Here is a 72089-nt window from a genome sequence, read left to right on the forward strand (position 1 = left end):
CTGTAGTTCTACATCTCTCTCTCTCTCTCTCTCTCTCTCTCTCTCTCTCTATATATATATATATATATATATATATATAAAAGTATATGTATATATATATATATATATATATATATATATATATATATATATATATATATATATATATATATGTGTGTGTCTTTGATTTGGTCAAATGTACTCATTAATTGCTTCAGTTTTTGCATTTTTTTAAAACTCCACACGACAGCAAATAATTTGTTTAATCTTCTTCAATTTTTGTCTTGTAGATATTCAGATTAAATAATAATAGCAGTAAAAACATTTTTTTATGAATTCATTTTGTCAGTGATTTTGATTATCTCCATTTGTATTTATGTAAATTTGTATTGCTACTCAGCGATTCAGCCTCTTGGCTTCCATTGTAGTATTCTTAGTAAACAAGATTGAAAGAATGAATCAAATCAATCTAACACAAAAATCCACAGTCAATATTGATAATTTGCAACAGGCAAAATGTCTTCCAGGAATGCCAGTCACAAGACCCAAACATTCATAAAATGCGACACAGTGACACACAAAAATACAGTACAAGCAGGAAAGGTACTTTACTCAAAAGGAATGATTTTTATTCACATTTCTGTTTTAAACATTTCACACTCACTGTCTATACACACATCTCTTGCCTCACAATCTTTCCCACTCTCACAATCCCAAATCATACACGATGCAACAAAACACAAGTCCGTTCCTTTTACAGTACAAAGTTGTATGAATTTTACAACCACCTGCATCAAATATGTACGACAGGGAAGCCTCGCTACAACAAGTTTCTTGCAACTACTTAAATTACCTTTTTAGATAGCGCTTCTCATTATATCAAGGGCAAACATGGCACTTGCAAATTACCTTGTTATATCAGGCATCTGGGCCCCCATTTTATCAAAAGATATAATCGATTTTAAATTTCCTTACCACACAGGCTGCCATAGAGTTATCATAGAAATCAACTATATAATCAATTATAACTCTTCACAAAACAGGGCCCTGACCTTGTTATGATGAGGTTCCACTGTACATGTAATACAACATACGGCTTTCTTTCACACGAGCAATCTCTTTTGTGTTCATACTGCATGACACAACGTCTTGTCATTATCATTACCATGGCATTGTCAGGTACCCATCTACACATATGAATCACAGGGACACAGTGGGCACAGCAATTTGTCCATGGATGAGGACACTGGACAACATTAGAACCACAAACCAGTCAGTGACTTATTAACAGTACCACAGTGCTCCCTGTTGCTAACCATCCCTCTCTATAGATGTCCTCCTTAAGCAACTGATGAAGTAACCAGTAAAGTTCTAAATTAAAGACAAAACAGGATATTCCAAAAATTCTTATTTGAAAGTTTGTCACCATGCACCAAAAAATTAAAAGTAGGATGTGCTGGGCACAATACATGACATCTGAAAATTATTGAGACTGCGGTAAGATGTAACTCATCAGCCTGTGGTGTATGCAGGCATGCTATTATGAAACTGTGCTAACAATATTGCATTCACATACGACAGCATATAGGTATCATGACATGATTACAATTCATTGATATTTTAAAAGGCCTCAAAATGAGCTGCGCCCCAACCTGAAGTCAGAATCAAACATGTACCATTATGGAGTTTAAAAAAAAGGATTCAAATACAGGATGTAGCTGATTTGTGCATGAATGAATAGCTTCATTATTTAACTCACAGCCGCAGTGATTTTATTCTGTGATGAAGAAAGTCAGATCCATATGTAGACACACTCACTGTGCTTGACCATGCAATTAAAACTATACGTAGTTGATAAAGCACTGAAGATACATGTGTTTTTCACAGCCAGTGCATTCAAACTAAATTATAATATACACTCTTATCAAATGTGCTGGTAAAGCTCTCCTACATGTTATTCTATTATACAACGTCCAAGTAGATCCTTGTAATTTGATTGGAGGATTGTTGGTGATGTGATATTCAATAAGTACTCCATTCAACGCGCCATGCAATTTTGGTTCTATTTTTGCGGGCAACTTGGTTCAATTTTTTCGTTCAATTCCACGGTTCGAGAAATTGTACGGTACTGCATGTACTGTGTGTGTTGTGCACATTGAGGATCGCATGCAGCTAGCGCAGTGTACGTGTGCGGTACACGCATACGCGTGTGTAGGCCTACGTAGTGCTAGTGTACGTGTATGAGCGCTAGCTGTGACCTGTATCTACACTGATTGCACAAGCCAGAAAGAGAATCGCAGTGGATCCACATGTAAGTATGGCTATATTTTTCATACATATATAGACTTCTAGGCCTACTTAGACCTACCCAACAATCCTCCAACCATATAAAGATCTACTTGGACGTTGTATAAAACAAATAGTGTATGGTCTTTACTCGTGCAATGGAACAAGATTTCGCACTCGGTGAAAGATGAGGCGCACTATTCAACTCGGCGAAGTACCATTGCACTCGTGACCATTCACTATTTGTATACTATTTGGCCTGAAGAGATGGTTGAGTTCAATTTGTTTCCCATACAACTTTGTTACAGTTTTCCATTTTGCATTAAAGAAGAAATGGAAAGAATGTTTCTCTTATTGTACAGAGAATGATATTGATGATATTTCTGTCTTGTGCATCATACTCTACAGATTATGGTTTCATGGTTGTGGAGAAAAAAAAAGACTGCACAAGAAAACTATGTGACATGCATTGTAAACACCTTGGCACACACAGAAAGAAAGATTGGCTCATGGAAACATTGCTTTTGTACAGACAAGTTACCAGATATCAGTCTCATAACCAATACTTAGTGCAAGCATTTATATACACACATAACAGACAGTGTTTTTAAACAGCGCCCTCTTTTTCATCTCCTAGACAGGTATTTACACAGATTCACCCCATGCAAACAAGAACCAGGCTATGAATGAGCTTTATCAAAATATATGCGGCTACAAACTGACCGATTACTTTGCAAGCCAACGGTTGATTTGCCTGCTGATGGCCAGATGCATCATTTCAGTGTCCAATCCAAGTGCCATATTCCAAAGGTGAAGTGATGTTATTCACAAACCTCAGTCCTCTCTTCTCCATCTTACTCCTCATCTGAGCTCTCGTCGCTGTCGCCGCTGACGTCGCTACCCGGCTCCTTGACGTCGATGTCGAACTGGTACTCCTGGTCACAGCCCATGTAGGCATCGCTCATGTAGTAGATGGTGTAGTGGTGGACGCCGGGCGAGGGGGCCACAAAGTCCAGCTTGACCTTGGCCTTGTGTTGCAGGGTCAGACGCTTGATGGAGATCAGGCTGTTGGTTTTGGTGTCTCCGATGACTACCCACCAACCTTCTTCTCGTTTCTACGAGTGGACATAGAAATATGTCAAAGGTTATCAAATTTGACATGAAAATGACTATTTGCTGAGAGCAAGTTTGACTTCACTTGGCATAAAACACATCTATTTGACTGCAGACTAGTACAAATTAGTGTAAATCTTAAAGGTTCTGTTTATCTTTGGGAGCAGTGATTCAAAAAATGTTCAAGATATCACTTTGATGCATATGTGTAGGTCAATTGTATCACAGAAAAGCCCACCAAATAAAATTTTTGCAATAAAGCCAAAAATATAAGGAGATATCACCATTTTTCTCATTAAACCATAACTGTAGATGGTTTAGTCTGGAAACATTTTTATTATAACTATTGTTCACATTTTGTATATTTAACAATACTTAACATCAATCATAATTGTTCAAATTTTTACATTGGTTGTTTCTATTCCTAACTCACATTTTAGAACTATTTTGAAGCACTAAAGCTGGGTTTTTGTTTCGTCTGCAAATGGTAAAGTATGCCTTCAACCCTATTCCCACCAGGGGAGGCATTTTGGCCCCCCACCCCCCCCCCCCCCCCCCGGACGTTTCGCGTGATTATTCCACAACACGTGATGCTCTCGCCTTGACATTTTACGATTTTTTTCTTTCAAGTATCGCACATTTTTTGAGACCAAATTTGTTGCTCCCGGGCATACTGTTTTGAAGCCACGCCCCTTTGAAAAAAATCCGTCGACCCAAAAATTGCTCAAAAACATGATTTTGTGTACAAATCTTAAGCAAATTGTGTTTTTGCAATTAATTCATATAAAAATACATATTTTACTTTCAAAGGCTGATAATGATTTATTTTAGCCTGATTATACTTCAAAAAGTTTTTGCGACAAATTTTGATGACAAAAAAAAGGTAAAAAAACAAAGAAATAAATAAGAAATTCAATAAACAATAAAATACATAAGAAATACTTATGAAGTAGAATTTTTGCTTCAATACTATTGTTGAGGATATTGAAAAGAATATGTTCACCAAAGGTAGAAGTCTTGGAGCTTTATTTTTGTATTTATAAGCAAATAAAATATTTTTGCATAAATTGGCCTCTATCTTAGTGCAAATTTTCGTGAGGGCGCGATCCTAGACCGAGATTTGGGGGGGGGGGGCGCCAAAAAGCACCCCCCGGTGGTTTCAAGTCAAAAAAAAAAAAATCTGCCTGACTGAAAGGTTTGAGGTAAGGTACTAAGTCTTCTGAATAGTGAATATTAGTATTACAGACTAAACTCATCAAATGAGTGCATTGATTTTTTTGGTTGTTATGTAGAATCTATGACAAGAAATGAGAAGTATAAGATATACAAGCAACAGATGAATATGATCAACATACATGACATTGTCATAGCAACATTACTGCTGCCTTAATTGGATTACAAATCTAGTGACACACCAAAATACTGTTAAAATAATGCCAACCCCTTGTGATCTGCTTCACATGATTAGCAATAGACAAAAAAAAAAACATATCAAGCAGCACATTGTCCTATTTGCTAAAAAGGATGGAAGTATGTGTCCACTGACAACACTATCTGTCCTCTCCAAAATATGGTACAGTGTACAGACATCAAAATGTATTTTATTCTTGAGGCATCAAATACCTGAGGGAAGAGGGGTGCAATCACCGGTCCGGTCACCTCGTCTTCTCGCTCCAAGGTTACCATGACAACCACAGGGGAACCACTGCAAGAGAGCGTGATCAGAAAGAGAAGGATACAAGTTATCTAGTCAGTCATGACTGTAAGCCATTCAGGGTGACGTCATTTTCTGTCCGTCCACTAGATTGTCATATTACTTGTCAAGTTTTTCATCAAATGAAACGAAAGCTAGTCATCTCATCCATGACTGAAAATGTTTGGGTATCAATTCAAGAGGAGTTTTTTTCTGGCATTACAGTGCTTTTAGAGGAATCTTAATGAAATCAGTCAGTAATATCCTACACGTATCCTCATCCATATTGAAGACTGATTCTAGTGAATCCAAATACAGGTACAGTGAAATCCCGTTATAACGAGGTCCGTGGGACCGGCGATATAACCTCGTTATAACCGGTACCTCATTATATCCGTACGCATCAAAAACAAAGAAAAACATAGGCACGACATCATATACATGTACCCATCAATGAAATTGAAGAACATCCTTTGCGTTGTTATTACACAATTATGGATCATTATTATTGAGAGAATAAAGGGAAATTATTTGTGAATTAGACGAAAAAGTAGGGGCTGAAATGAGTTAAATCTTTATTGTAAAAACCTTGTTTGTGAAGTTTTTCTGAACACCAGCGCGAATAGAGTAACATACAGGCCTTGTTTACCGTAACTTGCGAGGTATATTTACGCTGTTGGTGCCCAGCGGGAATGCAATGATTTCATGAATCATTTCGGCTGTAATCTTGTACAATGTATGATCGTTGCGCCCGAAGGGATTAAAAATGCGTTTTTTCTTTTCTTCCGAAAATCTGTTCGCGTTTTGTACATCCGTTCTTGAAAAATATGCGACAGGACTAAATGTGGAAGGTTGTGATCCTTTTTACGCAAATCTGTACCTGGTAGACCATTCTGAAAGAAAAAAAAAAATCTTCATTGTGAAATGCAGTGTTAAAATTGTGATAATGAACAAACCCAGACCTATTCAAACTAATAAATGCGTTTGTTTCTTTTTCTGATTTAGGTTAACATGCGTCATTCAACTATTTTTTAACGCTACTGTCACCTGGCGAGATCGCGATGATTTCAGAGTAACATACATGCGTTGTTTACCGTTAACTTGCGAGGTATTTTACGCTGTTGATGTCCAGTGGGAATTCGATAATTTCACGAATCATTTTGGCTGTAATTTTATACAATGTATGATCGTTGCGCCCGAAGGGATTTATAATGCGTTCTTTATTTTCTTCCGAAAATCTCTTCGTGTTTTGTACATCGATTCCGTTCTTGAACTGTTAAATGCGTTTGTTTCTATTTCCGAACACCGATTAAGTAGGTTTACATGCGTCATTCAACTATTTTTACGCTACCGTCACCCGGCGGGATCGCGATAATTTCGATAATTATTTTGGCTTAAATCATACACACTCATATTCAAATTATCATTTGTTAAATGATAATGAACAAGTCCACATCTTTTCAAACTAATAAATGCGTTTGCTTCTTCTTCTGAACACTGATTAAGTAGGTTAACATGCATTATTTTACAATTTCTACACTACTGTCACCCGGCGGGATCGCGATGATTTCATTGATTATTTCGGCTTTAAATCAATCATCCGCATTCATATTTGCTAACCAGCAAAAGAACCGGAAGTCGGAACTAAAAATGGAAAGGATATAATGATGAGATAAGCACACATTCCAATTGTCTATTTTTGGCCACAAGTGTCGCTAAATGAAAAGTTTTTGAATGAGTTATCCTTTTTTTTTTCCTCGTTGCGCTGTGGTCTGACCTAACATATCATGCACGCGTATCTCGCGAAAAAGAAAATCGAATGATTATGTTTAATAATTCAGTGGGAACATCGGAAGGCATTCCTGTGTCTTATCGCGTGGTTTAGAACAAAATATGGAAGGAACGGTTCTCTGCACAACGGGAAAAAGACGTAGATAGTGTGAATTTGGTTTTCAATGTTTCGTTTGTTGCGTGTTTGAAAGCGACAATTTGGTCAAGAAATGGAACCTCGTTATATCCGATCAAATTGCTTATGTTTTTCTTTATCATGATGCGTCTAAATTGTCCTCGTTATAATCGGAATCTCGTTATAACCGAACTCATTATAACCGATTCGTTCTGCCATAGGTTTACACGCAAAGGAAAACGGGACCGATGTGATCACCTCGTTATAAGCGGTTCCTCGTTATAACCGAACTCGTTATAACGGGGTTTCACTGTACAGGTATCAGTGACTGAGCTTGGAACTTACTTACTGCAACATCATAGCAATTACTAAACTGAATCATCACAGAATTATACGCTTGTAAAAATTCTGTGAGAAGAAATGTTACCACTCACTTCTTTACATCAAGGGTAATTTCAGGGAGAAATAAAAAGCACAATGTCTAGCCAAAAGAGACAGAGACACATATTGATGCATTACTATCCTATATATGCAGCTTTCATCAATTTCACCATAATGTTGTTTCCAAAATTATTTGGTTTACCAGTGGCACAACTGTTTACTTTTGCAGTACCACAGTAATGTTGGATTGGATTGGATTGGGTTGGATTGGATTGGGTTGGGTTGGATTGGATTGGATTGGATTGGATTGGATTGGATTGGATTGGATTGGATTGGATTGGATTGGATTGGATTGGATTGGATTGGATTGGATTGGATTGGATTGGGTTGGATTGGATTGGATTGGATTGGGTTGGATTGGATTGGATTGGATTGGATTGGATTGGATTGGATTGGATTGGATTCTCTCATACCACAATGGCCTTCTTACCTTTCCAGGTCTTCCTTCTCCTGGATCTCATAGGTGAGTTCAATGTTGGGGTATCTGTTGCAGAACCTGGCCACATCGGCCATCTGGGCGTCGCTCAGCTGCAGCAGGTCACGCCTCTCATCGTCTTCCATTTCCATGATATCAAAGATACTCTCAATTGTCTAGGGTAGCCAAAAAGAGAAAATGAACATTTGATATCAACTACAAAATGACTCGAAGTAAATCAAAGAATTAAACAAGAAATTTCAGTTGACAGAAGGAAATGTTTTAGATGATTAAAATAGACACATTCTGATATATTGCAAAATATGTAAAAAAAAATCATTGTATGTTCTGTTATTTAACATTCTTAACAAATAAACAAAATGTGATATTGTACAAAATAATTCATAACCTTATTCCTCATGCAACAGTTTATACACTTGCCAATTGTCCTGTGCATAGAGCCAATTATTTGCGAGATCTATGATAGTCCCTGGGAAGCCCTTATCCCCCCTCCCAAGAAAAAAAAAAAGAAAGAAAATGCCCCAGCATATCTCAGGGTTTAGAGAGGGAGATCTTTCACATTACAAGGCACATCAGTTACAAAATATCAGGTCTTCAATAAAGATAACTTATTGGTTTGTCTGCAAGCATCTGCAATGACAGAGGTCTAATGTAAAGGGGAAGTTTCCCACATATACATGTGGACTGAGTGAATGCAATAAAATTTAGTAAAACGTATCAGTTAAGTTTAAGGAAAAATAAACAATCCATTCAAAAGTTATGAATTCATTGCATTCACTCAATCCATATGTATATCAGTGGAGACTTCTCCTGTGGGCAGAGATGGTTCACACTCACCTTTTCAGTACACCTCTTGATGAGGTCGGGCCCAAAGTGGGGCAGCTGCTTGAGGTAGGAGTCTTTGCTCCACATGGCCTGGGTGACCATCTGGGCTAACTCCATGGCTGCCAGGGCCGGAGACAGCCAGCCGTTGCTGCTCAGCACATCAACACAGGCCTGGATCAGACGCAGGGCCTGTGAGAAACAATGGAAAGATAAGGCATGAATAACTAAGCCAATCAACTAATACATAAAGCTACACACGACACTATGATCAAACAAAGTTTGAATGATTCACAGGCTATTCTGCCTGGGAAATAACCGTTCCCTTTGTAAGGTTAATGGTAGTCTTTTGAAAACAAGACCTTGTTTGATGTATACTCCAAGACTGATTTGACTAATGCTTTTGTGAAATCATACAAATTGCATATAAGTTCATTTCTTTGGAGTGATTAACATTAAATAGATGAAATGTAATTTCTATCTGTAATCAAAGTAAAGGCAAAAAAAAAATCCCACCCAAATTCTACTATGAGAATGTTCATATTATTAAATCTGTGATTACTGTGATTACCAAACTGATTAAACTGGAGGAATATATTCACTGTACCGCTACATATGCACCAAGGTGCATCAGAGAAATTGCAATTCCTTTACTGTAGGTTTGACAAATTTGCTTGGTTACATCTTCCCATAAATCCACTAATGTAAAACCAGAAATGATTACAGCATGACACTTTTGTGAATTGGAGCCAACAGCTTTTTTTCAATGAAACTTTCACAAATTGGAGCGGACGACCTTTTTCGCAGCTTGAAACTTTCGTTAGTTGTCACTGGCATCCAATGCATTGTGTAAACAAGAACTTCTGTAAAGCTCGGCTCCCGGAAAAATTTGTGAAAGGTTTCATGCACGAGAAAATTTGTGGTTTTACAGTAATCCATAATTCTACAGCACACCACAGAAGCCACAGCAAAGCAGCACACAGGCATGAGTATATTGCAGACTGGACAGGGCCTTGAGAGACAGGAGCAATCTATCTCACCTTGTTGAGGATGTCCTCTGTGTCGGACTGGAGTTCGGCTGACAGCTGCATCCGACTGAGGTGGGCCTGGATCAGAAGGTTGGTCTTGAGGTGGGGGTCGTTGTACCTTGGGTTGCTCACTTTGTTCGGCGTCCTGCTCGCCAACTGAGGAAAGGCAATAATATGGGAACACTAATGTAATGATGCTGCTTGTAAACTTCCTTGAGATTATGGTGACAAATTCTATTTGATTTCGATAATGGCTAATTTCATACTTATAACTGGATTCCTGATTTTGTGCCTTGGTCATGATCACATACTTTGAATTTGTAAGTGTTTGCGAGACAGGAAGTGATTCAAGAATCATCTCATATACGCGGTAATCATTTCATGAAACTATTGGTGTCCCTTCCTTTTCTTCATACAGCACTACATGCTTGGTGGATATCATTTACTGACTACTTGCTGGTGATGCAGCGATGAAGGTCAGCATCTCTAGCCAGTTTTCTTGTAAATAAGGGGTGGACCATTTTACTGGGTTGGCTTCTTGATCTTTGTGAGGAGTTACTTTCCTTTTATGTTCTATCCAAGGGACAGAGTGTTTTGCCTCTCGAGAGAGGGGACAGCATGATAACATGCAACATGGTCAGCTAGATTCATTGGGACTTAGAACCTGAGTCATTCCATTGCACCCCAGGCACACTATCAACCGAGTGAGCTTGCTGCTCTTTTGGTGTGACGATGAAGAAACAACAATAAACAAGGATCATAACTTAGGATGTTGCATGGCATTTGCACCTCCCAAAAAAAAGAAAATGATGAGAAATTGTCTAATCTCTTTCTCCTTTCAGTTTGACCTTCCATCCCCCTTCCACTCCACCATGCCCACTCCAACCCTTCTTCAACCCCCCCCCCCCCCTCCTACACACCTGCTTGAGCATGGAGTCCTCGTGGTGCCGGATGGGGATGTTCTCATACTCGGCAGCGGACGAGATGATCTCGATGAGGCCCTTTATCTTGGTCTTGCTGTTGAGGGACATGCTGAAGAGCTCTATGGTGGTGTAGTTGATGTAGTAGTAGGCGGCAATCATGCCCAGGTTCAGCGGGCTGATGTCCATCTCATCCTCAATACTGATGCACTTGGAGTGCTCCAGGTCCTGGAAAGAAAATATCAGTATAGTTTTGTTTTTCACGGCTAACAGGTAATTTGTGATCACCACAAATCACACCATCAATCACACAGGTAGGTAATCGGTAATTTGTGATCGTCATGAATCACACAGTTCATTCATCGCAAGCCTTTTATTGTGGACGCTTCAGAGAACACGAGTTGGTATTCCTCTACTTCAACTTCTTCAAGCAAGCCAAAGCAGTAAGTATATGCACTCAGATAGATAGATAGATAGATAGATAGATAGAAAGATAGATAGATAAATGAATGAATAAACGAATAAATGAATAAACAAACAAATAAATAAATCAGTTAATTAATTGATTAATACATAAACTAGAAAAGCACTCTGAGAGCACAGACCTCCGCCAAGCAGCTACTTTCCACCGATGATCTTGCTCTTCCCAAAGAGATTTTTCTCCTCTCCACCACTGCGGAAAAGCTCTTTGGGCTCTTCCATAGAGATCAGTGATTTCCACCCATAGGTATACATGCTGAAAAAGTGCCCGATTTCCCAATATAGAAGCCTTTGTTACGTCATAAGCCCTCAGCTGCGCGGCGCGCCTCACCCTAGCAGAAACTAGAGCACGCACTTTAGTGCGCGTTTGAAAACCTCAAAAATGCGCAGCTTGAACTCCCAAGTTCATTGACCCTACCTGCCATAATGTAAAAAATCCTTCATAAATTCCCCCAAAATTCTCGGATTACTACCAAAATTTGATAATCTGTTACTTGTGTCATTCTCAACCTTTCCTGTAAGTTTCATCCAAATCCCTTCACTACTTTTTCAGTTATTTTGCACATGGACAAACAAACAAACAAACAAAGAAACCAATAAACCAACGGTAACGAAAACATAACCTCCTCCCTTGGCAGACGTAATAAATAAAAATGAGTTAACAGAAAAAGAGAGATGGTATTTTGTTTGCCTTTGTATTTTGTTGTATGATAGAATTTGTTGACAAATGTCAGGGCAAAATGCAATCTAAATCATAACTTACAAATAAACCTACACAAAAGGATCTATGGAGAAAAAAAAAATCTGGAAGATGTCACTATCACCTAATCTGCCCTAAAAAAAAAAAAAAAAATGCACACAGTTATGACACTTCACTTCATGATAAATCTACAGGGAAGAATTAGAGGGTTGGTTTAAAAGATGAAGGCAGCCTCGTTCTTACCTGGAGGGTGTTCTCTACCAGCTCGGACAAGTGGTCAGACAGATGGCGATGGGTTACACCTGGAAAGACACAGAGAAGGACGTGATCTCTTTCTCTCTCACAGAATGTGAGGTTAAAATCTAAGCACAATGTACAACGGATATATCTCTGCACCCATACACATAGTGTAAAAATGAAAATTTTAATGAGTACTTTTCAGGTTTAGTCAGGTAAAATGAATTTTGTGTGTTTTTGATTCTGCAAAAATATTATCACATATTACAAGCAATAATATTTGTATACTTTTATTTCCAGACAATGAAGAGTTCCACTTTTACACAAGTACATTTTCATGCTCTGTCAGGTAAAATGACTTTTGCTTGTTTTTGATTCTGCAGATTCAAAGATATAAAATATCATTACACATTACAAGCAATTATATTTGCATGCTTTTATTTCCACACCATGAAGAGTTCCACATATATAATGTATGGGAACTAACTTCATAAGAATCCAGGCAGCCAAATAGATATTTGAAGATCCAACCCTATGTAACTCCATTCAAAGACCAAACACCAAACACAAACCATAAAAGAAATCAGCACTATACATCTATGAACTGCTTCAAGCAACATTAAGGAAAACAAAGCACACAATGCAAAACACAGCGATACCAACTCAATCACGGGATCAAAGAAAGGACAAAGAAAAAAGAAAACAAAAGAACATGAAACAGACACCTAACTCTTAGTCCACTAACCTTGCAGGTTGTAGTAGTTTGGGTTCTGCGTCATACGTCGGTAGATGAATGTCCAGGTCAAGTAGTCCACAGCGTCCTGCTTGTTCTCTATCGTCTTGGTGACCACCTCAGCATTGAAGTGGTCATGCAGGCAGTGGTCAAGGTGGGACTGCCGAAACAGGGCAGAAGTAAAAACAAAACCACATAAATCACACTCATGTGAAATCTTCAAAGGGAAAAAATTTGCATGATAATCTATGCCATCACTTTTATATGAAACTGCAATAGAAACAAGCATACAAAGTATTATGCAACGTGTTTCAGAATGAGCCTATATTACAGCAAAACAAAAATTTGTGTACTGATAGTGGTATAGTTTGTTAGTAGTTGGAACATGCATCCATAATGTGTGTTTCATGACTGTCTTTTCCTGGAGGCATCACTACTTCCATTTTCAAAACCGTATATGAAATCATTTTGTCAAGATACTAGGATATGATGATACACTGTATCAACCTCATAAAAATATGCATCTCTTTTGTCTTCACTCTTATCATCACTGTCACTGAGTGTCCTATCACATACGTGTATGTTATACTGCTTCAGCATGTTGAACAGTGGAACCTAATTCATCAAGGCCGCTTCTAACTAAATTCCTCTCAACACAGCCTATCCTGACACTAGAGGACAGATCAAGAACATTAAAAAAAAAGACTCTACAGCAGTCTTCACTTTAATGTCCTCATTACTGCATTCATTCCATGAACACTGGTAAGTTTGTGATGCCCAATAAGGAGTGCTTTATGTTTTCACATCCATTCATGATCATCGAAATGATCCCCTGAGATCTAAATATGTCTCATTAAAGTTTCCTTTACCCTGTAAGATGACAGCAGTTTACAAGTGCACATGTGCTACATTGTGTCATTTTCTTACCTCAACTGGTAGAGGCTCATAAAGGAACTTCTTGTAGAAATCTTTCTTGGATCCCTGGCATAGCACCACACACTTACTCACTGCAGAGGAAAAAAAATAATAATAAGTGATTTAGAAACATGAAAAGTGATCTAATTGCAACATCGAATGACAGCACACAAGGTAAACGCATTTTACATCGACTTCATGGCATTAAATAATAATTGGATGGATTAAAATTTGTTATAAAATGGGTAGCGAGAATCGTGCGATCTCATTGGTCAAGAGCTATGTGTTGATTTTTATTGGCCGCACGCTGAGTCACTGTGGTAAACTTGTAGCAAGAGTACAAGTACTTGTAACAAAGGTTCGCACACTAAGCAAGCATTCGCGCACTCAGTACAAGATGCCTACTGGCTAAAACAACCATGCATCAATTTTTACTGATGCATGGTACCGATGCGTGGTTCTGAAGAGAAACCATGCATCCAGTAAAAACTGATGCATGATTTTCGGGCTCTCGTCTATTGCAAGTCAAAAGGAAATGCATCCAGTAAATTTGTCATCGGGTAACACAATAGAAAAATGGGTTTTTGGCAAGAAAACTACCAACTCTATAAAACAGATGACGCACATGTCTCTTCGTGCGTCAGTCGGAATATAGTGTGCATGCGGTAACTATGGAATTTAGCCTAAACCCACTCGGCTTCGCCTCGTGGGTTAAGCATTCCATAGTTACCTTATGCACACAATTCCGACTGACACTCAGACCTGTGCGTCATTTGTATACTGCTGCACGGGAACTGGCAGATGCCTGAAGCTTAATACAAACAGGAGAGTTTTGTTTTGTTTTGTTTTTTTAAATGGTAGCTTATTTATCTATTTATTTTGGATTTGTTTTGTATAGCTGCCAAATCCACTAAAAAGCACAAGCTCAAACAAATCTAAAAAAAAAAATCCTCACTTTATTCTGATATATCTCAGAGAAAAAAGGGTTAGCTTGCACAAAAAAAAAAATAATAATAAAAGAAGGACTTTCTCAAATAGATCATTGACATTTAATTTGTCATTCCTTTCTGACCAAGCAGTCGTAGCAATCTCACCTTCATGCTCAATCTCAGGCCGGTTTGCTTTGCCAACCATCTGGAGTACATCAGTGATGGGGTAATCCACATACCTTCAAAAACAACAAACAAACAAGAAAGAAATCATCCAAATGTCTCCTTATCCAAGAGATTGGAAATATGCTTCATATAACATGTCTCAAACATATACAAGTATGAAAACTGAACAAGCATAAAATTCCTTATGAGAAAGAAGAAGAATAATGCAATTCGAAAGAAAATGAAGAACCAGTACTGATAGATTTTAACCAAAGCCTTTGAAAATAGCCTCTCTAACCCTCTCTACATTCTCTTTCCTTAGGTCAGTCAGTCAAGGCACTTCTAAACTGTGTTATAAGGCTGCCCATAAACATATAATGATCAAACATTATGCAGTTTGAGATTTGCTGCTGCCATACCATGTGTGCCCAATATTGATATCTTGTTGGATTTCAACAGGTTTTGTTTGAGTCAGCCCCTCCCTTATTTCCTCCATTCCCAATCAATATATTTTGATGTGGAAAAAAAATATACGCATGGATGACCAAGACAATATGTAGGCCTTGAGAATATCTAATGCCACATTTCAGTGAAAGCTTTCTGGCTTGTGACTCAGTACTGTGATATTGCTAACATCTCTACTAGGCATGCTCGATGTGATGAATATTGTTGTTGATGCTGTGTTTGCCACCTCCCCCCAACACTCACGCATGGATCTTGCCATTGTAGTACTGCGTATCCATGACGACCACAAGGTGGGCATTGAGCGTCATGCCCCAGCACATCATGCGGGAAGCGACCACCACCTGCACGGCTCCAGACATGTAGAGCTGCTCCACCACCTTCTGCTCAATCTCACTCAGCCCCTCGTGGAGGTAGGCTATGCCATTGCTTAGCATTTCCTTCAGAGTCTGGGTGTCATAAAATGGACGAAGCAGGAAAAAAATAATAATAATAGTTAAGCTGCTATAGCACATACAACATATCAATGTTCCCTATGTGCTCTACAATAATTCCTACCATTTTACAATATTATCACAAGAGCATATTTGACAAATTACATTCAAAATAATAATAAAAGAGATGCATTGATCACACAATATAACTGTATGCATCAATTTACATAAGTTACAGAAAGAGAATATATACGTATGTTACAAAAAAAAAAGAAAAAAGAAAAAAAAAGGAAAGCCTTGAATCACTGGTAGTGCTTTCATTATTTTATTATTTCTTTGACATCAAAAACCTAAGGATTTCATTAATTGACAACTACCAATGCCTGAATATTTTGTGAGTGATTTATGTGGCTGAGTAGGACGTAACAATCAGAATTTATTTGGATGTACATGTGGTGCTTATACATGCAAATCTCAATGAATGGGACAAAAGGGCAACTCTACCTTTCATTTTTTTTTTTCTTTTTTGAGCTGGGAGTCCACTATCAACTTTTTCTTGAAGCATTTGATCATATTTGTACATTAAGTCATCACATTCTTTCTTTCTCTATTTGTGTACAGCAAGAGTGCTTGACAAATAATAGGACATAGAGACAGTCTATGGTCCTCAAGGTTTTCATTTGGTAATTCCATTTTGTTCTCTACATACTTCCAATATAGTCAAACCTGTCTGTAGCGGCCATCTGAGAGAGACGAAAAAGTGGCATTAATAGACAGAACATGGCTTTTCAACTCTCATACAGCAGGTGGATGCTATAGACAGATCTGAATCTTCTTTTTCCTCCGTGAATACTTCAAAATACTTGAAATCATGTTTAGGCATTCAAAGGAACCAAATGATAATCTTTGATTACGCAGGGAAAAATTTGTGGACAAATAGATTCTTCAGCACTACAAAACATCATTATTTTACTGCATCCTTATGGGAAGGTGATGTCAAATCAATAAATCAAAATAAAACTAGAAATGTCGCTACAGCGACTGGTTATACCCCCGCCAAACAACATTTCATAAGCTTTGGTCAAAAAACTGAGGAAGTAGTTAAATCCGCAAGATCTTTCCTTGATCTTCTGCCATTAATATGCCGTTACCATGGCAACGTACTTTCGGGTACTGTCGAAAAATGCGTCTTGCACATCTACAACCAAAGGCACACATCTGTACCAAATTTCATGGAAATTGGGCAAAAACTGAGGAAGTAGTTTGCAACACAAAATTTTCCATCATTTTGGCTCATAATATGTGAGCTGTTACCATGGCAACATACTTTTTGTCACTGTCAAGAAATGTGTCATGCTGACCTATATCCTAAGACAAACATTCAATATGAATTCCATGAGAATTGGAAGAACACTGATGAAGCAGTTTTGCCATGAAGCATTTTGCCCTATATTTTACCAATAACATGCCGTTACCATGGCAACGCACTTTTTGCCACTGCGGAAATATGTGTCTTGCACATTAACATATTCAGATGAACATCTGTACCTAATTGCATAAAAATTGATCAAAAACTGTGGGAGGAGTTCGCGACGCAAGATTTGTACCCATTTTTGCCCATAATATGCCGTTACCATGGCAACATACTTTTGGGTACTGTCAAAAAATATGTCTTGCACATCTACAACCCAAGGCACACATCTGTGCCAAGTTTTATGGGAATCGGTTGAAAAGTGAGGAAGTAGTTCGCGACGCAAGATTTGCAACGGACCGACCGCCCGACCGCCCGACCGACCGCCCGACCGACCGCCCGACCGACCGCCCGACCGCCCCCCCCGACCGACCGTCCGCTGATTCCTATATACCCCCTTCAAACTTCGTTTGGCGGGGTTATAATCATGGCTGAAGTGTCAATGCTGGTCAGGCTGGCATTATTCTCACCTCATCGGAGACCTTGCTGAGGTGTGCCTCAAGGTCTGCCTTCTCCACATGGAGGAAGCGGTTCTCCGACCCTTCCTCCGCAGCCGTGTAGGTCAGCAGGTCGATGGCCGTCAGCTTGGTCTGCTTGCGGGAAGGCACAAAGACCACCACCGGCTTGGTGGGGGAGTGCTTCAGGATGGCGTTGTACGTCGGCTTCACCATGGCGATGAGGCGCGATCCCGTGTGAGTGATGTTGAAACCCTGCAGATGAAAGGATCGTGCAGAGTGCGCAGAGAGATGGTGAAAGGGGGCAAATATTAAGATACAGTCCATGTAACAGGAGTGAATTGTATTACACAATTGATATACTACACTATTCTAATCAAGCACACACTTATTACAAACACATACTTGCTTCTAATCTAACGAATCAGACAACATGGAATAGAATGTGACCAATATTAGTTTCAAATTCAAACAAATATTGATAAAGAAACTTACCAGAAATATATAATATGAATGAAAATGAGCAAAGGAAACAGGATTCTACCCAATTCAAATGGAATTCCATTTTCTTTGCACAAATTCATTCCATGTTTTGTTACAGCTTGTCAACTGGTCTAAATATCTTGGTTTGAAGACAGCATTTTGCTAATGAAATAAGTAATTTAAACTCCTGCAGTCATTGGGTTGTGGATTACAACTGGGTAGGTGATGATGATGTCGTGATGCTAGAGGATGGACCCAGAATAGAGAGAGAATTCTGGCACCGAAGGTTTCATCACTTTGATCTTCCTCCTGGGTTGCATTCATCTCACAAACATGGCAGGAGAGTTTGGAGATGCCAAGAAAGGAGGATTTTACACACTTCAAGATTTATCAACTTTTACAACATTCTCAAATTTACAGATATAACATGAAATATCACATTTGTACAGGCTAGAAAAAGTGAGTGTTTTCATCTAAAGTTGACTGCGTACCAAAAGAGTACCAGGTTATCATCTACTCAGCTTGCCAGACCATGTAAAAGACAGTCTGTTGGAGCCCTACAGGGCATCAAATTGTAGCAGACCAACAACCTCGACATGTCCAACTTTGACAAGTCTGACTACTATTGTAGCATACTCTTTTATATAAGTATTGAAATATCCCTCTTATTGCCATCATAGGTTAATTACAAACCCGCTGGCACGGGGATTCATGGGTGGCCCGAATGAATCAATCTCCATTTGATCCCAGTGGAGTACAGTGGACTCCTGTTATAACAAAGTCCTTGGGACCTGCATTTTTCTTTCGTTATATTGAAGTTTCGTTACAACCGAACAAATAAACAATAGAATTACATAGAGTGGACAATGTTGCGACCTGAATTTTAACTTCATTGTAATTAGAATTTTGTTCTAACCGTGTTCGTTATAGGCCTAAAGGGAGTGCACTGTACATTCAAAATCCACAAATAGCACCCAGCAGCGAATATGTGCATCAACGTGTACAGTAGAGCTCACTTGAGATTCTTTGGCTGCGTGTGTACTTACATGTATACAAAGATCAGTGATAAAGCTGTACTCAATTCGTTATGGAGATTCTCAAATATATCTGAACTGGGCCAGCTTTTACGCTCCATGGAATCCTTATGCTACTAGGTCTTCGAGTATTGTGTCTCAAGTGTCTTACATCAGCAACAGGTCACAGTTTGTTTTATTCAGTTGATACACCACATCACAAGCTGTGACAACTTACAATGACCTCTCACTAAAACTTTGAGAGTCACTCGGCTGACAGTGCAAACTTTGTACATAGCTGCATGGGCTACCTGAATGTGGAGTTCCAGAGGCACTGGCCGGACGTTGGGATGGAAGTTGAAGGTGTTGGTGGGGCTGGCACCCAACCACTGGGCAATGTCCTTGGCATTGGCCAGGGAGGAGCTCAGGGCTACCAGGCGGATGTTGCGCTCAATCTGGGAGGAGATGTAACGCATCCTGGAACAGATGACCTCCAGCACTGGCTACTCAGGTTGAAGTGTGGGGAAAGAGGAAATAATCACACAAAACATTGGTCAATATTTATTAACATTTCAATATTTCTTTGTTTATTTATATTTCTCTATTTTAATGTGTTCATTTCTCTTGTCACCAGGCCAAATTTGTTTACACAGAAAATCTTCAGTATGGCCATAATCTTTTGAAAAGGAAAAACCTACAAAATTGTACATGGACTTAAACTGGTAATTACGGATATAAGGACATCATTGTGATAATCATTTTGTCTACAACCACACATGTAGCTTTCAAATAGCAGCATTAATGGTGATTTGGAGAAGGCAAGTTTTCATAACTCGACTGCACTCCTACTTATTTCCCATTTTCTAGGTCAATCTAGTCCTAAGTTGGTAGGAGCCATGCATAATAATCAAGTGTCTTGTTATACATAATCATCAGCATCATTATCATCAGTATCATTACCTGATAAGCTGTGACCTATGAACTTACCCCACCCATCCTCCCTTCCTCCCCCTCCCCCAACCATTCTCCCGATGCCTCCCACTCACCCCATTGTCCCCGCCGATGAGGTGAAGCTCGTCGATGATGAAGAGGTTGACGTTCTGGACGTTCTTGCGCTGCTTCCAGCGCCGTGAGAGCACATCCCACCGGTCTGGGGTGCTGATGATGACGTTACCCTTGGCCAGGAGCTTCAGGTCGGTGCTTGTCTCGCCAGTCAGCAACACCACTTTCCTGCCCAGCTGCATCTGGAACTTCATGTGCCACTCATTGTAGATCTACACCAGGACATTATACAGTGAGATTGAAAGATACAATCACTTTCTTTGTCCATGCTGTTACGATTCATTCCTGGCATACTGTATTCATCATACATATAGCGAGTCTAAATTTTCTCATATCAAGACTTCTTGGTAATTTTGTGAGTGATTAAGTCCACAATGGTGGAATACAGTGAGGAATGGAGAATCTATGAGTACACTTCACATTCATGTCAGGATAAGAGTTTAGATTTTTGCAAAAATTGTTAAATTTGCAATCAGCAATCCACTCATGATATTTAGGAAAATTAAAACTCAATGAAAAATAAATGGTGCATACAATATTTTTGTGTTCTTGTTGTGCTGCAACAGTCACACGTCAAAATCAGAGTGGTCCAAAATCATTATCTGGACGATACTTGTTATATGTTACATGCAGCTCAATATGTGAACATTATTTGTAAGTCAGGGAGGCTTTCTTATCTCTTGCCAGGGTGTGAAGAGATGCCTAAGACTAAGCAAGCCCCCTACTGAATCAGAGCATCTCGGCAGCCCTGTTCTTGTTGCACGGACTAATAAACTGACCTGTACATCTAATCAGGTTGGGGAAGTGTTTTATTCTCCCAATATAGTTTAATATCTCTACTTTATAATCCATAACACATCACACAACAGGGAATCTACCATGGGAAGTACAATAATGTCACATGTTGTCATGATGCTAGAGGATGGACCCAGAATAGAGGGAGAATTCTGGCACCGAAGGTTTCATCACTTTGATCTTCCTCCTGGGTTGCATTCATCTCACAAACATGGCAGGAGAGTTTGGAGATGCCAAGAAAGGAGGATTTTACAAATTACTCATCAGAGCCTTGTATATATCATTACTGTCAATGCCTTCATCATCCTTATTATGCATTATAATTTACATTTCTATCACTCAATTGAATATTTCTGAAGAAGCCACCATTTGCAGCAAGACTACCATTCTTGCAACTATTTTTGCTGCTATTGTCAACATTGTCACATTCCTAAAGTATTAGCAGGGAATATACATACAAAACGATCTGGTTTTGGTAAGTCACTAGCATAGATGTTGACTTGGTTGCATTTGTTCACATCATGACATGTATACACTTTACAAGTATACACAACCTTCTTTTAATGCAAGTGGTACAGAGTAACAACTAACAGTTCTTTCTCCATTGAACTTGCTTGCTGACACTCTCACTTCTCACACACAATTATTGGCAAATTAATGTTGGCTGGCATGATCAAAATCATAACAAATGAACAGGGGAGTGAGTTCTACATGGTGATATCACTATTAAACCAAGATCCCCCCTTACACTACCTCTCCCCTTTCTAACCATCATCCTAATCACTATATTGTCCTCATTATCCATCATCAACAACATCATCATCATCATCATCATCATCATCATCATCATCATTATTACAATCCCATCAACATCATTGTCACAACCATGATCACTGACATCATCATCATCATCATCATCATCATCATCATCATCATCATTTATTACAATCCCATCAACATCATTGTCACAACCATGATCACTGACATCATCATCATCATCATCATCATCATCATCATCATCATCATCATCATCATCATCATCATCATCATCTTATCAACATGATCAGTGCATTGACTTGGTGAAACAAATAAAATGCTCTACAAAAGTAGAAAACACAGTTCAATCTGCACTTCCAGCATTGTGCTCAACCAGGGACTGTATCAACACACCTAAGAAGAATTCAACAGTGAGGAAGAAATTTCACACGCTGATAATCTCAGCCTCTCAAACCTGAAAGGCAAAGAGAAGACAACCACCAACCTGTTCTGCGAGGGCCTCCAGGGGTGTGACATAGACACACCTACTCTCTGGACTCTGCTGCAGCATCCTCATTATGGCCAGCTCAGAGATGATTGTCTTCCCGCTGCCAGTGGGGGCGCCGACAAAGATGTTGTCATCGCCGTTGTAGACGGCGTTGAACACTGTCAACAGTTTTGGAATCAAATCAAGGAAGGAAAAAAAGTCTTGAAAGTCTTGGAAGATTTTAGGGCTGCAGCAGGTTACATCTACCATCCATATAACTTTTCTAACAGGGAGAGAATCTATAAAAAAATTCTATATTTTCAAAGGAGCATTTCTAGTACATTCACATTTTGAACAGCTACTAGGAACAAAATATCACATACAACACAATTATCATTCCATCTTCATCATCATTCATGTCACCATTATCATCAGAGCCATTTCTACGTAGTATACATTATCTTTAGCAAGATCCCAATTCACTTAAGAAAAGTGACAAGTAGATCAGTAAAAATAATTAAAGAGAAAAGAAAATAGTGCAGAGTCACTTTCCATGGAGCCCTTCATTTGACTTGAAGGGGAAAAATCTTCAGAGAAGTGTTGCATATGTCATTCATTTTTGTGTCTCATATATCATCTAATTTGCTAATATCAAATGGACTTGCACATGAGCAGTAATAATCAATGCACATCATATTCGTACTCTCCCCTCTACTCAACATACATATATACACACAAATCAAGCAAACACAAAGACAATCGCATATGTATATATTTGTCAACTAGATATATCGCTACGGCTACTGATATGCCTCCGCCATAATGCATGGTTCTCCTAATAGGTCTATAGTACAATGTCTTGACAATTTTGTGATGACAGTTTCACACAATTGGCAAAATATGAAAATGACAGGTTTGACACAAATGTGCTGAATGTTCACTTTCCTAGAACTAGGTTCAATTGGATGAATGATTAAAATGTCAGAGTGCAGGTATTTGGGGAACTGATGATTTTTACATGACTTTTGACCCTTTTATAAGTTTATGCATTGAGTAATTTTCAAGGTATTGAGAAAAAGTATAATTTCAGTATCAAATGGGAAAATAGCATTATCTAAACCTGGCCTTTGACCTTTGACCTCACAGTTCCAAAGAGAATCACTGTTAGGTTGAACATGCATAAATATGTAAGTTTCATGATGATACCTTGAGTTACTTTCGAGAAATGGAGGAAAAAGTGCAATTTAGCACTTTCACTTGACCTTTTGACCTTTGACCTTTTGGCAAGAAACTTCCCCAAAAATATATATTGGGTAATACATGCCATACATCAAGTTTTAAAAAAAAAAACCCTTCAGGCATATTGCATTTTAACCCTAACTAGGCCGGGGGGGGGGGGCCTCCGAGGCCCCCCCCCTCGACGTTCCGCGCGATGTATCGCAATCGCAAAAAGCTATCGCCACGACGTTTCATGACTTTTTTCTTTCGAGTCTCCCGCATCTTTTGACACCAAATTTGCGACGCCCGGGCACGTGGTTCCGAAGTTACGCATAAATATGTATGTGCATGTCAGACCAAAAATTGCTCAAAAACGTGAATTCGTGTACAATTTCAATGCAAACTGTGCTTACAGGCAAATTTCATAAAAGCATGATTATTTTGGTGTTTTATCGATTAAAATCAATGAATAACATATTTTCTTGTTCGGAGTGATGTCGCGGACAAATTTCATTGAAAAAACAATGAAAAACAAAAAGTCGAAAAAACAATGAAATACATAAGAAATTCAAAAAAACAATAAAATACTTAAGAATTTTTTCTGATGTCACAATTTTTTTTATTACATTTGCTAAGGACACTAAAAAGAATATTTACACAAAAAATGTGCCTGTTTTGAGCTTTATTTTGTGATTTATACCAAATAGTCTGATTTCATGCATCATTATGCATAAATTAGCATAATTTAGCACAAGTGATAATTTTTTGAAAAATTAACTCCAAGTTATTTAAGATTACATCATAGGCAATGTGTGTGCCAATTTTCGTCGCGATCGCGCAGTCGACGGCCGAGATCTGGAGGGGGGGGGGCCTGGGAGGCCCCCCCCCCCCCCCCCCCCCCCCCCCCGGCTCTATCAACTACCTAAATACCCCGGCCTAGTTAGGGTTAAGGAAAGTAGTGATATTTTGAGGAGTTGACCTTGACCTTTGACCCCCCTGACCTTTAACCCATGACCACCAACTTCCCTAGATAATCACTGCCATCGGTACAAGCATATATACTAAGTTCCATGAAGATACCTTGAACCATTTGCGAGATATGGAGAAAAACATGAAATTTCAAATTTTTTTTCACAAAATAACCTGTGACCTTTGACCTTTGACCCTGTGACCCTAAAATCCACACAAAGTATTATCCCCCAAGGATATACCCTCATACCAAGTTTGATGTAAACCACCACACGGTTCTTGAGATATTGACAAAAACAAAACGGGACGGACGGACGGACGGACGGACGGACGGACGGACGGACGACCCGAAAACATAATGCCTCCGGCCACTTCGTTGCGGAGGCATAAAAACCGTCATGTTGCCATACCCTGGGTCTGGATGGGGTTGAATACAGAGAACTTGCTGCTGTAGAGAGACTCAAAGGCGGGGTTCCTCAGGGCCGACACTGGCAGAGCCTGGAGGTCCAGGAGCTCTGTGGGTGGAAGGTTCTTCTCCGGCAGGATGAGGTGACGGAAGGAGACAGGGAGCTGGGTCTCTGAGGCTGAGGTGGAGCATGTAAAGAATTATGATTTCATTTTGATAGATTTAGACATATCAATGATCTGGAAAATTCCTCAACATCTGAACAATAAAGGCGGTGCCATCGCCCATTCATGCATCATGGTTATATGCTCGCCATCCAGACAGAGCTGAAGAAGTGACTCAGACTGTTCACAAAACTGTCCTCTCCATGATTTTCACATGTCCAGTTGAACAAATTAACTTACATGTTATCAATTTCATTTAGACTTCACATCTTTTTGTCTGATACAGTCAACAGTTAATACAGTCAAATTCTCATTGCACCATGGAAAAGAAAACACACAAAAAAAATAGAAAGTGTCACTTAATAAGCAGAATACCACCAAGGACATTTATTTAGACCATTTCATACGCTTGAATTTCATAAATTAATCTATGGACAGTGAGCATGAACGAAAGACGAATGCCCAAAGTCTATGATCACAAGAGAAAGTGTTTTGCTTGATTTTGCAGATTTGCTCTCACGAAATATTATTACACACGAATGAAAACACACAAGAAAGACAGAAAAATATCACCTGAGTTTAAGGCCTACTTCGTAACAGCTACCTTTAGATGTGAAACTTGAGATAATCTGACCGATGGCTTGCTGTTTGAATGAGAAACCCAGTTTGCTGATGACAAAGTCACCCTGGATTGGTCACTATCCTAGTGGTAGCATCTTCACATAGTATACTTGGACGTATCATGGCTAATCTGAGCATCTACACACTAAAGCATCTTGGCTCACAGCTTTACACATATATAATTTGTCATATCATCAGAGCAGATATTGGTAGTCCAAAATTATGTCATGATGCTAGAGGATGGGCCCAGAATAGAGAGAGAATTCTGGCACCGAAGGTTTCATCACTTTGATCTTCCTCCTGGGTTGCATTCATCTCACAAACATGGCAGGAGAGTTTGGAGATGCCAAGAAAGGAGGATAATTATTTAATTTAGATGCCTCTACTTCAATTTTTTCTCACACATAACATAGCAATCAGCTCACATATGACAAATGTCACCGGATATGGCAGTTTCCAATTACTATTGTGTGTACAATGTATTGGTTATTAACAAGGAGTGTTAGATGATTTTTTTCTTTCACAAATTTTTTTCACATAAATTTGTTTATGATACTACAAAGAATATTTAGACACACAAAAAATAGCCTGTCTGGAGCTTTATTTAGGGATTTAGAGCTTAAAATCTGATGCACAAAGAAGTATACAAATAAGCATAACCTGCATAACTAAGAGAAAACGACCATCTTTTGAATAAAATTAATGATTCATTCTCAGAGATTAGGTACAGGCCAAGGTAATTGGGGGGGGGGGGGGGCAAATAAAATTCAAATAAAATTCAGGAAAATTTGATCTACAGATAACAAAATGGTTATCAAAGCAGTCCTTCAAAAGAAGGAACTACAGAGCTGAAAATTAAAGAAACTGTAGAAATTATAGAAACTGTTCTCTAAACTTAGCACATGTATAGAGGTATTGAGAATGAAAGGGGTATCGAAAGGGTCCTGCCAAATGAAAATGTCTACAGATGAAAGAATCTATAGGGAACTGGGAATAAAAGGCTTAAAGAAACTGCTCTGTGTACTAAGCAGGAGTAAAGAGCTACTGAGAGTGAAAGGGGTAACAAAAGGGTCCTGCAAAATGAAAGGGTCTACTGAGCTGAAAATGAAAGGGTTATAGAAACTGTTCCGCTAAGCTGATGTACAAAGGTCTCGAGAATGAAAGAGGTAACAAAAGGGTCCTGCCAAATTAATCCATTGAGGACGGACTGATTTTGCTACAACACGCATTTCCCATAGACCCCTGCCCGAGTATACTTGGCACTCGTCCTCAGCGGGTTAAAAGGGTCTGTAAGGGAACTGGGAATAAAGGGGTTATAGAAACTGATTTGTTAACTATTAAAGATCTCCTTCATATTTAACATTACTCAATCACTTGCCTCATCTACCACATTATTTTCACACGGAAGATTTCCTCCTCATGAGTAAACACTTACCTATCCACCTGTCAGATACCACCCGGATGAAGTACTGGGGAGGGAGGGGCTCAAACACGGGCACAGAGAACTTGACGATGTGCTCATCCTGAGCAAATTTGCTGCAAATCACGAAAGTGAAAAACAGGAAAAAATGGAAATACAATTACCATGATCTTCAAGTTGACCCTGCATGGTATCACCATCAGCATCAAGTGAAGTGTACATCATCACAGCAATTTACTTTGAATTTCATTTCTAAGCCACAGTTTCCTCCCTCTAATTAGTACTAATATCTTCATCACTCTTTAAATCTATATCTCATATTTTGTAGAATACCAGCTCATATTCCACATTTTGAGTCATTGTTACTAACATAGAGATGAATTTTTCTTATCATTAGTTCCATATTGACAAATCAATCAGAATTCCCTTTTATAACATTTCAGTTGACTTTAAGTTGGAAGTGAACAAATACATGAAAAAAATATACAATTTAAGACAATACCTTTTCAGCAAGAAGTACTCATGATGTAGAATGATCTCGCTGTCGACATCTTCCACAAGAATCCAGAAAGCCTGAAGCAATGAAGAGAAGTAAAAAAAAAAATGACCCTTTACAATAACTGCACTAGTATCAATGATTGCTTAAGACTACCTAAATTCACGCATCAATAAGCTGACATACATGAACTTTAAATCTGACAAAAATGCTCCGCAAATATCAATCTTTATCGCTTTGAATCATGCACTTCGTATGCAGATAAATACGACAACTAAAGAAGTATGTATGTACACTGTATGTGTCCTAGTAGGGCATATTCATTTAATCATGTGGGCTTACACTGGTAGCTTTCTGTGCAGGTCATAATGTCCAGAGTGAGGCATGATGTACAATAAAGTAAATTGGTAGGCATTTGCACAGTAAAGCAGTGCATTGATTTTAGGCATGGAAATGTCTAGTCAAATTTTATCTTTTGTGTGAACTGTATGAAAACATACAAGTAAGCAATTTACGTGGCATGAATTTATGAACCCACGAATATGTTTTTGAGCTGCTCAGCATGAAACTAATTCACACAAAAATAGAGACGTTTACAGTAACACACAATTGTAACAGACTAGCTTGCGATGAAGCTTTCTCCTCACCTGCTCCTAGACTGTGGAATAAGCTCCCTCCTCCTCTGAAATCATCACCAACACTGGATCACTTCAAACAAAATATGAAGACCTACTTATTTGATATCCTTATATACGCACTGGACTTGTACTGTCACTGCCTGGTAATTTGTATATATCTTATCTCCTACGGCGACCAGGGATGACATCTCATAGCGCTTTGTATCCAGTGGAAAAGGCGCTCTAAAATATTAACTATCATTATTGTTATTATAGTTAAGTGTCTACTTCAAGGTCAAACTGGGGTGACTGACCTCTGAGTTGCCGTGGATTTTTTCATCCCACTGGAAGTCTGGTGTGATGGTGAGCTCCACACGAAGCGTGCTCCTTGTGATGGGCTGGATGTGGGTGGCCAGCTCCAGGCGTGGAAAGTGATGAATGTATCTATGCAAATCAGATAGTATGGATATTTTCACACAAGGTAGGATGTTTCAGCAAATGAACCCATTCTCGCCTTGAATGACAAATCATTTTTTTTTTCTTTTAAAGGCACATGTAAGATTAATGTGCCTTGTTACTTCACTTTTGATCAACCTTTTTATAACCCTACCTCACACATAATTCCAGTAAGTATTGTGATGAAGTTTGATCAGTATTCATCCCTGATTACAAATAATTGTCAATATCGTAACACATAAAACATCATATTCATCATACACTGCATCTGTCTTTCCCTTATATCAATTTAAGTAACATGAAGCAGGTGTGTATACATCTGCAGTCCAACTATGAGGCGTAACTTTGTTTTTCAAAACGATAAAAATGTAGCAAATTTTCATCTACATACACTGTAATTAAATTGTAAAAAGTAGAGCTTACTAAATAAATGTTCTGATACTTAGTCTTAAATGTTTTTCAAAACTGCTGTTAAGTAAACAACAAACAGAAGAAAAGCTGTGGTTTATGATGTATTCAAAATTCAAACTATATCCACAAATAAACATAAAATCAACAGAAAACATGAAAAACTTATTCCACATAAACGAAATTATCATACATCAGAAAAACATATTCTAAAAAATGAAAATCAAACTGTTCTACCCACAAACAAGTCATCATTTTACCTACATGGGAGTTGAACAGACACAAAATGCCACGATGATCTGTGGCCTCACCTGTGGATGGTCTTGCCCATCTTGGGCATGCGGATGAACTCTCCCAGCTCATTAGGACCCAGGTCATAGAACCTCTCCCAGGGGAAGTTCTTTTTCTCGATCTTCCGCACCACCTCCTCTGGGATCTTGCGGAACTGGCGGAGTGGGCTCATGGACTGCCACCTGCCAAAGAATTCCAATAATGCACAACTTAAATCATCATTTCTGTCAATTTTTGTTAATTTCAGTAAGTTTTACCGATTCTTCAATTTGATCCATTCATTATCATAGCCCTGGAATACTTAATTTGAAGATTTGAATTCAAAGAACCTTTCATCATACAGCTTACAGTACACATAAAATGATAACATTCTCTTTCACATAAGTCTCATTTGTAGAGAATTTGTCTTTCTCTTATGAGTCATTTTGCAGATTTCACATTTATTTCAAAAGCATCATGAATGAGATCACATAACTATATGACAATTTCCTATCATACAATTAGTCATGTTACTTTTCAGTTTTACCATAAAAAAAGTACTTAATTTGCAAAAGCTCACAGTTCTATGTTATGACTAGTTGAGGACTGATTTTCTATATTTCTCTTAGAAAACATTATGCATTCCAAATCAGTTCAGCTTTTTGCCATACTGTTATTCATGCTTTTTTATAGGTTGACTTCAACTTATATTTCATTCTCAAAAGCTCACAGTAATGTGTAATGACTGAATCTAAAAATGAAGACTGACTTTGTCTATATTTATATTTGGAAATAAATCAAATAACTTTTCAAATCTACTTTCTGGAAGCTTGTTGCAGAAGAGACTAAGTATCAGATGGTTCCTATCCTATCGTTATCTGCATTCAGTTATGACTATCTACTGCATCAGACAATAATCTTGAATCTAGAGTGTTTCACATATTGAATTCAACTATTTTTTGCTTGAGCTGCTTGACTCACATTCTCTTGTCGATCATCTTGGCCAGTGAAAGTGTTTTGTCGGCCAGCTGGGCCCAGCCGTGATGAAGCACGATCTCAAAGATGGCCCTGATCAGACGCCCAGCAGACTGGTGAGGAAAAGAACAAACCAATGAACATACAAACATTGATTACATGGTTAACAAACTTCATAATAGCTTGCTCTTCATTCTCAGATCTCATCCAATATTACTGTAATCAGTACACTAATAAACATCTATTCTGTCATTACACAGAAAATACCATCAATGACTTCACAATGGTAAGTATCATAAGATGGATCTTTCTTTGTTTTGATTTTAATTGTCAAGATTTACATGTGTTGTTTTATTGAAAATTATATATATTCCAGGCTGCACACTAACCCAATTTTTCTACTGGTCTGACCTGTCTGTCAGACCAGTAGGTGCCCAGTTTCTTCATTTTTTACTGGTCCATTCCTGAAAATGTTACTGGTCCAACCATGACTTTTACTGGTGAGGGACTGTCGGACCAGTGCCAGTGTGCAGTGCTGTATATTCACATATAAACATTGTTTACAAGGACAAGGTGTAAAAGAGACACCAAGATTCCACAAAACAGACACACATGTGTTTACAGTGAATGGAAGGAGGGAGCATGTATACAGACAGAGAAGAAAATATTGAAATACTCAATTTGAACAAAATAATAATTTAGCAACACGAATATCAACCTACATTAGGCAGTTGAACACTTCAATAAATACAAAAGAAAGGTAGTAAACTAGATTGAAGCACATGAAAGTAGAGCAAAGCATTTGAGGGAGGTGGGTAAGTGTTTACCTGTGTGATGTAAACCATGTCAGCCACTAGAGCAAAACCCTCAAGCTTCAGCTGGGAGATGAAGGCTTGCAACAACACATTCACCTGAAGAGATATGAAAAAATAGTAAACTTTTAGAAACATTACGATGGATGAAATATCTGATGTATTAATGATGTCACAGATCTCACTTTCTCAAATAAGCAATAACATAAATGCTAGGTTTCCTTCTCAGCTATGAAATATTTCTGGCACTGCTCACGATCTGCTACAAAACATCATGTCAATGAGTATGTAATGTATCAACAGAAAGCTATAGTGATAAAATATGCTCAATTATCAAGTGTTCAAATATTTTGGAGCAGTGCAGGAAAAGACTAGCTGGTTATTTTAATATGGCAGCATTAACACAAATAACCCCCCCCAAAAAAAATTTTTTTTCAGTGACCTGATTACCTCTTTCAAACTCAGTTCATAAATCATTGCAGAAGTTTTGAAGCACCTCAAAAGAGTTTTCTTCTTTTATTTATGAATTTTTTCCAATCATATGTTTCAAACATTCTCAGAGATTGTAACTGCTGTTTCTGAGGCATTCCTTCAAAATGACTTTCAGTCAAGAAGTAACTGCTCCCTGAATATTATCTTGGCAGGCATCACAACATCTATATAGCCTGCGTATTTGAGACCCTTTCCCGGTTGTTACCATGCCAACAACATCCAGTGGGATGCTATCTCACCTTGGCACTGGGTTCCTCAATGCTCTCCTTGATGGGAATGGGCACCCTGTCTAGCAGCTTCATCAGTTCAATCTTCTCTTCCTGTGCATCAAACAGACAGGTGAAAGGGTCAAAAGTAATTCTACACTCTCTCCACAAAGAGACAGTGAAACATTAAATTCAAAGGGATCACAAAAATGCTCTGGAAATGGACTTCTTGTATTGCTTGTATTGTATAGCTCTATCTTGATATTACCTACACTTCTTTCGAAAAAAAGAAGAAGACAAAATAAAAAAAAACCTTCATTTCTAGAACTCAGGGATATAAGTTAGGCATCTGACTGCCTGATTGACAAATCTCCAATAAGATCATGACTCCACATGGGTCATATTACTAGTGAAAAAGAATACTTTAATACCAGAAACATTTGTGATATGAAACTTTTGTGAATTGGAGCCAAAGGTCAATTTTGGGGCACAAAACTTTCCAAAATGCCTGTGGAATTTGCTGCATTGTGTACACAAAACTTTTTGCGTGCACTTTTACTATTGCAAATCCTGGCTCCTTGCGAAAGTTTTACGCACATGAAAATTTCTGGTTTACAGTAATGCCTCTCTTTGAGAGGTTGTTAGGGGCTTTGTACATTTCCTTGAAATTCAAAGTCCTGTGTTTGTCTTTTCCTGTGCTTACTTTTACAGTTACCAGTAAATAGTCTTGCAGCTGATACTGGCCAATTTGCAACTACATTGCTAGTACAGCATGAATTTAGGCTGAGTTTTCATCTTTCCTATGGAAAACTACTATTCACAGAAAGTGCAAACAAGGTACTCAGGAAATGAATGAATAGTGCTGATGCACTGCATGTGACTAGGAAATATCACATCATCTCTTCTAATCCATCCATTAATTGATCATCCACGCGAGATCATGTGGACCTGGCTCATTGAACTCCAACGCTGGACAACAGTCACAAATTAATCTATACTTTACGAGACAATACTAGAGATATCATAGAAGTTTCTCACCTCTCTGACAACCATGTTCCTGAACTCTGAGGACAGCGAGAAGACACGGAAGAGGTCAATCTCACTCAGCATCGGCTTCAGGAGACTGTTGTAGGTGGACATCGACTCATTGGTGCAGTAGTAGTGGCTGGCAATGCGACCCAGTTCACTGACCTTCAGATAAATCAAACATATCTTAAAGCAGGGCTGCACACTAAGCCATTTTTTCTACTGGTCCAACCTGTCTGTTGGACCAGTAGGTACACAGTTTTTTTTTTCCATTTTTTACTGATCCATTCCTGAAAAGTTACTGGTCCGACAGTGAATTTTACTGGTCATGGACCGTCGCACCACTGCCAGTGTGTAGCGTTGTTTAAAGTCACACCCACGTCACATCCGCACTCAGCAGTGCATCCTGAAACATGACGTCATGGATTCCTCTGTGCAACATTCCATGGCATCTTTGAAACAGAATTGGAACACTGAACACAGATCTGCTCCCATTACATTCTGGAAGGATAGTGTTTCAGGTGATCATTTTATGTTCATAGAATGCACTTTTGTCTTCGCTTTCAGATCACTTGAAAAAAGAATACAATTTCAAACAAGGCAATCGCCGAATTGTGTCTCGCCCATTCGCGTACAAGGAATTAATATTTTTTATATCACCCACAAGTTAATTGACCTGCTTATGACCTTTGACCTTGTGGTGACCTTCAACACCCTAAGGGACATTCACCATCCAAGTTTGGTCACAAACGGACAAAGGGATCAAAAGTAATGAGCCATAATCGAAACACGGCATAAAAACTTAACATTGGGCCCTAAAAATTTGTTGACCCCTTTCTGTGACCTTTGACCTTGTGATGACCTTTAACTCCCCAAGGGACATCTACCATCCAAGTTTGGTCACAAACGGACATAGGGATCAAAAGTTATGAGCCACAATCAAAACGCGCCCTAAAAACATAACATTGGGCCCTAAAAGTTTGTTGACCCCTGTCTGTGACCTTTGACTTTGTGACGACCTTCACCTCCCCAAGGGACATCTTCCATCCAAGTTTGGTCACAAACGGACAAAGGGATCAAAAGTTATGAGCCATAAACGAAATGCGCCCTAAAAACTTAACATTGGGCCCTAAAAGTTCGTTGACCCCTGTCTGAACCTTTGACCTTGTGGTTACCTTCAACTTCCCAAGAGACATCTACCACCACCCAAGTTTGATTGCCATTGTGGCAACATGTGCTGAGTTACGTGTGATAAGAGAGTCTTGCAAGTAAACTTTAACGTATGACCTCAAATGACCTTTGACCTTATCATGGGACCTCTTACGGCACCATAACATGAAGGTACCCCCAGTGCATCCATCACCCAAGTTTGATTGCCATTGTAGCAACATGTGTCGAGTTACATGTGATAAGAGAGTCTTGCAAGTAAACTTTAATGTTTGACCTCAAATGACCTTTGACCTTATCCTGTGACCTCCAATGGCATCATAATATGAAGGTCCCCCCAGTGCATCTATGACACAAGTTAGGTTGTAATCCAAGCAACTTATGTGAAGTTATTTGTCAAAAGACAGTCTTGCAGGTAAACTTTAACATAGAAAAGAGAGTCTTGCACATACTCTTTAATATATGACCTCATATGACCTTTGACATCATCACATGACCTCTGACAACACCATAACATGAAGATACCCCTAGTGCTTCTATCACCCAAGTGTGGCTGCCATTGCTGTAACAGATGCCAAGTTATGCATCATAAGAGAGTCTTGCAGGTAAACTTTAACATTTGTGACGGACGATGGACGATGGACGGACGACGAACGGACGCCATTTGGATCCCTTAGTCTCGCCTTTACCTCCGGTGGGCGAGACAAAAATAGACTGCATCTGGACTAACCATCTAGTCAGAACATTCATTTTTCTTTCAGCTGAGAGTTTCACATATTTGTAAACTGCAGCTGACTGAATGGTGACTATCAACCCATTTCTGCGTATCTTACCTCATTTCATACATAAAAAGATCCTGAAAAACTGAAGTAAGAATTGGATGGTGGCACAACAGTATGCTTGCTTGAGACTGTAGTTTTGACATATTATATCACTTTACTTGCCAATCGCAGGAGTCATTTTTGGAAGTTTTTTGCAAGCATTTACCAACAATTCAACAATGACAACCAAGAGCTTTCACCAGGATTCCACCTGCAACACTCACCTGAATGTTGCCTGTCTTGCGGTCGTACTTGGCCAGGTTGTTCTTGTCGAGCAGGACGAGGGCAGCGTGGATGAGGTCGATGCGGAACTGCTCCAGGTCCCGGTCGGTGTCCTTGGCGTCGGCCGGGATGCCGTACAGTGTCGGGTTGCGCATCATGCGGATGTAGAGGTAGGTGTAGCCCAGCCACGTCACTGCGTCCTTCACCGTCTGGATGTTGCCCAGGACGATCTCAGCGTTGAGGTTGTCTGAGAGTTTACTGACAAACTGGCTCTCTACTGGCAACTATGAGGGATGAAGAGCAGAGAGACTGGCTTGTATTCATTTCAATTCCATATGACTAACTAGAATATACACACAATGATGTCACCTTCAGACTAGTATCACAAAAAGCTATGATTTCCTATCGTTGTAAAAACAGCACTCATAATTACTGGTACAGCAATTCGCAGAAATTCAGAAATTTCAAAGAATTTCAGATGGCGTTACAAATTATTTTTAAGAGCAGTGAAATTAGATTCCACAAAATTGGTATATGATGATCTTCCAGATGATTTTAAGTAAGGAAATCAAAATTCTTACAAAGGAGATCTGAAACTTATCACTGAAAAAATCAGGGGAAAGGGCAGTAATCTTTCACACCCTTTGTATGTACATCTGAAAGAGTTACCTCTCTAGAAAAATAATGGGAATAAAAAGAGGATTTCGTTTTCACATTCAAAACAACATAATGCCTGTACAGTCGAATAATCACTAAGCATGGATATAAAATTCTGTACATCCCAGAGGGTGACTTACCTGCTGGTTTTGTAGAGACAGGTAATACTGCAGCTCGCCGTGACTGGTGATGAGAATACCCTCTCCCTTTGTGTCATACTGAGGGCGCCCTGCACGGCCAAGCATCTGCAGCACATCGAGAGGTCCCAGCTCCACCCAGCGACCTTTCTCAGGGTTGTAAATCTAGAAGTTGACAAGGCGAGTACAAACAGAGAAGCAAAATGTGGTATACTCCTTTCCTTGATAGCTTGCCAGTATCCAATGATTCAAGCCTCTTCCTGCACTACGTTTTTCTCACAATGTCATTCACACATTACATGGTGCACAGATGCAAATTATCTGCGACTATATCAGTTGAAATACACTGTGCATTTTCATCATGCTGTTTCATTGGAGATGGTAATGCCATCAAAATTTCACTCTCCTGCAATAATCAATAAGAAACAACACATCATTTTTGACATAGTGATTAAGTACTTCCTTAGGCAAGACATGAGGTTTTTATCAATAACACAAATACATGGAGGTACATATCGTATTTACACTAAATAGATCTTATTCTCTTCCCTTTTATCCAACAGAGTGAAGTACCGAACAGCAAAAAATGCTCCATACAGAGACAATATTCAAAACCCACATTTCCAGTTACATACACATGGACACTTCATCAGTAAAGATCACCTTGAGTAAAAGGCTTATGAAATGAAGTGAGATCCATTGCATCCAATCCCTACAGTATAACACATTCTATGCTTTCCTATCATCTGCATGATCATTCCATGAACTTCTTTATATCTTTATATGGGTTTTAAAGGTAAAGCTTACCTTTTGCAAGCAGTGATTTTAAACATGTTTGAGTTATCACATTTGATGCATATGAGTACATCAGTTGTATCACAAAACATCCTATCTTATAACAATTTTGCAATAAAACCTAAAATATAGGGAGATATCACTATTTTTCTCAATAAACTATAACTGTAGACTGTTTAGTCTAGAAACAATTTTATTATAAACATTGTTCACATTTTGTATATTTAACAATACTTAGCACTGATTATCCTATTTAAAATTTTTACATTTTTTTTTCTATTCCTAACTCACATTTTAGAACTATTTTGAAGCACTAAAGCTGGGTTTTTGCGTCATCTGCAAATGATGAATAATGCCTTTAACTGAAAAATCTCTCTCTCTACCTGGGTGCCTTTGATGATGACGGTGTGGGCGGGGAGATTGACTCCCCAGGCCAGGGTTGCTGTGGAGACCAGGACCTGGATGTGGCGGTCAGCAAAGAGATCTTCCACCAGGGTCCTGTCCAGTCTGGTCATTCCAGCATGATGGATGGCAAAGCCATAGGGTAGCAAGTCCTTCAGCTCAAGGTTCTAAATGTTTCAAAAGAGAATGAAACATTTTACCACATATTTTTATGTTTTTCATGCCATGATATGATAAATGGGGTTTGGTCAACATCTTTAGACACTGCTCTTTCGAATAATATTAATAAATATAAAAAAAACACACACACACACACCAGTGCTTGTTTGTGTCTGGTTTTGGGGTTCAGCAATCTACTTTGAGGCATTGTCCTGAATAATTCATGCTGGAACATTCACTCTTATTTTAACTACGCTTGATTTTGGACTTTCTTCCTTCTTCATCTGTAAATAACATAAAGCAATATCAATAGCAATGATTTCTTTTTTCACTGGATTAGTTTTAAAAATGACATCCCCACCATACCTCTTTTTTTTTCTTTTTTTCTTTTTTTTGGGGGGGGGGTATTTTATAAGTATATCATCAAATAAGCATATTTGTTTGTTGTCAACGTTGTAAAATTTTTGGGAGGGGGTTTGGGGTGGGGTATGGAATATTATTAGGAATGATTTCATTGTGAATCTTTGCATTGCAACTTAATCCAACATATAAGCTAGCATGCATGTAGCCCATTAAAGACAATGTTGAGAAATCTTGTAGGTTGAACTCCAGTAGCCTACTTGGAATGATGCCCATATGGAGTGTGTGCAATTCTGCAAAACAGAAAAAATGATGGTCCAGCACTTGGGTCCAGCATTTGGCCTACCTCTGCATGCTCTGCTTCAGACCTCAAGATCTCTGTGGAGGCAGACCCTTCCCTAAGGAACTGACTCAGGGTGTCCTGTTCCAGGCACAGGTCCCGGATGGCCCTGGCTGTCTTGCCCGTCTCTTTCCTGGAGTGAACAAAGACCAGGACCTGCAAGAGGTGAAAAGTCAAAAGTCAGATCAATCTAGGAAGATACATGTAGGGGGGTCAAGTCATAGAGACGATTGTAATCATGATTATTGCAGCTTACAATGGCAACAACTTCACTTTGCACAGCTGACTGTTTTTTGCCTAGCCTTGCTGCTGTCACAGTAAAGACTACTATCATAAACACATTCAAGAAATATTGTGTATCCATGGGTTAAATACTTTCAAACTGTCACTACACAAATGTGTATTTTGTTAATAATTTCCCTGAATTTTCTGCTGCTATTCCAAGAAGTTGATTGACATCCATGGGTGATTAGGGTTAATGCCCTGCTTGAGAGGAAGAGTATCATGCTAGAGATCAGATGGAAAGACAGGTATGCTTCGCTTTAAACATTTGGCAACTAAAAGAATAGCTCCCTTAGGATATCACCATTAACCATTCTTTATGCATCAGAAGAACCCTTCATCAACAAATCCATTTGCCATGCGGATTATAATGATTTTGACTGATATTTTGACTACATTGCATTACTTTAAATGCAAATAATGGGGGTATCATCAATAAAAACCAAGCACCTAATATGTACTATGGAATACTTTCTTTCAAAGGGAAAGATGATGATTGATTTCCACAACCTGGCTTAGAAGGTAAAAATCAACATCACCAATGAACATTTGTGAGGTTCTGACCTGGTTCTTGCCAGCATTGTCCATGACCTTCTCGTACACAATCTCGTTCATCAGCTGGAAACGCTTCAGCGCCTTCTTCTCCGTGATACCGATATACTGCTGCTCCAGCGGCACGGGGCGGAAGCTGTTGTCAAAGAAGAAGAGGCCTTCCTTGGGCTTGACGCGCATGAAGCCAGCTACATCCTGGTAGTTGGGCAGCGTGGCACTGAGGCCAACCAGCCGCACATCTTCCTGCGAGGTCTCGATGTTGCGAATGGTCCTGTGGGGAGGAATCGTCATATTCAAACATGACTTTGCAATGGCAATGGCAATGGAAAAGACAAAGCTGAAGTCATCCACCATGGCAAACACAATGAGCTTGTCACTCCTGATTGACAAAGTGCTATTATTGATATTTAAGACTTCATCCACTGGTTGTATGACACTGGCAACAATAGATATACTGCTTACTGAATGTTCCGAGACAAAACACCTACTTTTTCAATGAAATTACAAGAAAATGAATTTATTCACATACAAATTAAAAACAGAAAAGACCTGAAAATGACAGTGTTTAACAGAACACAATTAATGCTTTTGCTCCAGCACGGATGCACTAGCCACAAATCCACAATGCCACGCTACTCCAAAAACTTATCATGGCCTCACACAACTTTTGAATGTAGCTGCAAGTTGAGGATAACCTAGATTGCTGCTGACAGTAGCCAAATAGAAAAGAGTAGTCTTATTTTCTATCATTTCTTTTTTTTTACCTTGCAATCACAGCTTCCAGCACAGGTCCACGGTCATCATGAAGCAAGTGAATCTCATCCTAGGTAATTAAAGAGAGAAGAAAATTCTCATTAAGACATAAAATTGGACTTTGCCATTCTGCTGTCTCTCAAACATCTTTCCATTACTTCTAAAAGGGCCTTAATTCAAAAACTTTTGTGAAGTGTCTGTGACCTTCTACTTCTAAATTGATGTCACTTACTCTTTATACACTAGATTCAAATATTTCAAATGTTTGTCACAGCAAGTATCTGAGTAGAATGTATACATCATGCAAGGAAATATAACCAAACTTAATATCACTTTGTTATGACTGTATTTCTATTGGAAATGGATGAAACAAAGGGCTCTTCATTATCTGTTGCCAAATCTCACAGAGGAGTTTTGAGACAATTCTACAGTTTTGTGATCCAATACCTCACTATTCTAGGAGATGAAGATGCAATCAATGTGACTGTGAGGTTTGGAACCTATCTGATGAAATCCTAAGCCTCATTTTTACATTATCACGATACTATCACCATCGTAATTATACCAGATATATATCTATTTTGGTTTCAGGACATGCTACAGAAAGGTACTACCTACCCTACTCTCTACAAAACAACATGTGCGAATTAGCTTCAAAGTGAGTATACATTCACTCACTCCCTTTCTGTTCACTTGTCTATGTGTCCCCATCATGCGATAATTGTCTAGAGATGAGCAGGCTCTTTAGGATGAAGATGCAAATTCTCCAAATTCCATCAGAATAAATCATCATGAGCATTTAACCTCAAGGAACAACTAAATATTCATCCAATGATTTGGATAGTTACTGACTTTGCTGTCTTCAAAAAGAGGAGATAAGAACAAAAAAGAGCTGGGTGGACTCACAATGATGATGAGCCTGACCAGCTGTGTGTAAGTCTTCTCCCCTCCCTTCCTGGTGATGATGTCCCACTTCTCTGGGGTGCACACAATGATCTGGGTGGCCGTGATCTGGTCCTTGGTCAGCTGGTGGTCGCCGGTCAGCTCGGACACTGTGATGCCATACGAGTCCAGCCTCTGTGCGATGTGGATTTCAACATCATTCAAATACAATGAAGACGTAGACAATAACAACATGTAAAACACAGATCATTCCTGGCTTGATCACACGAGTATGAAAGATGCTAATGTGAAAATCATGTATCAATCATTGAGCATTGCTCATATACCCCAAATGAATATTAGAGAAATCATCAAAACCAAATGCTGCTAAACTCATGATTTTCTCCACCCAAAACATGTAAAATGAAATTTAAAAATGTGATAGCAAGTACAACTGAAACAAGAAATTTGCTCATAGAGCAATGGTGGTTGCAGAAAAAAGTTTTCATCCCTAAATAACATGTTATGTACATGCTATATATATACATAATAGTCTGAACCTAATTCTCAAAACTCTCATAGAATATCACTAGTTCTAAAGGTCATAACTTTATCTCAACATTTTCCATCACCAAAAATTTACAGAAAAGTTCAGCAGATGCTACAAATATGACTTGTTGTAAGTATACTGGTACTCTATGAATATCCTTTTTAACAGACATCTAGTAATTGATGGAGATGAACACTGCATCAAAAATATTGACATGGTTTGAACTCAGAATAAAATTGCCCAAACAATTACAGAAAAGCCAGGAAAACTATAAAACAAAGTAGTTTGAAAGTTATATCCACAAATCCAAATCAACAATAAAAAACAAAAACAAAAACAAAATTACTCCTGCAATCACATATACAGGTGTGAGAAATTTCCAAATGATGTTTCTCAAAGGAAATGTACAGATCAGTTTGGTCAGTCAGAAATCTCTACTCACCTTCCTGAAGTTGCCGACCATTTCCTGTACAAGAGAGCGCATGGGGGCAATGTAGATAATCTTGAAGGCCTCCGTGTTGATGGTACCATCTAGGTTGATATTCTTACCAATCTCTCTCAGGATAGTCAAGAGGGCCACATTGGTCTTACCAGCACCCTAGCAAGGAATAAACAAATAGATAAGGACTATAGTCTCAATTGATATCTATCTCCACCAAGGAGGTTATGTTTTTTTGCTAGCGTAAGTTTGTTTGTCTGTTTGCCTGTCTGTGTCTGTTTGCAAAATAACTCAAAATGTTCTGAACAATTTGGATGATTTTTTTTTTATGAAAAGTTAATAATGACAATAAGAACAGATGACTAAATTTTGGTAGTGATTCAGATCAACGTCTGGATCCAGGATTTTTTTTTAATATTTGGAAGGATTCTTTATTATTTTTAGGGTCCATCATGAATGCAAAATGACATGCTTGCTTTTACGACGCTTCGAGCCATCACGCTGTTGGCTAGAAAGCATGACGGAAGCAGCAACGGCTGGTCGGCAGTGAGGGTCTGTTTTGATGATCAAGGAATCTGACAATGCAGTTTATAATCAATGTAGGGCTGAGTGTAATATAGGGTGGAAATGAGCTGCCAGGTGGAAGTCCCCTGTATCTGAGTGCTTTTCTAGCATTAGTATGCCTATTTTCTTTCTCATTCTTTTCGGTTTAACATCCGTCCAAAGTCGTTGTATTTAACAAAGGAGACAAGAGAGGCTTCAAAATCTATTACAGAAGCTGGATGCTAGGCTGCTCAGACTTTTTCCTAAAATGCATGGCAGAAAATAATACAAAGGGCTTTGACCAATCATTTAATAATCTGTAGTTCAGAAAGAAGGTGCTCTTAGTTCTGGCTTCTGGGAAGTCACATGATAATGCTCAGTTTGCCGGTCCCACATGTGTTCTTTGGTGTAAAGTCAAATCAAGACTCTACCAGCCTTGTATAGACACAGTGGTAGTGGTGGTGGAACTTACTGTCGGGGCACACAGGAGGAGGTTCTCGTCTGACTCCAGTGCTGCCTTGTAAAGTCTGCTCTGGATTCGATTCAGGCTCTTGAATCCCTCAAACGCTGGCTGGGCATACTTGGGCAGGCGGTCAATAGGCACCAGTGACTGTTCAGTGAGTTGAGGTAAATATAGGAAGATCAATAATCAAATCTTATTTGAAATACCTTCAAAGATTCACATGAAATAATCAAAGTACCTGTAGAGCACAAATTTTGAACATGTATGCGCTCACAACCTCAGACTCTTATTGGATTTTATAAACTTTTTCTTGTGCATGGTGTTTTCTATGTCATCATTCAACATCATGTTGACATACTGAGTGTTCAACAAATTCTCAGCTGCAAATGAGTATCAATTCTGCAAAATGTGTCTTGCAATATCTCTGTATACATTCATGTTTGGTACACTGAAGACACATTATATTTTTCTTTCACAACCACATCTTGGCATTTACAGAATGCAAACTTACTTTCTATAGAGATGTGTGATCCTAGCAAAGATGTACTTTACACAATATAACATTTCAAAGTCTGCTCATTTCATCACCACCACAACTGTGAAATTATGTCAGTTAAACCTCTAATAAACATGTCAGCTGCTATCTATAAATGCTATTTACTTAATGAACCCATTCAGCACTTTTTATTTAACACTTCCTAACCCCTTCTGTGCAAGGGACTTGGACAGTATGTCTGACGCTATGGGGTTTTGGTGCCATTTGGCACTTAAGGCACACAAAAGGGTTCTTAAAGGGATTGTATATTTTTGGTTGAGACCTAACTTCAGGTTTCTAACATTTTTGGGCGAGATAATGAGAAACCTCGTATGAAATATGAAAGAGCCTGTAATTCCAAGTGGAACTCAACGTTTATTTGATGAAAATTGGTTTTGAAATGGCCGAGATACGCAAAATAGAGCAATCCTAATAAAATGTGGGACCCACCTTTTATTATGATTACTTTATTTTACTTTGTTTTTGGATGTCTCAGCCATTCCAAAACTGATTTTCATCAAATAAACTTTGAATTTGTCTTATAATGATATGCTCTGTACTATTTCATAAGTGGTTTCTTGGTATCTCACAAAAAGTTAAAAGCCTAATCCTCGCCTCCACCAATACTGTACCATCCCTTTAATGCCTACCTCGTCATCCTCATAGGGCTTTGGCTTGAGGGCAGGTACGTGGACTTCCTCATAACCCTTCCTCTGCTTACGGTAGGATCCATCAGGCAGCTGGCAACGCTTGTTAGCCATCAGGTGACTGCCCTGGACAAAGGCCAAGTCTTCCAGGTCAACGAACTTCTCCGGAAGCATGGTCTGAAAAGGATGACAAATGCACCAAGCATTTTAGAAGTCGTGTGAAAACAAAATAGACTCTAACACAAGAATTTGGTCATTCTTCATTGCTAAATGCAAGTTTTGTTTGAAGTTAAAAAATAAAAAAGTAACAAAATAACCTTATGCATCAATCCATTCTGTATTGCCGTCTCACAATAATTCCAAATAGACTCCAGCAACTCCCTTCATTTTGTTTTTGTCACATTTCATCAACACTCAACAGGCCCTTTGCTCTGTCATAAATGCATTTTCTGTACAAGAAAACAACAAATCACACAAAATTTTGATGGATAAAATCAATGATTCATATTACACTGAATATTACTCGAAAAAAAGTTTATGACATATAACAAAAAAGAATTAAAGAAAAAAAACACTGGTTAAAAGTCACACATGTTAGCAAAAAACCAAAAAATATTCACATTCTCAAGTTCATCCGTTTCCATGGCATCAAGGTCAGCATCAACTCGGTTCTGGCGGGCGGCGGCCTTTCTATCCCGCTCTTCCTTGATCAGATCCTCCTTGTCGGTCTCCGTCAGGGCCAGGAGGATGGATGCCAGCTCCGGGTCAGACTTCATCTGGTCCTCCAGCTGCTGTCGCTCGGCAACCGTCTGTGACTTGGCCAGGAGGGTGCAGCAGAGGACTGGGGAAGGAGGAGAAGAAATGATAGCATAAGGGAAGTTTGTTTACAAACATCACGAACAGGCTACCTGAGCACAAAAATCATTTTTATAACAAAGGCTCAACTCTTATATAGGCACTGCTTAAGATATAACAGAATACCATGTTGCATTAAAGCTTTATCAACCCGAGACCGTACAATTTTTTATGATCCATCAACTGGTATTGTTCATGTCAAAATGACATAAGAGCGGGTCACATCTTCAAAGGATAAAAATTCAAAAAATCACTTATTAATAACATATGCAATATAATTCTGGCAACTTTTAATTCAATCCAGTTCAGCTTACAATCATTTAAATTTTCCATTTGACGTACAAAGTGCAATTGTTCTTGCCCTTGGCCTTACAAAATTGGAGGTCTATTTGGACAGACTCTTCTTTTCTTTTCTTCTTAACTGTTGATGCTCAGCCTGTATAGTGCACACATATCTCTCCTATAAGATTTGACTCATAATCATTATGTTAAACACAATCTTATCCCATTCCAAAAGGTATCTTCTTAAGATTGCTGTTGATCAACAACACATCTCATTTTCCTGGAAATACTGCAGCGTAGTCTGATATAGAGGCTTTCTATGTATCCAGTCTCCTTGAAAGATTTTTGCTGCTTACGAAGAAGTGGTTAGAAGTAGCTTGACTCACTCATCATTCTGTTCTGTCTCAAGGTCTTGATGAACTCAAACTGGTTGGTCCCAAGCAGCATAACCAGCTGGTTCTCACACTGCCCATCATCCGATGCATTCTGTTTGAATAAATTGGTATGACACAAACACCACAGAATATATTGGGAAGTGGTAGAATATGAGGTATCAATGCTAACAGGATCATGTGGGTACATAACACCACTGCCAAGCCAAACTGCCTGATTGACTTGGGAACTTCTCAAAGATAGTAATGTATGAAGAACTCTTTTGGTAAAATCCGGTTTTCTCACATCTCTCATAGGATATATACCTTAAATACAAGACTTTTAGAATTATCTCCCCTTTTTTGTTACAGGTGTGACTGACTATATGACATCTACAAATGATAAGGTAAGAATAAAATTTGCCCATCTAATGATTACTGGATGTCAGGCAAAATTCAGACCTATGTAATCATCATCACAAACATTTGTAGTCAGAGCTGCCAAAGGCCTGATTTTTTAATTCTTTATTTTTATTTTTTGTTTTAAATGAAGAGATCTGCTGATGCACAGACATGATGTAAGTTCATGTTGAACTGATGGGTAGCTCTTCCACTGTATGCAAAGAAATGAGAGACAAGCAAAGTCCTGGCCCACCTTGAGGATCTCCAGCACCTCTGTGGATCTAGCCTGGGAGACGTTGGGGTCGTCGTAGAACTTGCTCAGTTGCCTCTGGAGCCAGAAGGCATCAATGTCCCTGGGATGTAGGCCCTTCTTCCTGGCCATCAGGACATCGTCACCACCACCAAGCTGTGTTTTCACACAAAAAACAGCAACATTGGCTATTGATCTATTGCAGTTCTGTCAATAATACTGTTTACTTACTGTGTCCTTTATGCACCCAGTGCTTGTAATTTCGTGCATTAATGTTCATGTGTTCCTTGGTCTTCCTCTGATGCATAACCACAGATCAGTCATATATCATTTGAAAGTTTCCATGGGGTAGAACATTTCAGTGGTGGATGGTTTCATAGATATTCTTTCTTGGACGTGGCTGTGGTCCTAAAAAGGACCCACTCAATCTTGACATTTCGGGAAAGCATGTTCTGACAGTGAATAGGTCCTTTTCAAGACCACACTCACATCCATGAAAAAATATATGGCATACCATGAACCCCTTATAGATCAATCAGTTTGAAATGAACTGTTTTTGCTACTTGTTCCCAAGTGTGATTTTTATATGTTTCATATCTTTCAATCTATTTTCTTTTTTTACTTCATGATTCATCTTGTAATAAGATATCACAACACCAACATCAGAGACTTTAAGATACTTCTGTCTTAATTCTATTTCATATTTGCTCTCCCCCTTATTACCTTAAAATATCTGCTCTTGTAAAGGAAAACTTAACACAAATCCTGAGTATATTTTTGAAGATACATGTAATGCTACAGAACACAAAGTTATCACTTAAGTTTGAAGATCAGTTCTGATCTCTTGTGTGAATCAATTTCTGGACATCCATGAATAACCAAGACAACTCACACTGGTCTTGAGGGTGGACTTCACATCGGCATCCTCCATTCCTTCTTCCTCGTCCGATTCCTCGTCCTTGATCTCACCAACATCCTCATCGTCGCCCACTTCCTCGTCTGACTCCTCGAACTGAACGTTGACACCCAGCGTCTCATCGATGTCATCATCTGTGAAACGAGATAGGAGGTCCATGTTTTCATTGGAGACAAATGTGACAACCTTGGGCAGATGTTTTTACAGATGCCAATGACATCACTTCACGCAGCCTCACAGCTACTGGAAGCTGGGCTCCATATTGCTAGTAACATTTCTTGTATGTAGAGCTATCAAATGCATATCCTACCACTGAAATTGAAAGCATATACAATATTTTTGCTTTTGAGTAGAATACAAACTACTAATTGTTATCTTATGATATACACTGGTGCAACAATCACTCATGCTCGGCAATAATCAAGCCATTAAATTTTTTTTTTTCAAGAAAAAAGATAAATAAATGCTGGATATCGAGTCCCAGAAGAATGTCATATGCAGATATCCTTCCACAGATTAAGTGCCCTTAACAATGCAAGGTGCTTTCAGAAAATGCACACAGAGCTTCCATGCATAATTTTTTTTTCCTTTGAAGGGGGGGGGGGGGGGTTGAGAAGAGTTGTTGACTATTCCACTGAAAGAACTATCTCACCAATATTCTTCTTTTCTTTCTCCACACCATAGTCTGTAATCTTCTTGCCCAGGTTGACTAGTAGAGCAAAGCGCTCCTCAGCCAGAGTTCCTAACAGGGCCTCCAGTTCCTTCTTCTTGTCCTTGTTCTTGGTGTGCTCGCTCTTCAAGGTTGCAAGCACCTCATCCGCAGCACCACAGAGGATGTCCCTGGGCTACAACACCAAACAATTCTGATAAGATCTCTTCAGTCTCATGCTAAGTTAAACTCTTAGTGAAAATAGTACACAAGTCTGTTCGCATTCTAAGGGTAATACAGGTTTAATAAAAATTGTACAAACTTTGGATTTTCTCTCAGACTCTGAACATATTGTAGGAGCTTGGACAAAACAAGTCTTTAATTTGATATGGTAATGATGCATGGATTGGATGAAGTGGAAAGAGAAACCAGATCTTTTAATTAAATATGGGCATTGAAAACAAGGATGTATTGGCCACAAAGAGCTCACTTACATTACAGTGTTAGCTATTAAAAAAAAAAGAAAAAAAAGAGAAAAAAAAATCTGGATTCAAATCATGACTACATAATGAAAGTTACACTATACACATTATAATCATTTAAGCTCCACTTGATCTTTCATAACCAACCATCCAATTTATCCTGTACTTTACTATAAATGTTTTCACCAATTTTAACTGGACAAAGGATTAACCTGAGAATTTGCCTGAATACACAATGCTTATTTTCACTGAACAAAAAAAAACAAAAAAAAAACAAAAAAACAAAACACCTTCAGGGATTATGACTTCAGTCTACTTTCTTACAGCATTAAGCATTTAAAGTCTAATACCCTGTGAAGATTTCCACCTCATTATGTCACTGATTCTGTATGCAAATTGTTCTTTGTTAGCAATGAAAAAGTTAAGGTCCCATATGAGGGGAGGAGTAGCCCATTTACAATCATTCAAACATGGTACTGTCAATAAATACTCACTTGGTCCCCAATGGCAGCTTGAATAAAGCTAAGCAGGGCTTCATATGTGGTCCTTGTCTCTTGGGTCTTGGGCCTGTAGTAAATCCCCACCAGATCCTCAATACCTTCAGACAGCAGAGTCTGACCTTTGAACTTGTTCATGTCGTACCGCGCATCGTCACGCTTCCGCCGCCTTTGTGAAAATGAATTGACGAGAACAGGTTACTGTCTCAATACAAAACAAAAGAACAAAGTTGTAGCACAGCCATTGGATACAACCTGTACATCATCATAAACCCAAAAATACTACACTCATCATATGCATGTTATGCTGCTTAACAGAGGTCAAGGGCTTAGACAATCCATTTTGCACAATACCTTTTCCTAATCGTTCACAGATCACAAACGAATACATTTATCACATTGTACAACGCATCCAAAATCCATGTTCTTCACAAACTGCACTTAAATTTCATTTACCAAAAGTCAATGTAGGTCCAAAACTTTGAAACAACATTCCCAAGATTCTATGCCAAATTTCCACAGCAGATAAATTTCAATCCACACTTAAAATGTACTTATCTAACTTTTAATCATCAAAACCTGATTTGGATTTGTAATTGTTAATTGCTTCTCTGTCCCTGCAGTATCATACCATATAAACATGTGGCTACTTGTCAATAACAAAGCACCGTGGCGTCGAAAGGCAACTTGTGTGCATTAGAACATAGAAGCAGCCACCACCATTATCACAAGTAGGTATCATTATCATCATTATCAACCACAAGTTCCAGCACTCACTTGGCTTCTTTCTCTTTCTGCTGGGGCGGTCTTGTGCGCTGGGCCCTGTCTCCCATCTTACTGCTGCCCAGCTTGCCCACCAGACTCATCACCTCCCCGGTGGCCTCATCTCTGCCTCTCCGCTCAACCAGAGAGCGGTCAACTTGCAGCACAAGATTAGAGTTCTGCATTCACAAAATGAAGATGCCAGTGTATACATTTTGAAGTTTCATGAAACCATCACAGTGCACACTCGACTCATTCACACTCATCCTCACAGATACTACCTAACTTTAATACCTAACGGTTAGACAGACAGCGTCTAAACATTGTCATTGACATTGTCATTGTGATAACATTTTTATTGACAAACATCAGAAAGGAATGGTAGTACTAGAGTAAGAACCCCAATTTTCAGCCGGCCTCCAATATCCGGACACTTACCACTTATCACAAGGCAGCAAAGTCGATTGTCACAGCACAAGCATATCACATCGTTTCACACACTAGCACACTCGTTCACTACGCGAAAATGCCTGAGTCACCTCAAAAAATCCATCAAAAATCCCAAATTTTGCCTTCAAAATCGCGGAATCGCCGCGACTTTTCCAAAGCACGCGCAAATTAGGGCCTGTGTAAAGAATCGGGGTCGCCGAAAAAGCGCTAAAAATTGAAAAATTACGCCGTTCTGTTGCGAGATTTTTCGCTTATCGCAAGCTCAGAGTGTGATGGTATCCTCGAAAACACAAAAGAAAAACAAAATCTCAGTACGTGCCGATGCAGTGAATAAATGTACAGGGGCTGAATGCAAGTGCAGAGTCCCCAAAATTCGGACACGAACGGGCGCCGCAACATCCCCAATGCAACCTTGCGTCAAGAAGGTATATGGCGCGCGCGGATTTTTCAGCGGCCTTGTATGCGTACTGACATTGCACGCGTGTCCGGATTTTGGAGACGCTGTCCGAATTTTGGGGAATTGACAAGGTGATAATATTTGAGGATTTTGTGAAATTTTATGATCGGTTTGAGAAAATCAATATTAAGAAAAATTAGTTTGATATATGTAACAAACATTATTATAGATTTCGTTTTGTGGAAAATTATTTGAGTTCAATAAATATTGCAAAAAAGCTTAAGTGTCCGAAAATTGGGGCTTTTACTCTAGTTAGACATGCATTTCTATATGATTACCTCTTTTTTCTCGAAAAACACACACCAACAACATTTGTCTTTTCAGCATGTCGCAGGATACAAATTAATAAACGCTTTTATACTCGTTGTGTTTCAAATTTCACGAATAGAACATCGACAATCGCAACTCAAAACAGGACGCCATTTTGCACATGTGGGGCCACATTCACCCTGCTTACACAACGCGTGCTTCTTAAAAGTTTGATCACTGCACTAGACTACACCTGCATGTACCTACGTCTAAAATAATGGCACATTAATACAACAGATGATAACTTACAGCTTTGTACTCATACTGCAAGGATCTGGCCGTGGCATCGGCCATGGTGGAAGGTTGTTTTTAGACGATATTCGAGGCAATAATATCGGCGTCGGTGTCGACGTTGATTGCACGACAGGGAAATGTATCAGTGGACAGTGCTCCGTAGTGGTCGTTGATGGCGCTTCTCCACACGGCATATCATGCATTTCATTTTGCTCTGGTCGATTGTGTGTACTGAGTATAGTACATGACTGTATGTGGCATCCAATGGGCAGGTGCAACTACAGACAGATGCAGATAGATAGATAGATAGATAGATAGATAGATAGATAGATAGATAGATAGATAGATAGATAGATAGATAGATAGATAGATAGATAGATAGATAGATAGATAGATAGATAGATAGATAGATAGATAGATAGATAGATAGATAGATAGATAGATAGATAGATAGATAGATAGATAGATAGATAGATAGATATATAGATAGATAGATAGATAGATGAATAAATAAATAGATAGATTGGTATATAGGTTGATAGATAGATAGATAGATAGATGGATAGACAGATAGATAGATAGATAGACAAATGAATAGATAGATAGATAGACAGACATTGGTTTATTTCATTAAAACAAAAATGATACATAGCAGCCCTAAGGCTGAATCACGTGCTATATCTGTCCTAATGCACAATAAACAGCACAATACAATAATTTTCCACAATAAACAAACAAACAAAAACTGTATGGGCCTCGACCATCATTACATTAACTACAAATGATTATATTTCACAATACGTTCTTACATCAAAATCTCTAGAGATATGGATATGTTATAAATTACAGACATGGGTGCAACTCGACATGCCAACCGTTTGGCATTTTAAATCTTCAGTGGAAAACAGTCAAACAAATTCGAATCATAAAGAGGGACCTAGTTGCATAAAAGCATGCGTGTATGCTCACATTTATAGTTCGTTACAATAATACCGTATGTCAAAACTTTGATGAAATAGGTCATAGGTGAAAATTCACTGTAAAAAAAGACACCTGTACAGGTTGTGTATACTACCTGTGCAAAACATGGCAATGAGAGCCAATTAGAGCAGTGTAATACGCGTATATATTTGCACATTATATTTAGACATAGTCTGGTTTCATCACCAGCCCAAGCGCCGCAAATGGAAACGAATGATGATACACGTATCAAGCATCTTTAACGAGATTGTTTCTTTTTCTTTTTTATCTGCTCTGGCATATAACTCTAACAACCTTTGTGCCACTATCCCATCGGCCTGCGTGTTATTATGGCTAAACTGCATGTACCTTCGTAGCCTCGTTTCATTCACCATAGGATTATGCCAGGTAAGACAACCACTAAGGTGAAAGGAAATCCACTCTTAATGAAGATGAAACTTCAGTATCACTGCCACAAACTCTTTCAGAGTGTTTATGTCTCATGATGTCTTTGTGGATATGTCCCAACGCCGCCCCCACCCCCCCCCCTCCTAAAAAAAAATAAGTTTTTCATCACTCACTTTCCCCATGGCATTTTACTATATAATATGTCATTATGGCAGCGGACTGCATTTATCGCTCTGACTCCGCTTCATTTTCTTCCAAAATCAGAATAATTTCTTTAGGGGTACAACAGTCGTGCCACTTGGACATTATTGCTTTTTGTCGCATCACGTATGGCATCATACCTCTTGCGTTTTATTGTTGCTTGCACGATTTTCGCTCTGTTTTTTCTTCATCTTCTCCCTTTGGCCATAGGCTGTTAGTATTTATTAGTAGCCGAATACACGGGAACATCAGTAAAGTCCAAGAAATACAAGAATTTTAACAGTGCAGGTCCTCGTCAAAAGAGAGCGCAACTCGAGTGTTTGTTTGTTTTTGTTTTTTTTTATAACAAAGATGACAAAGTCGCAACTTGTTGCATTTCTGTTCCACAGTTGCCGCTGTTGGCGCTATAAGAAGACTCTACAGTAATAATTGTGAAATGGCAGTCGGGCTTACCTGGACCAGTTACATACACGAGTGTGACTCACCTATATGGGTTTCGCAATGCCAGCTGCATCAGACTACGCCATCATCTTTGCGGTTCGAGATCCACAGACTCTAACAAGGAAAAAATGTTTAAGGCTGGGTTCACATAGAAGTATACGGTATTCGGAATACGGTATTCGCTATTCGTTATTCGCTATTCGCTATCACTACCAACACTATTCGCGATGCTTTGACAGTGAAAACGCCGTCCTTACACCGTGATTTAGTCGTCCTATGGTTGTGCTTTCGTCGTGAAAAAGTCGTGGTTTTATTGTGATATCGCTGTGAAATCTATGAGGTAGATAATGAGGTAGCCCTTTTGTCATGTTAATAGATCTTTGTTCGCCCTCTTTAGAAAATGTAACAATCGGAACAAAAGCACAGTTCTGGCGAGGGTGTCTTGATCGGACTCTCGAAAGCTTTTGTTATAGCGCAGCAAGCCGTCCGCAAATTTCTATAGTCGCGTGGATTAGATTACTACCATGGCTTACCGTTAGATTACTACATTGTTTGAATTCCCTCAGTTCATCGCGCTTTGCCGCCCGGGCACACGATAATCGCTTCGACTGCGAAGTGCACATAGTGAGGACGGAAAAAAAAAGATATAAACTTTAGCGAAAGTGCATCATCAGACTCTATAGGTATATTCTGAAAACATGCATCTAATCGATCGCTTATTTTCCGTCGCAAATTACATGGTAAAATGTGCAACAAAATCATTTGTATTTTACGTAAAAACGTTTTATAAGACCTCCGTGAGCGCAATGTCAACACAAAGCGTGAACTCAGTAAAATCGGAGAAACAGTAAACACCCTGCCTCACTCAAAACATCTGTATACTCTCCCTTAGTCTGCATCGATTTCCACTCCAAATTTCACTTCGATGGAGTTTGTAATCCATTCCTGTCGCCGTAACGAAAATGTCTAGAACATCAATGGTACTGAAAATGACTTTCCGAATATTCCGATGTATCAAGGCAGGGCTTGACACTAACGGTGGCCCGGTGGTCCAAAATTTCAGAAATGAAGATTATGATGGCCCGATCGGGCCACCAAGAAAGGTCGGATGTTTGCCTTTACTTTTGGAAATGAACAGCGGTAACAATCGGCTCCGTAAGATGCTAAAATAAATGTCAGATGTTTGCTTTATTTTTGGCAATGAATAACGGTAATATTCGACTCCGTATGATACAATAATGAATGTCGGATCTTTGCTCATACATTGTACTTTTGGAAATGAATAACGGTAAGATTCAGCTCCGTACGGTGCTGAAATTAACGTCAGATACTAGTATTTGATTTTGCGTTCGGAAATGAATAAGGATAACATTCGGCTCCGGAAGATGCTGAAATAAAATAATGTCGAATATTTGCTTTGACTTTCGGAAATAAATAACAATAATTTTCAACTCCGTACGATGACAAAATAAATACCGGATATTTGCTTTTACGTTCGAAAGTCAATAACAATAACATTCAGCTCCGGAAGATGCTGAAATAAATGTCAGATGTTTGCTTTCAATTTTGGCAATGAATAACGGTAATATTCGACTCCGTATGATACAAAAATGAATGTCGGATCTTTGCTCATACTTTTGAAAATGAATAACGGTAAGATTCAGCTCCGTACGATGCTGAAATTAATGTCAGATACTAGTATTTGATTTTGCGTTCGGAAATGAATAAGGATAACATTCGGCTCCGGAAGATGCTGAAATAAAATAATGTCGAATGGTTGCTTTGACTTTCGGTAAGGGATAATGATAACTTTCAACTCCGTACGATGATAAAATAAATGCCGGATATGATATCTGCCTTTATGTTCGAAAGTAAATTGCAATAACATTCATAATAATCTATAAGCCTATTTGCTAAATCTTAGAACTCAGAATAACAGTAAGATGATTGAATGTTCTATTCATTTGTTTTCGACATGACGCACTTCAGTAATATTTGATATTTGTTTTTCTTTGTAGTAGGACCGATGTAGTTTTTCTTAAGTTTTTCTTGATTTTTTTTTCGGGCCACCAGAAAGTTAGTGAGGAGCCCTGATCAAGGTCATTGACATGTTAGCCCGATCGGACGCCGTGTTTTTACCAACGAGTATAGAAGCGCACGAATGTGATTTTTACTACGACTGGGCTGTGTATAGTTATGCCACTTGACAAATGTTGATGTACAGCGAGAGTTATCAACATTTAAATTATGTAGGAAGCGTGATCGTTCGTATTTTGTCATGAGGGTATTTAAAATTCAGATAAACATCTCATTTCTCCCATGCCGTGTGGCGGAATCCGAATGACTGTCACAAGCTACATTCGAGTAAACCTCTATCAAGTACCCTACCACGCCACACTACATTTACATTGTAGCTAACACGAGTCCATGAGAGTAATGCGTTGCCATGCATCCACGTGCGTCCGCACTACCAGTGAGCGGTCAGTGCAGGTGCGCAGAGCACTTGTACAAAGTGATGCATGCACCTGATACTCTGGCGTGAACCATGCAGGGCCGTATAAAGAGAGTGGCCATCTCGCTTTTTGGCTTATGTGTTTTGAAGCCTGTGATTGGTCAAAAGCTGGTTCCATGATCTACAGGCGCCATGTCGTTACTAAAGTGCGCTCATAATGCAGTGCCCACTGTTTACGACCACAGAACTCTGTGTTTACGACCCCTTTGGCTTGGTTGTTGTTACATCTGAGCGTACACGCTAACCCTGTTACGTGTAATACGCGCGGTAACGACATGGCGTCCAAATTAGCAGTTGGCCAGACTCTCTTTATATACGGCACTGGCGTGAAATGGATGAGAAGACCGGACGAGATCGACGCGACGGGTACAAGTGCCGATCACAAATCAATTAAAAGATGACTAGTATTCACTCTGATTATGCCTGCATGGATAAGAATTTCAGCACAGCCTTTTTATTCACTTCCAATATGGGGTCTGTAGGCCTATATATTTCCGAAGTATACTTTCTCTCATGAGTCGATGGAATACTAGTACAAACTTACATGTATTCGTTTCTCTTGTCAGGCACAAAGAGAAAGAGGGAGAGAGAGGGGGGTGGGAAACAAACAATCAGAATACTGTTAGCGTTCGTTTAATACATTGTAGTTTAATACATTCTTAACTTGAAGCTATAATTTCTCGAATATTAATTCATTGCCTTTCCCACGGCCCTCAGAAACTAAAGTTCATGAACTTGCGGTGTGTCTTGTTTATCATGTTTGGCACGTAAGGAATGCGCGCACACTACTAGACAGGGCGTGTATTCTTCTGCCATTTCTTTCTTCGAAGTCTGAAATGTAATAACCGTCGAGTAGGTTTATTTCATGTGCTTCACATGTTAATCATAATGCATGCATGCCTGAGAGCGTTCGTTCGTCGTGAACCTTCAAACTTGCTCTATACTCAGACAATAATTTCGGGAATTTCCAAGGCAACTGAGTAATATTTCTTTTTTAAAACCATTAATAAGAACAAATGTAACCTGCTAATTGCTTATTGATAAATCGATAAAGTTAAAACTATCGTTCTTGTGCCTCACAGTGGTGTGGAGCGTATGCCGTTGAAACGTTCTTTTTAATGATGGAATAAAAAACAAGAACGCAGTTTGGTCGACCGTTCAAAAGTCACCGCGGGGCAGCAAGATATTTTGGGTTTAGCATGCTGTTCGCGCCAATATTTGTGTCTTGTGTGTTTCTTACGTGCGAAAAAGTTTGCTAGCGGATTACAAATCTCCCGAGTTTTGTAACCTGCTAATTCGTATGCGTGTATAAGAAGACATTGTAGGCTTCCTGCCAACCTCTTCAGAATATTAAACATCGTTAGAAAATATTTCAAATATTCCACCAAGTGTCTTTACCAGATTGTATTTCATTTCTAAAAATGCAAAAGCTCCCCCGTGTGAGAGCGCGACACCCCCTTCTCCACACAACATTATAGACTTCTCTTCACTCACATAAAGTTGGTTACAGTGAAAGACGCACACGTCCATCAGAAGGTGGTTGTAGCCATTCTCATTGTTCCCCGATCGATCAGTACACATTTTCTTTTTCTTGTTTTTTTTTTGAAAAAGAATAAAAATATTGTAACAAAGTGTGAATTAGATCGTTGAAATTCAGATCTCGATACAAACTTTCCTCGCACCTTTGATCATCATCTATAAAGTTCTTACACAGTGACAGACGCGCACGGGACTCACGAGGTGACAGAAAAATCACGATTTTATAGCCATGCCCACTGTCCCAGAGTATTAAATTTCTTACATTTTCTTTAAAAAAAAATGTGTACATGATGAATTCCATAAAAATGGTGTTGAATATCATATCTAAAAATACAAATGCTCCCGTGATGGTCTGTCACAAGCTCTGTGCTCTCTATTATGCTCCAGCTCTCCCTCGATTACGTGCTCTTCCCCTCCCGCACACGTAAATATGGATATAGTGCCTATACCTGTTACATGTATCTTTGGACACTGTTCCATACGAGGGTATGATTAACTCCCACCCCCCACCCCCCCCCCCCAAAAAAAATGCAATCGTTACATGGAGTTTCCGCCAGATGTTGCTTACGCTATATGAATAAAAAACCGCGTAGATAAGTAATAATTACCATAGGTACTCTCTAAAATTAAGCTCTTACCATAGAGGTCACATCAGTCGGGTCACTAATAAAAAGAACTGTTCATAGATAATTATAGGGGCCAACCCCGATTTGTAAAGCCTGATGTTCTTTTTTTTTCTATTTTGTTTGCATTTAATTACAAACGTATACAAACTGTTTCTTGACATAAAAGCCAAGGTGCTCCCTGCCCCATCGTAGGTTGTTTAACAATGACCCGGATATTCATTAACTCCTTGCGGCTGTCGAAGCTTTTGTGCTTGATGATAATATCAAAAGGTGGAACGGCATTGAGTCGCTGAGCTGCGCATGCATGACCAACGATGACCGAGCTGTGCCGATATAATGGGTCGGTTTGGAGATGGATCTTTTCCACCTCCCTGGTTCGATGTAGAAGGTAACATGGACATTATAGTGCACTTCGTCGTCAGAAAACGACTAACAGTTATTTACTGTTGATCACCAAATCCTCGAAGTAGTATTCAGAGTAATTTCACAGTTCAAAATTTATCTCGTAAGCAGTTTATTACGTGCAATTCGGTAAAACGTGAGATCGTATGGGTTTTGCATTGTCATGATCATGTTGTTTATATTACTCGAAAATATCAATAAATGAAATTCTTGCCTCGTATTGTTTTCATTACAACTGATTGAAAATTTGTTTTATATCGACGTAAACTGTGAATTCGTGAATACAAATGAAAATTACTTGACTGGACATGCATGGGCACTTAAAATCTGATCTATCCACAAAGAATAATATACATGAAGATTATCCCGTATTAATTCTATCAAATTTTGTTAAGGACAGAATTGCATTATTGTTGATAACGAAATTCATGATGCCGTAATTACGATAATTTACCTTGCACTGAATCGTAATATTGCTGTTAATGATACGGAATGTTGCTATAATCACTAACGAGTGCCGCTTAGTTATTTCCGCGTGCAGTATAATGTCGTATATGTTGTTTGTAACAATACTCCGTCTTATTTTGAACGGGCCAAGACACAATCACTCGCCCTGCGTATTATACTGTACATAATTGGCCCGTTCTCAGTAAAAGCGTTCAAATACGGAATTTTGGTGTCGCCGACATTCCATGACAGTTTGCGGTTCCCTGAAACCTATTAGATACTATTTAAATGTTTATAATATATCACGAGGACTTTATTTGTTAAAAATAAACACGATCAAATGCGGTTATCTGCCTTTTTGTATAAAATTTTGCTGTTAAACTTCGTTAAGACCCCAAAAACGCAGTGTCGCCGGCTATTTCAGAATTATGTTTTATTGCTCCTCTCCGTCCACAAACACAATTTCCAAATATCATTTTCATGGACGATGAGCATATCATATGAGCTAATCACAATACTCAAAAAGTTCCAAAATTTTTATTGACTTCTTTTTTTATAGCCTTTTGAAACCTGTCGCCAAGTTCACCGCCAGATACGTTACCAGTTTCTTTAGTGTTACAGCATTGCGAAAATAACAAGACTATGCAATGACCCTGTGTATATGAAACCCTGAGGATATACTTCATACATTGCAAGTACTTAGATTTTTTGTGCAACAGCTCTTTTTTGAGAATACGGTACAATGTTTGAAATATCGGTTTTCTACACTTTTATTTGGACAGATACGTGACATACTTTTCACGCCACCCACTGCGACAGATGTTGCAATGTCAGACAAATTGTATATTATACATTACTCCTCGGAATGACGCATCGATTCAACATTAAAGTTTAGTACAAGTGAGAAATATTTGGTAGATATCGCTCTCATGATAATATGATCGACCATATACGTTACCACAGATACGTTACCTCAGATACGTGACCGAATTTTGCTCATTGGTCTTGTGCTTTCTGGGGATCAAATCTGGTCAAAATTCATCCCTACACATTACATGCTTCGTTTTGTTGGACTTCAGGATTATATTCTTACACCAAAAGGACAGAGAGGTGAAAAAGACCAACACTTCCACATGATTTGTCTTTCTGCATCAGTGTCTCACAACTTAATGCCAAGTTTTCCGACAGATACGTTACCACACAATCAAAATGCTGAAAAGAAATTGTAAATGTTTTTACAAACAAATCGTTGTGTGCTCATAAACTCCAAAGTTCTATTCTATAAAACCCAGCCACTTTCATATTCTATGCAACAACTTTGAACGTTTATCTTACAAGACGAAGCTAAGATTCAGCATATCAGTTTTTTGCTTTTCGGATTTAGCAGATACGTTACGTATAATTCAGGGCACCCACGGTGACAAATAATGTTATGTAAAACAAAGTGTTCATAAAACAATTCTGCATAGAATGACGCTTCCATAAAAAATTAAAGTTATGTTCAAATGAAGAATATTTAGTAGAAATGGCTCTGTAACTTCACCGACAGATTCATTTACGGTACGCCAGATACGTTACCAAACTTTGAAAGAGTAAAAAGTAGTTTATGAAACGCTTCCGAGAAAAGTTTCAGTGTTCTGTTGCATATTTATTCTAGTGTTTTTCAACATATGAAGAACTACTCAAGATTCATTGATAAGTTGAACAATTATTTATTCATTTTCATTAAAAGGGATGAGCCAAATACGTTACCATAGGTCAAACAACTGTTTAGCATATCGAGTTCATAGAGACTGTACCTACTTCCTTCTAAATGCCTGCAAAAATATATTTTTTAAACCTTGTTTGCATTATCCATCAAAACGTAATGAATATTTATAGTCAGATGGATAAATACATTCAGACGTAAGATGAGAATATTCTGTGAATGAAGAACTCAGCTTTCACATTTAGGGCTCTTTTCCACACTACATTTCATAGTTTAAATATTACGTACAATGTTTAAAATGGTTAATTTGGGCTTACATCATTCATTTTTACATCAATTCATGAGGTAAATAATTAAACAGGTGATATTTATTAATTCATACACAACTAAAATTATTACTTATATTTTACCAGATACGTTACCAAAGGTGATTCGATGTTTTTCAATAGTTATTTCCCCAGGAAAGCAATTCATATTTGTTTCCTGTGAAATTCCAAATTGGATCGTTCCCTTTGCATGATTTGTGGAATTCGAAACTTTATATACGCTATTCGGGCATGGCGGGTCACTAAGGTAAGCACGCCTGTCCTACTTTAATATTCTTGTGGCGCCGTCAAGTCGACCCAGTACACCATCACCCGCACCATCCACTCCCTATCCCATGCAGTGAGGATTTCTTCCTCCTACACAACCATCCCAGCAATCTAAGTTAACAGTTTCTAAACTGAGATTTCATTGGAACGTATTTTTGTTACAAGAAAGCTATAAATATTGAGTATATGAATAAAAAAAAACTGACCTAACTCCACTGAGGTCATTTTGGATACCGGTAAATCAGTTAAAACTGATTATTTCTAATTTGTTTAATAACATTGATACACAACACTGCATCAGAATATCAGTCTACATGCATGCTTATATTTGCTAAAGGGCAAATCCAGACCAAAATTTTCATCATTTCATAAACGAGAGATGGTATACGCTGCACAAAAATCGAACAAGCACGATTCCCACTATACTGTACTATACGCAGCTATACGGCATTTTCGAATAGTGCCCTTAATGTGACCCGGTATTAGGAAATCCTATCGTTCGATTCAAGCTATTCGCGTGCCCTCGAAAACGTGCACCGTATACCCGAATTGTATACTCAGGGAGCTCCCTGGTATGCTCCTATGTGAACCCAGCCTTAAACACACACACACACACACACACACACACACACACACACACACACACACAACAGCGAAGCGGATATGTCTTCACTATGTTCGCATTAACCGTTCAAAAAAGTGCAGTCGTGGCGGGGAAAAGATGATAAAACTTGTAACGAGCTTTTTATTATAATTATGGAGCTCAATTCAACTCTTCTTCGAAAAGAGGAATTGTATCAATAATGATAGACGCCCAAGTGATCAAAACGCGCTTTCATAACCTTCACTCAAACGACCAGTGAGTTTTTGCGTATTTCTACATGATTATTTCGGCATTTCGCTGTGACTAAAAAGATGATAATAATAACTTTCACGAGATGTGCTATCATCTTCAAGCCGCAACAGTGTGCATATTATACTGCTGGAAAGAGAATATTGGTGCGTATATTCCTTGTCTAATTTTTCTCGTTTGCTCGATCATCTCTTGGCAAAGTAACTTTAAATATCCGATATTAATATAGTTTTCTCGATTATCTCTGATACATTCCGCATGTACATGACACATGATTGTGTCCGCATGTTCCGTCGCACCAATAACTACTGTATTAGGTAACGAGTACCTCGAGATAAGGCTGTGATATTGACCAAGACAATCTGTAATTGTATGAAAAATGACGATCTCATTACCTTACAAATCCCCCATTATACTATAGTTCAGTATAAATCAGTTCAATGTCATTTATTCACGATATAATGTAATATATCAAAAATACGTTTCACGAGTTGAAAAGTATACACAAACCTTATCCCTAATTATTATAGGTCCAGTGGAAGAAAGGGCCATTCTTCCACGGGAAGGACGCCAGAAGAAGCTGCTTGTTAATCGGCTAAACGTCCCCGTATACGTATGGCAAGCCTTTCTTACATTTAAAGTTAATTTCTGATATCACGAATTCCATTTTGTGATATCAAAAAAAATCAAATTTCTGATATCAAGAATTCGATTTGTGACATCAAGAATTAAATTTGTGATATTAAAAAAAAAATCGAATTTGTGATATCACAAAATCCATTCTTGATATCACAAATTCAATTTGTGATATCACAAATTCGAATTCGTGATATCCAAAATTCAATTTGTGATATCACTGAATGACTTTGTGATATCAGAAATTCGAATTCTTGATATCAAAAATAGGTTCACGTGAAAAACCTATATCACAAATTGAATTTTTGATATCGCGAATTCGAATTTGTGATATCACAAATTGAATTTGTGATATCAAGAATGGATTTTGTGATATCACAAATTCGATTTTTTTATATCACAAATTAAGTTTATGTGCTACACCTACGGGAATTTGTGATATCACAAATTTAATTCTTGATGTCACAAATTGAATTCTTGATATCAGAAATTTGATTTTTTGATATCACAAAATGGAATTCGTGATATCAGAAATTAACTTTAAATGTAAGAAAGGCTTGCCATTACGCACGGGGACGTTTAGCCGATTAACAATCAGCTTCTTCTGGCGTCCTTCCCGTGGAAGAATGGCCCTTACTTCCACTGGACCTATAGGATATTAGAGATAAGGTTTGTGTATACTTTTCAACTCGTGAAACGTATTTAATGACATTGAACTGACTTATACTGAACTATAGTATAATGGGGGATTTGTAAGGTAATGAGATCGTCATTTTTCACACAATTATTATACAATTCCATTTCGTGATATCAAAAATTCGAATTTCTGATATCACAAATACCCATTGGTTTATCACGTAGAACCAATTTTTGATATCGCGAAATCGAATTAGTGATATCACAAATTCAATTCATGATATCACAAATTCAATTCGAGATAATCACGAATTCACATTCTTGATTTTAAGAAATACATTTTGTGATATCACTAATTCCAATTTGTGATATCATCAATTTACATGGAATTTCAGCACTTATCTTGCGCAAGAGAATCATTTGATATCGAGCATCAGTTTTGCGCAGAAAACCAACAAATTCGAGCGTTAGTTGAGCGCAGAAATACACAGGGAATTCGAGCAGTAGTTTTGCGCTGAAATTCAACTGTGAATTCGAGCGTTAGTTGAGCGCATAAATACGCAGGGAATTCGAGCATTAGTTTTGCGCTAAAATTTAAGTGTGAATTCGAGCATTAGTTGAGCGCAGAACTACTCAGGGAATTCGAGCATTAGTTTTGCGCTGGAATTCAACAGTGAATTCGAGCGTTAGTTGAGCGCAGAAGTACAAAGGGAATTCGAGCGTTGGTTTTGCGCTGAAATTCAACTGTGAATTCGAGTATTAGTTGAGCGCAGAAATACACTGTGAATTCTAGCGTTAGTTTAGCGCAGAAATTCCGATGGAATTTCAGGTGTTATCTTTACATAGTATATAACGATAGTTACAGAAAAAAACCTAAATGAAGAGTTTAGGCAACTCGCCATTCATTTAAAGTGATTTGAATTATAGTTTTAGAAGAATCGATAAAAATAAATAATTTAGCAACATTATCTAAAATACTATCATTGATAATAAAATTATGTTGTCAATTACTTCAAAGTCACATATTATTATATTCTTATTTTTTTTCTCCATTTCTCGCCACTGATTTGGCAGAGACTGGTTAACCTACAACTTTTGTTTGCGTTTCTCTTAATTTTGTGAAAGATACTCTCCCGACCTCCCCCTGTATCTCCTCCAAGTTAATAAGAGAAATTTCTCTAGCACCTCCCTGGATATGCTGTAGAATGCGAGAAACTGGTATTGATGGTAGGGTATAGACATGATCTGTAACGGACCAGTGGTTTCAGAGGCAGAGTGTGTGTGGGTGTTTGCACTGGACACACACACACACACACACACATACACACACACATGCATGTAGTGCATTCTCATACTCAAATTAATGCAGGGTACTCCCTTTACACTTTGTATGCAACAATCCACTTTGTGTGTGTCTGTGTGTCAGCAGTAGATGTGAAATTAGCAACTGATTGATGAAGTGCAAAACAGATTACTGTAAAAGTGATTTCTTTCGCGGTGGTTTTATTTTCGCGCTTTTCGCGCTTTGAGGTTGAACCGTGAAGTTCGGAAACGAAGAACGCATTTCACCTTTCGTTGAATTACAAGCTTTATTACCCCGTAAAATTTTAAATGAAATACTCGAATTGATTAAGAGTAGTTTAGGAAAGAATTCAATATTATAAACATGTATTAATTTCTAGTTTCTTCGTAATGCGCAAATTGAAATGAAATGAAAATTAGGCCATCTTAAAAACCTAATATTTTTCTATAATGCGCACATCTCCGCGTGTTAGTTTTCTATCCTTTAATCTGGGATATTTTGATCTTTCAAATAAAGTACTCCGCTAAAGCATGCGCCAGCGTGCTTTCTTAAACTATTTGCTGTTAAAATTGTCAGTTTTACACTGCATTTTGATTCGCTGCTCCAATTCAAGGTACACAATTTCATTGTTGCCATCACATTGAAAGAGAGAAAGAGCGAAATGCAGTAGGGGCAAGTATTTCTAGATGTGAGAGCACTAGTCCCGATTATTGATGCTCTCTTTTGTCAAAGCACCTGATTTCCACCTGTAGTTAAGCGCATAACTTCTCGGCGGTGCCGCGCATGACTTCAAAGGAGAGCAGGAGTTGTCTCTCCTTTTCTAACACCTCCCTGGTTTTTGTGCGTGTATTTTAACTTATCGTTTGAGTGGCAGCGGAAGGTATAGTTTTGATATTATAGCCAGGATTTGATCTTTTTTTTGGGGGGGGGGGGGTCCCCTTCCCGCAGTAAGAGCTTTTTGCATTTTGATGTTGTAAATGGTGCAATTTGATGCATGTTTTTGCGTGTTTTATCTATTTGAAACAGCCTCACTGGTTTACAAGGTAGCAGTATTTTTATGTAGATTACTATCGGACAATTTGCCTATATACACAAGTGTTATCATTTAAATACATTTCTTGTATCAATTTTTACACTGGATGCATGTCAGAAAGAGCATGATGAGAACGAGGGTGTAGGAGAGGGGTATTTCTCCTCCGACACGAGGGTGATTTTGCATTTTCAGACATGAAATTCAGCGATCTGGTGCTAACTATTGGTGACATATTTACAATTTTCCCAGCAAAAATGCTACTACTAACGCTATTACTGTATGTATACTACGACTAGGGCCTACTACAACTAATAGTAATAGTAATGATTATAATAATAATAATAATAATAATAATAATAATAATAATAATAATAATAATATAATAATAATAATAATAATAACAATGGTAATAATGATAGGCTTAATAATAATAATAATAATAATAATGATACTACTACTACTAATAATAATAATAATGATAATGATAATAGTAATAATAATCGCTGCCCAAGAGCAGGCGCTGTAAACGAATGCTCTAAAAGCTAAGGTATACAGAAGAGAGATGCATGGATGCCGCATGCATGATTATGTCGAAAAAGAGACGAGACAGTGCAACATGATATCGTATGTGGCTGTAAACTGGCGCAAAAAGAGTACAAAAGACGACATGACAAACTGGCACAAGTCGTTCACTGGGAGCTTTGCAGAAAACATAAGATACCATGTGAGAGCAATGGTATATGCACGAACCCAAAAAGTTTCTGAAAATAACCAAGTTAAAATCCTGTGGGATTTCGATGTTCAAACTGACAATATCATCCAGCATAGGCGTCCGGATATCATCGTCTAGAAAGGGCTCGACAATACTGTGCACGATCGTCGATGTCGCGGTATACCGGGAGACAGCAGAGTAGCCGAGAAGGAGAAGGAAAAGATAAAAAAGTATCAGGACCTTGCCAGAGAACTTCGCCGCCTGTGGAATATGAAAACGAAGGTGATCCCTATTGTCGCTGGAGCACTCGGAACAACGCCAAAGCAGCTGCGACGGCATTTGGACGGTGTGGGTGTGCCCGATCGAGTGCAAACGCTCCAAAAAGCAGCACTGGGAATTGCTGGGGACGGCGCGAATCCTGAGAAAAGTACTAGAAGTCTAAGGTTCCCGAATGGAACTTGACGTGATATTGATCTCCAAGAGATATGTTGTGAAGATAGAGACAATGACAACAACAACAACAACAATGATAATGATAACAATAATAATAATAATAATAATAATAATAATAATGATAATAATAATAACAATAATAACAATGATAATGATAATAATAACAATGATAATAATAATAACAATAATAACAATAACAATAATAATAATAATAATAAACAACAAACAGGGCTTTTTTTTCAGGGGAGTCTAAATCACGGAATCTCAGCTCTCATTCCGCATGTGCATCATCACTTTGTGCAAGGTCTCATGAGGTAGAGGGGGAGAGTGTGGGAGTAGGATTCCCCCTCCCACTCACGGAGCTTTTGATTTTCAGAATTGAAATAAAGCGATCTGAAACTCACTTTTTGTGGAAAATTCGGAAATTGTCATTCCCAAGTGTATTTAGTCTATATAGTGGGGCAGATATGTGAAAAAGATGCGCACATCCGGCGGAAAGTATGAAATTTTGCATAAAGGGGTATTTTGAGGCGCTGATTTCAAAAATTGCCGGATCCAAGAGATCTGACCACGGGGTCGACCGCCATTTTGAATTCCAATATGGCCGCCGTAAAAGATCCCTATCTTCAGTTCTGAATGACATTAGCCATTGGAATTTGATATATAAAAGCATGGTGATATGATGACTTTAATAACAGACTTATTTGATATGTCTGACAAGCTACACGGCAGCCAATTTGAATTTTTACACATATTTGCCATGTTGGAGTGTTGAAAATCTCTATCTCGGGTTTGTAAATTACTCTACCTGATTGAGCCCGCGTGTGTAACTGATAGAGTGCGCGCTGCTGTATTTACATTGTGACGTCAGTGAAAGGTGCATTATGCTTCCTTTTTGCTGCACTTTTTGACATACCCGTGAATGTTAGTCGTGTTGTTTGTCTTTGTAGCCACACTGGAATTCAAAATAGCAGGCATTGCGTTTGTCAGACACATCACATCAGTTAATATTTTAACTCAGTATGTTAAAATACTTGTTTACACCTAATTTCAGGGTCACTCACCACTTAGAAATCGAGATAGGGATTTTGAATATTTCGTCGAGGCGGCCATATTGGAATTCAAAATGGCGGCCATTCAAAGTTTGTCAGACTCCAAATCAATCTGTCATCGAATTCAATGTGTCAAAACGCTCATGTGTCTCAAATTTTGGTGCCACAGGTCATTCAGAACTGAAGATAGGGATCTTTGAATTTGTTTTGTGATGGCGGCCATATTGGAATTCAAAATGGCGGCCGACCCCGTGATCAGATCTCTTGGATCCGGCAATATTTGAAATCAGCGCCCCAAAATGCCCCTATATACAAAATTTCATACTTTCCGCCGGATGTGAGCATTTCGACGTATTTTTGCTACATATCTGCCCTACTAATAGAGGGGACCACGCGATGGGACTCGGTTGGGAAGTTACCCCTCCCATATTCAAGGCAGCTTTTTCATTTTTAGAACTGAAATTCAACGATCTGGGGCACACTTTTGGTGGAATATCTGGAAATTTGTCAATCAGATAAAAGTCTTTGGAAGGAGACAAAGCAGGAGGATGTGGGAGGGGATAAGCCCTATTTATATCCCCCTCCTACAAGAGCCAGAGATTTAATATTTGTATGATGATTGCAGTTAAACGATCTGGCGCACACATTTGTGACAAACATTATTTGGAAAACTTTCTATGTTCAGAGTGTATAGCCCTATAGTCTACTTAAATATGCATGGGGGGGGGGCAGGTAGAAGGCGTTGGAGAGTGCTATTCCCACCAGGCGCGCCGGAAGCAGTTTTGGATTGGGGGGGCAAACATTGGAGGGGGCTCAAGATTAGGCCATGCATATGTTACACAATATACACATACACACACACACACACACACACACACACACGCACACACATCTATTATATATATATATATATATATATATATATATATATATATAAGATATATGTAAAGTGGCGTACGGTGGGTCGAAACATGGGGGGAACCATAATGTAATTATGACGGTCTGTATGCTTGTGCGTGTGTGCGTGAGCAATAATGGGACTACAATACATTACGGAATGTGATACATTCAACAACGCAGTCATTGAGGAACATTGTAAGTTTCCCTTACATGGATTATGGAATAACGGTGTGAAACGATCGACAAATTATATACTGTCAGCAACATCAGGTGAATGGCATAACATAAAATGCGAGCGAGCGAAGCGAGCGAGCTTGAAAATTTTGATATTCTACAGTTCCAAAACTGGAGTTTTAATTGTAGCTACATATTTCGCTTTGAAATAAATGGGGGCGCATCGGGCGCAACTGCTGGCAATTATTGGCAGCAACATTAGGAGAATGGCATAACGATTCAATGCGAGCGAGCAATGCGAGCGAGCTTGAGAATTTTGACATTTTACAGTCCAAAAACTCCCGTTTGTAGCTATATCTTTCGCTTTGGAAATTAGGGGGGGGGGGCATCGGACGCAACTGCTGGCAATTACTGGCAGCAACATTAGGAGAATGGCATAACGATTCAATGCGAGCGAGCAAAGCGAGCGAGCTTGAGAATTTTGACATTTTACAGTCCAAAAACTCCCGTTTGTAGCTATATCTTTCGCTTTGGAAATTAAGGGGGGGGGGCATCGGACGCAACTTCTGGCAATTACTGTCAGCAACATTAGGAGAGTGGCATAACGATTCAACGCGAGCGTGCGAAGCGAGCGAGCTTTAAAATTTGGACATTTCACAGTCCCAAAACTCCCGTTTGTAGCTATATTTATCTTTCGCTTTGGAAATTAAGGGGTGGGGGCATCGGGCGCAACTACTGGCAATATACTGTCAGCAACATTAGGAGAATGGCATAACGATTCAATGCGAGCGAGCGAAGCGAGCGAGCTTGAAAATTTTGACATTCTAGAGTCCAACAACTGCCGTCGTAGCTATGTTTTTCGCTTTAGAAATTAAGGGGGAGGCGCACCGGGCTCAACTGCTGGATGCGAGCGAGCGAAGCGAGCGAGCTTGAATATTTTGACATTTTAGAGTCCAAAAGCTGCCGTTTGTAGCCATATTTTTTCCCTTTTATTCATATATATACATATTTATTTTATTTTCTTTGTTTATTCATTTATTTTCATTATCATTATTATAATTTTTTTTTTTTTTTTTTTTTTGGGGGGGGGGGGGCTTTTTGGGGGGGCAAAAATGCGTTTTGCCCCCCCACTTTTTGGATTGGGGGGGCGGCCGCCCCCCCCCTGCCCCCCCCCCCCCCCCCCCCCCCCCCCACTTCCGGCGCCTATGATTCCCACCCTTTCCATGCTATAAGCCAGTTCGGGGTTCCAGTTTGAGCACGAGCAGAAAAAGGTCATTTGTACCGAGAGACAGATTGGTTTTTAATTTCACTGATAAGCATCTGTAATGCCATGATTACTCATGAATCCTTATAAATGGTGCTTACGGCAGCACATCCACCTGACAGCAAGCCTGGTATTTGGCAATGTTAACAGAAAAAGTTTGTCAATGTATATTCAAAACAGCATGCACAATGAAATAGATGCTTCCCAAAGCGTTGATTGACGAACCATTCTGGTCACTTCATCTACACAGGTTCATTCTTTGTTAAAATACGAGTTCCATAAATTGCTGTGTTGGACAAGCTGCTGCATTATGTCGCTTTGAATTGAGTGAAGTGCCTAACCAACTGAGAAAAATGAAAGGTCATTTGTACCCATGCGCACAATGAGCTAGCTCCGAACTGGCTTATAGGGAGCTTATCTTGAAATTGAAATTGAGATATCTCGTGTAGGCCTACGCATATGTGATGAGATATTTGGGAAATATTGACAAATAATCTGATATGGGGAAACTGAGCGACGAAAGGGTTGATTAAAAGGGAATACCCTTTTACATGAGGGAACTTTTGAGTTATTGGAACAATAAGTCTTGTGCATTCAGAATTATTCAGATTTTTTTTTTTGGTCAAGCTGAAAAGTGTGTTAACGCTAGTGAAAGGGGAACAGAGGGGGAGGGTGTGGGAGGAGATATCCCATCCCAAGCAAGAGTGATTTTACAATTTCAGAATTGAAATTCAACGAGCTGGTGTACACTTTGACTGAAATATTGGAACTATAAAATTAATCCTACTTAAAAAGAAATAATAATAAAAAAAAAAAGGTGAGTGCTGTACACGCACAACTCAAACTTTACGGAGAGGCAGCGCGCATCTTTTGGGAGTTGTCGTGGCGCGCACGCGTGCGTGGGGTGCACGTGTTTGCTCCGCCTCCGATACTAGCGATGTGATGAGAAGTGAGATACCACATGATTGATGACGATGATTGCATGCATGTTATGAACGAGTTATGAAGATACGGGACCGGATTCGATCACACAATTTGCACACGCTACACAGACAGACGTACATACACACACGTGTACACGTACGTGGTGGTGTGGTGGACAGACGTGGATTTACATGCAGCGTGCTAAACCTGTCTGTGATGACAGTGTAAGTGAGAAAAACTTCATCGAAGTTTTATCGACACTTTATTAAATTTGTCAACGACATCACAAGGTGTAAGGTCGAGGCTGCAGACTCGAAGAACAACCATCTATGAGCTCTGATTGTTAGAGACCCGACATATTCGTGTCCCAATAAGTAGAGCTAGTAGGAGACCTAGAAGGAGTGGACAGCATGTCTAAAACACGGCGCCACGCCTGATGTCAGCTCCCAGACCCGCTGGGGCTATGACATCGGCACTCGCTCAGCTGCAGGTGACGTATGGAGATGCGAGTGATACTGATAGTTCGTCATACGAGGACGATGACAGTTTGGACAGTGTCTGTCCGGATACCGACTTGGGTCCAGGACCTGTGACAGGTACCACATGGGTTTACCCTTACTCATAATGTTGAATCTATACTAAAGTTGCATCAGAATCTGATACAGACATGTTTGTTTTGTTTGTTTGTTTTGAGAAATGGGTCTCAATAGCGTCTATATTTTCTTTTAGTCGATTTTCATAATTTCACATCTGGCCCTAACTTAAATCAACAGCTCCTATCATAGTCTAGAGTCTATAGATTTGTGGAATTTATTGCGGTTCTTGAGCAGAGGAACAAGACTTTGAAAACCTTAAACAAATTACACTGAACAAGGATAATGACATACATGTAGTAGGCTCACATTATTTTAGAAATGTAACATTATTATTAGCAATGTATAGACTGAAGTTTCCATTACAATACCGCTTGCTTGCGAGTTCACCTGTGTATATAATCTACTACTATGCATGACTATTTCTATTGTTCTGCTTCCTTGAGCCTCAACTCGTGCATTCTTATGCCTGGTGACCCTGCCATGTCATCATCCTTGTTCCTTGCAATTTGTTATAAATTTCAAAAATATTCATATTCTTCATCCCAATTATCATAAATTCTATAACTCAGTATAACTAATTTACAGTTGTATATATGTAAAAATCTAAAATCATCCGGAGGTCTCCTAAAGGTTTTCTTCTTCGACACACCTAACTCCTCAGTGCAGCGGATGGCAAGCTGGGTGATGATGAATTTCTCTGTGATTGGAGAGATTATTGTCAATATTGATAATATATTAATTATAATAATATTAATAATGATGAGAAGATGGATTTGAGGGAATTTATCATAATCATGATTAAAGTGTGATCATATTGTAGCCTCTTGTTGAGTTTTAACACTCAGCTGGTCTGGCGGAATCCTTCATTTTTTTTTTGTTGTATTGTCCACTAACCGTAGATCTATTGATTTCAAAGGTGTAATATTAGAATTCATAAAAGAGAAAAAATTGTAGGAACATTTTCATTATTTTCAGAGTCCTGAGTAGTACTAGTAGGTCCTAAATCACTTTGTTTCATGCTTCCATGATGTTAATATGATTGATGATGATAACGGTGATGATGATGATGATGATTGCTTGTAAAAGTTGACCAGTGCAACCAACGGCCTACTATCATGCCCTATTAATAATGATCTTTTTCTCTTGGTATTGCCAAATATCTCTTGCTGTCAACTGGATATGCTGACAAGCACCATTTATAAGGATTACTCGCAGATGCTTATCTTAGTCCTTTTAAAAACTGACTTGCCCTCTTGGTACGAATGACATTCTTTTGGTCATGTGCAAAGTGGAACCCAAAACTGGCTTAAAATTTGAAGTGGAATTTCGAGTAAATG

At 38.7% G+C, this 72089-nt stretch overlaps 1 protein-coding gene and 3 non-coding genes across 4 annotated transcripts; all 4 read right to left on the reverse strand.

Moving 5' to 3' along the window:
* Positions 1-644: 644 nt before the first annotated feature.
* Positions 645-50517, reverse strand: LOC139735291 (U5 small nuclear ribonucleoprotein 200 kDa helicase-like). The gene is made up of 42 exons (XM_071646047.1): positions 50395-50517; positions 48945-49108; positions 48165-48336; positions 47192-47384; positions 46516-46673; positions 45627-45779; positions 44987-45086; positions 44084-44304; positions 43467-43640; positions 42291-42428; positions 41279-41434; positions 40311-40481; positions 39416-39474; positions 38664-38922; positions 37824-37973; positions 36940-37125; positions 35765-35926; positions 34970-35251; positions 32770-32922; positions 31765-31845; positions 31049-31132; positions 30228-30334; positions 29288-29449; positions 28427-28556; positions 27502-27572; positions 27015-27115; positions 24799-24972; positions 22220-22380; positions 20148-20375; positions 19413-19604; positions 17621-17860; positions 15492-15694; positions 14784-14857; positions 13702-13781; positions 12787-12934; positions 12048-12106; positions 10625-10852; positions 9717-9860; positions 8692-8868; positions 7849-8009; positions 5002-5083; positions 645-3380 (listed from the first exon to the last, which is right to left on the reverse strand). Exons 1-42 carry the CDS (start codon positions 50437-50439, stop codon positions 3120-3122), a joined length of 6444 nt encoding a protein of 2147 aa, XP_071502148.1. The 5' UTR covers positions 50440-50517; the 3' UTR covers positions 645-3119.
* LOC139735327 (small nucleolar RNA SNORA57) lies at positions 18318-18456 on the reverse strand. Its single transcript, XR_011711200.1, has one exon. It is a non-coding gene; the product is annotated as a small nucleolar RNA SNORA57 (small nucleolar RNA).
* On the reverse strand, positions 21066-21204 carry LOC139735326 (small nucleolar RNA SNORA57). Its single transcript, XR_011711199.1, has one exon. It is a non-coding gene; the product is annotated as a small nucleolar RNA SNORA57 (small nucleolar RNA).
* LOC139735328 (small nucleolar RNA SNORA57) lies at positions 25800-25938 on the reverse strand. Its single transcript, XR_011711201.1, has one exon. It is a non-coding gene; the product is annotated as a small nucleolar RNA SNORA57 (small nucleolar RNA).
* Positions 50518-72089: the final 21572 nt, after the last annotated feature.

The sequence above is a fragment of the Diadema antillarum genome, unplaced genomic scaffold (assembly GCF_040938485.1).
Source record: "Diadema antillarum isolate AM-2024a unplaced genomic scaffold, OU_Dant_1.0 seq00000569_RagTag, whole genome shotgun sequence".
In the NCBI taxonomy this organism is placed as follows: Eukaryota; Metazoa; Echinodermata; class Echinoidea; order Diadematoida; family Diadematidae; genus Diadema; species Diadema antillarum.

Coding starts and splice junctions, on each gene's coding strand:
- LOC139735291 (XM_071646047.1), bottom strand. CDS start 50,439: ATGGCCGATGCCACGGCCAGATCCTTGCAGTATGAGTACAAAGCT. Junction 40,482..41,278: donor TGGTCGGCAACTTCAGGAAG/GTGAGTAGAGAT, acceptor CACATCGCACAG/AGGCTGGACTCGTATGGCAT. Junction 32,923..34,969: donor GCAAGACAGGCAACATTCAG/GTGAGTGTTGCA, acceptor ATTTATCTGAAG/GTCAGTGAACTGGGTCGCAT.